Raw genomic sequence first — 66,997 nt, 5'->3', positions numbered from 1 at the left:
GGAAACCTTTTTAAAAACATTTATTGATTTATTAGCGGGTATAGCATGCAGTGCACATGCTAGAGCTCATAGGTGGAGGACAGACAACATCCCAAGGGAATTGATTCTCTCCCGTCGTTGTAGGTCCTGGGATTTGAGCTCAGGCCATCAGACTTGGCACAAATACCTTCACTCAAACCATCTCACTAGCCCAGGAATCCTTTGATGATGGAAAAAAAGCCCCACCTCCTCTTGGAGTGGACCCAAGGCAGTCTTGCCCTGCTCAGCTGTGGCCCCTGTGGCCCCAAGGAGGGGGCAGGATGGCAACAGACATCATATTTAACATTCTGCCTCCCCCACCTCTGAGACACCGAGCTATTTAAAGATCTGCTTGTCCCCACCGTGATGGTGTCAATGACAGCCCCGAGCACTGGGGCTTAACACTGGGGTCAAATTCCTGACAGATTGGGCTCCCTTGGCATCCAACCAGTTTCACGGCTGTGATATTTTTGTCTGTTTTTCTATTTGCCAGCAGACTGAAACAGCCCCCTGCCTCCCTCCACAAGCCTCCTGTCCCCTTCTCCCTGTCACTACTGCCAGTCTGGCCTCGTGTCCCCCATACTCAGTGTTTACATAAAAGTCTCACCTCCCCTGCTGGTCCCTCCCACCACACTAAGCACAACCAAGGAGTGTAGAACAGTTGTGCATGGGAGCTTCCCCTCCCTTCCCTGTCCATCTGTCCCCTGCTGTGTTTGACTACAAGCTCTAAAGAAAAACAGCACCTGCTGGGACCATGCTGATGGGACAGTGGGTAGACAGTAGCTTGGGAATGTGAAAATGGGTTCTCCCTTAGCTGAACTGTCTGTACCCTGGGAGCTGGGGCCTCTGGAACCCCATGGTTTGACCTCGAATTTGGTGGCCCTTGAGGAAAGCGAAGTTGGGGGTCAGATGAAAGGGAAGTGGTGGGGTCTGCCTGGTGGACGTGATGAAAGAAACCTAGGTTCCTTGGGACACCTGTGCACCAGGCAGTAAAACCCACAGGTAGCAGGGAAACTGAGGCAGAGCTGGCAAATAAGTTGTCTGAGGACACACAGGAAGTTCTGTGCTGTGGTTAGAGCTTTTTAAAGCCCCTAGGTTTGGCTCCAGGGCCTGCTTTCTTAGCGAGACTGCCCTTGAGTCTGAGGAAAGGATCTGAAAGGCCCACCCTTCATGGGACACTCCTTAAGAGAGAGAGATGTCCCAGGGGTACAGAGTACAAGCTTCAGAGAGGACTCTGAAGCAGAAGGCCCCTGGGAGGCAGACATCTAGATAAGGGACCCAGCAGCCCCCGCCTGTCTGTGGGGCTCAGGCCTGGCCCTGAGCACCTCCACCCCTTGCTTCCCCAGAGTTCCAACTGACACTTAGATCAGCCCTCTGGTCACCTCCCCCTTCCTGCTGTGGGTGACAAGGAGACCTGGCGGGCTGCCACTGCCTGCTGCCTTCCCCTCCTCCCTCCCATACTGGTTCCAGGGCCACCCTAAGATGTCCCTGCACCTGGCCTGCCTGGTTCTTGTGATTGCTTGGGCCCTGTCTCTAGCCCGGGGTCTGACCAAGCTCACTATTGGCCATGTGAGGGTCACTCAGGCCTGCCCCAGTTAGGAGAGGGGGTTAGGCTTGTTCTAAACTTAGGAGGTCACAGCCTGTGTCCCGTGTCCCAAGCCAGGTTTGGCTACTCATCCTCAATAAACCAATTAAAAAAGACAAGCCAACAGTGGGAAGCAGGAAAAGGAGTTATCTTTTGTCTGGTCACAGTGGGAAGTCCGCTTATTGAGGATGGGTGGCTGAACCTGGCCTGAGACACAGGCTGTGACCTCCCCTCTCAGGCTCGGTACCGGACTGAGAGGCACAGCCAGGCAGCCACAGAAAATGTAAAGCTGCCTTCCAGGCCTGGGGAAGGGGCCAGAAGAAGAGGCCTACCCACCATGAGACACACCCCAGAGCCTGCTCAAGGCTCCAGAGGCTGTGCTTCAGGTAGCCTTTTGTAAGTGGAAGACACTGTGTGAGACCAGCTGGCAGAGCAAGCCGGGCTCGGCCGTGGGTGTGGGTAGAGGGCTTCCAGAACCAGAACTCAGCATCAAAAGTACCTGCCTGGCTCCAAGCCCTGCTTTTCTCCACCCTGCCCTCTCTGATACCCTCAGCTCCTAGCAATCGCATGGGCACAGCTATGTCTGAGCCTCCTACCGAGGGACCCTACAAATTGGCTTCCTGACTAGCCACTTGTTGTGGTACCTGAGTGGGCAGATCCTACGGGGCCTGTCCCACAAGCTTCTCTGCCCACTCCTCCAGGTATGGCAGGCCAAGCCCTGCTCTTCCTTTTGTGACTAGCCGCCACTGGTTTCTCAGTCTCTGGTTTGTGTCTCTACCCTAGCCTGCCCTTCTCTAAGTAACTTGGGCCTCTGCTGTGGATACAGGCCTTGAAGAAAGTGCCAGCACCAACTCCCACAAGACAGTGCGTTTGCAAGTCTCACTCTCTGCTCTGTTCAGAGAAGAGGGCCCCCCCCCCCCCCCCCGGCATTCCCCTGGGCCATTCTCCCACAGCCTCTTCAGTTCTGCCCCTGCTCCTCCCAAGGCTCCAGTGCAGCTACTGGCCCAGCGGGTTAGGCTGGCCCAGCCAGAGGAAGCCAGGCTAGTTGGCCACTCTTCCTCAGGCTTCAGTGGGATCTGCTTCATCTTCCCTGCCTGGATTGCTGTTCATCCTGACACACCCAAAGCTAGCTCAAGTCCCCCCCACCCCACCCACCTCCCTCCCGCCCCCAGAAGCTGAGGTCACAGACTCCCCTGGGGTACGGTTGTCATCACCTGGCAGTGGGGGTGGAGGCAGGGCCCTGGGGGCTGTTGTCTTAGAGATTGGGTAATTTGGGAACTCCACTCTGCCAGGACTGGTTCCCTGGCCAGGCCAGAACCTGTGGATGCTGCAGCTCTTTTGGGCTGGGGAGGGGGGGCGGAGTTGGATGGCAGTTTAGAGTGGTGGGAAATCCTGCTGAGGAGACTGGGCTAGGTGGGAGTGAGACCTGGGTTTGTTCAGTGCGCTCTCCAGGAAAAGGAAGCCCATCAGAGCCCCACCGTTCTCCTCCACCTCAGGCAGCACACCGACTGGCCTCTCCTTCCTCAGGTGTCTCTCAATGCTTGGTTCTGGTCCACAGTCTTCCATACCAGGGACACTGACCTCACAGAGGTGAGCACCTCCCAGCCCCCTGCATGGGACAGTCCCAGAGGAGCCCAGGGGAGGGCAGAGCAGGCTCCACAGAGTGAAGGCAGCTCCATCTGCAGAACCGCATCTCTGCCTGGCACCCCAAACCTGGCAGCACATGGAGCCTTACCTGGACCTTGCCAGGAGAGTTTTGTCATTGGCTTTCTGCCGTATACGGCCACTGAGCCTGGGAGAGATGAAGTCCCTTTTCCAGGGTCACCCAGCTAGTGTAATCACAACGGGAGTCCATGTCTGTCAATCACATCCCAAATGACATTCCAAGTCCTCCATGTTGTGCCCTCTTAGGGAAGACTTTCTAGATGGCATGAATACCTCCCTGCTGAGCCATTCTAGACGTTTTATAACATGGACACAGTGAACCAGCCATAGGAAGAGGGGGTCAAGGTGGGGCCCCTGCTGACTGTAAACCCAAACTCTGTCCCCTCCCCGCCTCATCCCCTGTGGCTCCTCCGTGGGCCCCGCTCCACGGTGCCATGCTCTGCTTCCCTCGTGGGCTGTTCCCCCACGCTCAGAAGATGGATTACTTCTGCGCCTCTGCGGTCATCCTCCATTCTGTTTACCTGTGCTGTGTCAGGTGAGTTCTTGGGGAGAGGGCCGAGAGGGGACGGCCAAGAGCTGCCGTCCTTGGCCTTCTCACATTTCTACAGGGCTGTCCTGGGTGGGGGATGCCAGCGATAGATGGACCTGGCTTCTCTGGGAGCCATGGCCCCTGGTTTCTGAGAAACAGCTTGGCATGGCGGGACAGGGAGGGGACAGTGGCTTCAGAGAGCCCTCACCCCTTCGGTCGAGAAAATAGTTGAGGGAACCCGGCTCTGAGGGCAGCCAGCCAGTCTCTGAGGTGCTCTGGGTGGCTGCACAGGACCGTGGGGCTGCAGCACCCGTCTGTGGCCAGCGCCTTCGGGGCCCTGCTGCTGCTGCTGCTCACGCTGCACATCTCCTACCTGAGCCTCGTCCGCTTCGACTACGGCTACAACATGATGGCCAACGTGGCTATAGGTGAGGCCCTCCGGAGAGCTGTGTGGATGGGCACGGGGGGGTGGGTTCTCAGGGGATATTCTGGGGAGACACTTGAGAGCAGGGAGGCGGAGGTGCGGGGAGTCCGGGAAGGGACTAGCTAGAGCCGAGGAGGAGGTCCAGTGAGTAAGCCTCCTGTGTTCCTGGCCCCCAGGCCTGGTGAACCTGGTGTGGTGGCTGGCCTGGTGCCTGCGGAACCACCGGCGCCTGCCTCACACCCGCAGGTGTGTGACGGTGGTGCTGCTGCTGCAGGGGCTGTCCCTGCTGGAGCTGCTGGACTTCCCGCCCCTCTTCTGGGTCCTGGACGCCCACGCCATCTGGCACATCAGCACCATTCCTGTCCACATCCTCTTTTTCAGGTTAGTGCTGCCCCGGTCTCGGGATTCCTTCTCTGCACCCTTCCTTGCCCACTCCGAGGGCACACTGGGGACACCTGTGTCCACTTGGCCCTCCTACTTGCTATCAGCCTACTGTCGGGGGGGGGGGGGGGGGGTTAGTTCTCAGAACTGGGTGATTCCTAAGTGGGCTCATCTCCACATGCACAGATTTCTGGAAGATGACAGCTTGTACCTGCTGAAGGAATCTGGAGCCAAGTTCAAGCTGGACTAAAGACCCTGGGAGGGACGGCCCAGCCTCATCCCCGATGTTTCTCCCTCCACCCCCGAGATGATTATTTCTCTCCTTTTAGCTTCTTGAACTTGAAGATGCAGGGCACGGACTTGATGTCCTATAGCTAGCTACCTGCCCTTTGCTGGCCCTCACGTGGAACCTGTCTCGGGGTTGGCCTCCTCACGTCTGAGACAGGGAATAGGCAGCCCTCCTGTGCCTGGGCTGAACGGAGACCAGGTTTTCAGGTCTATGGAGAGGAGTACTGTTTCTGTGTCCTCAGCCACTCCCTTTTGCACATCACTCACCCCCATAGTACCACCCCAAGTACCTCTTACCCCCATACCACACCCGCAGGCCTTTGGGGTACTTTGGGAGCTCTTTCTGTCATGATGCCACTAGGTGGCACTGGTTGCTTGCTCTTCAGCCGCCCAAGTTTCTTCCTGGGCTGCTGGGACGGGACATAGAGGCGGCAGGGTGGCGGGGTTGGGGCCTGTCTGTCCTGCCTCCTACACCCAACATTCTTGCCTTCAGGGCCAGGGCCCCAGAAGGCTTGGGATTTGAACCCTGGCTGCTGTTCTGTTTGGGAGTGAACACATTGATGCATAGAGGGATATGGGCCAAGCCAGGAGCAGAGATGACCAGATAATCAGTGAGCGGTGTTCGTCAGGACTGGAGGATTGTGGGCCTTCACTTACAGTGTAGACAGTGGGGCGTGTGTTTCAGGGGGTATGTGGGCGAGTGTGGTTTGAGGAAGATCTGAGCATGCATGGGCTACACTTGTAGGAGGCTGGAGCAGAACAGGGGAATCGAGTCACCATTGACAGTTGCTTGAGCTCCAGTGTCTGTCTGCCCAAGGCCCCAAGGCCCCAAGGCCAACCAGCTGCTAGTATATGCATATGATCTGATAGGCTCTGGGGTGCAGGATATAAGTGTGGGCACCTGCCCAGTGCCCCTTTGCATTCCACTGTAAGTTACAGGACCCCTCACGTGTCCTGAGAGCACCCTGCAGAACCAGCCCCTGGAAGGCAGAGAGAGGAAGGGAAAAGGTGGCCCCCTCTTGTTTTGTATGTATATGTATTTTTTAAATCTTGGCATGTTGGGCCTCCCAACTCAGTTCCCTGCTACAGCTCCTTGTCAGAGTCTGGACTTGAGGGGCATCAGGCAGTGGGGAAGAAGATATGGAACTTAGATCTGATCACGGTTCTCTGCCCTCCATAGAGGAGCTGACTCTCCCAGGGTAATCCCAGAGCAAGCAGGGCCCGGACAGCCTGTACCCTGAACCAGTCCATCGGAAGGCAGTCTGCAGCTGAGCCTGCTCCCTCTTTGTGGGGCAGGGTAGCTACGCCAGGGTTCCAGCTCATGTACCTGGGCAGCCTATGGCGGGGGGGGGGGGGTTCTTTGTTTGTTTTGATACTAAGAACAATTTAAAGGCCAGAGACAGTAAAGGACATGCTTAATAAACAAATTCCTGGCCTCACTCTCCCTGGTTCTGCTCTCTGTGTGTACAAGGTGGGCTGGATGGAAGGAGACATCACTGGCCAATGCAATGGCAGGTCTCTATCTGGGTACATGGGCATGAGATTTCAAGGGCCAGTCATAGAGCCAGGTAGAGTCCAAGGCCAGCAGAGGGGGGAGGAACAGGGATGGGTCTGTCCCCGGCTCCTTCTTGTGTCTCAGCCTATGTTTGTATCTGGCCCTTAACACCTCTCCACCTCAACCTTCCGCTCTCCAGCCTTGGCTCTTCTTACTCAGGCTCCCTGAGCTTCACCTGGGGACAAGCTGATGGGACCCACTAAGGAGCTGAGGCTGAGTGGCTGGCCCTATGACCACACAGTGCCAGGCATGCCATGTGTACCCTCCTGAACTTGGCCTTCCCGGGGTGGGAAGAATGGATGGTACAGAGGGCAGCCTGCATGGAGGCTGCTAGGGAAAAAAAGAAAAGCCAGGATTGGCCCTCCTAGACTCCAGAGGCCTCTGCATATTTCTTGCTTTCAGGAGACCCACAAACAGCACTCCACCACAGGGAACTATCGCTTTATTAGGTGCCACTTCAGGAAATAAGGAGCTTGGGAGGCACAGGACACCTGGCGCATTGGGCCTTCACACCTGCACCTCCATCTTCTGGGCCCAGGCAAAGAAGATACCCTTGACATCATCTACACCCGTGCGGAGGTGGGCAGGCATGATGTAGGTGCGAAGGTCCCGCACCTCATAACCACCACGGACCAGGGCCTCCCTCACCTCCTCCTCCGACACTGGTACGACAGACAGCCTGGCCTCCCCAGCCAGGTACCACGACTCCTCCAGGGCCCCGATGAGCAGGAGATGGCCCCCAGGCCTCAGCAATGTGGTGATGTGACGCAAAGCCCGCTGGAAGCTGGCAAGATCTGGGCTCACAGCCTCCAGGCAGAAGGCAGAGACCAGGGCATCGGCGGGCAGGGGTGCCAGGCTTGAAGCACCCAGGGGCTGGGGCTGGTGCACATCGATGGGCAAGACTCGCTTCACCCTCGCCCGCAGCTGGCGTTCCTTCTCCTGCCAGGACTCACTGCACGGAGGACACAAGGCAGGGCTCAGGACTTCCCCCAGAGGCTGGGTGCTCTGCTGCCCTCCATCACCCACCAACCCACCCACCAGCCCAGCTCTCACCCCTTGCCCTCTATGAGGCAGGCGTACTGGCTGTACACACTCCAGTCAAAGGCTCCTGGTTCGTCTCGAAGCCAGAGGCCCAGCTCCTGCCGGTTGACCTCCAAGAAATCTGTCATGGTGATGTCCTCAAAGTGGGCACAGGCGCTGAGCAGCTGGTAGATGGTGGGGCCTGAACCGATGTCAATGAGGGTCTGTCCAGACACCTCGCCTGGTGAAAGAGAGGACAGGGGTTCCAGGTGGTCCCTGCCTCAGCCGCCCTCCCTCTCACGCTCTCCCCAGCGCTTCTTCTGGATAGGGTGAGTGCCTGGGGCACAAGCCTACACAGGAGTCGGGCCCAACTGGCGCCAGCCTGGGCTACCTACGCTGGAGAGAAGCTTGGCTCCCCTAGCTTGGATCCCACTGCTCAAAAACTAGCTCTCGTGAAGATTAAGTAGGGAGATGCTGCAGTATCTAGCCCTCCTCTCTGTAGTCTCCAACCTGTCCATCGGCCTTCTTCTCACTCTCCTGTGCTCGCCACCAACCCCGCACCCATCTCTCAATCCCAAGCATCCTCTCCTCAGAAGAAAAGGACTCTAAATTGTCTCATCAGGCCTCCAATTCTGGGCCTCCAGCCTCCAGTCACTAGTAGCTGGGACCACAGGCCAGCACCACCGAACCTGGCTGATTCGCTCCCTCCTGTTTGCACCCGCTAGCCACCCAATCTAGCGCCTACACACACTCTCTCTCTCTCTCTCTCTCTTTCATTTCCCCATGGCTTTTGCTCTCTTGCGCCTCAGTTTCCAGTGCTCACCAGTGGCAAAGGTTTGTGCCATGCAGCGCAGCTTCCAAGGCCCGACGCCATCAGGGCTGCTCAGGTCTCCACGAGGAGGTGCGTAGTTGTTGCAGAGATAGGCTCGGGGCTCAAAGCGCTGGTAAGCTGAGGCCACGGCCGCCCGGCCAGGGTCCGAGTCAGGGCCCATCTCTGCAGTGTGCTTCGGATCTGTGCCACCGCTCATGCTTCCGTTGGAGCCTCCTAGACGCCCCCCGGCTAGCATCGCCATCCCTTTATCTACCACTGGGTCCCCCTCCCACCCCACCCCCGCCTCGACCCCTCCACCGCGGGGGGGTGGGGGTGGGCGGCGACTGAGGGATGAGGTGCCCGAGGCCACCATGTCTCTGTCATCTCATCCATCTCAGTTAGTGTGCCACAGAGGGCTTGAGGGTGTTGAGGGGGCGCCCTCTGGAACATCGCGCCAGCCCCGCCCTCTCTCTGCACTTGCTTGACAACCCTGCACCCTTACCTTGCCCTGCTTGCCCCAGTGCTCGCCTGCACCCCCAGCCTCAGTTCCAGGTTCCTCTGCCGCCGCCCTGGCTCCTCTCCAGCCTCCCACAGGCTCTTTTGCCCAGCATCCCATCCCTACTCTTTGCCAAGGTTTGAATTAACCCGTCTTCCCAGTCCCAGCACCCTCCTCCAGCCTCCCCCCTCTTCTCCCCTCTTGGGACACCTTTATAAGCCCCCCTTCTTAATAATGTCATCCCTTCCATCCGGCCTCCATCCTATCTCTATCCCGCAATGTCCTTTCCCTCCTCCAGAAAGGACACTCTGTTCTGGCCTCTGTCTTGGTGGCCGAGGGCCTGAGCAGGTCTCTGCCCTGAGCGTCCGATGGCAGCAGAGATTAAGGGAGGTGTGCAGGGCTAATGCTTTTAGCAAGCAGAACACCCGGGCACCCTCTGCAAGGCCCCTGGGGCCGTGCACTGCTTATCTGGGTGCCAAGAAGCACACGGTCGGTTCAGGATGTTCCTACCACAGAGCAGGGATACCGGACTCAGGTGAGAACAAGGAGTACGGAGCACATTCTTGGTACCGCCAGGGCTACTGGAGGGGCATTCCCTGGATACAGGTCCCTGGCTCTTCTCCCCCCCCCCCCCCCCCGTCAGCATTTCTGTCCCCAGTAGGGAGTTGGCAGGGCCTGGCCTGTGGGTCTTGCTTGGTGCTCCAGGTACCTGGCACACAATCTGCTAGTCTTTACTCCCATGCATTGAAAACGGCCACCCACCCTGCCGACAGCATCTGCAGGAACCCTCCGAATGGCCCTGTGCCCTTCTTGGGTGGGTGGGTTATCAGCCTTTGCGAAGACAGTTTTGGCCACCTTCTGTGCCCCTTCCCTATCCCAAGGGGACAGTCTCCTTCTTAGGCCAAACACCCAGGCCGGGGCATGAATCATCACAACAGCTGCAGGGGTCACAGACAGGAACCTGACCCTGCCCTCCCACCCAGGCCAGGAGGGTGGAGCACCGGATGCCACACAAGGATTGATTCTGTCTGGATCTACAACTGACAGGCCTTAGGGTCACTGACCACATCCACACCCCAAGGCACAGCCAAGGACAGCCCTAGTGCCAGCACCTTCTGTATCCTTCACAGATATCATTTAAACAAACCCTCAAGCCAGCTGGCCTGCGAGACACTCTCCGGTGCCAGGGACTGGACATGGACGCCAGGACTGGGCAGTGAGTGGCACAGGAAGGGGGACCAGGCAGTCATCCTGCTTACAACTCTGCCCTTGTCCCCCACCAAGCATGGAGCGTGCCCTCTGGTCGTGCCATATTTAGCTCAAATGCATGGCTATTTCCAGAAGTGCACGGAGGACATCCGCGCCCAACCCCTAATCACAAAGAACGAACGGAGTCTGCAACATGGTTGAGCTTTTATTGCAGCGCTAACAGAGAGTGCTGGGGGCCTGCCCGGCCTCTGCCCTCTTCACGTTCCTCTCCCTCTAGTCTCCAGGCTTCCTTCCCAGAGCATTCCAGAGTCCTCGTCCGTCCTCTCTCTGTTACTCCACAGGTTCCTGTTTCCAGGGGCTTCTCCCTCTCACCAGTATCTCTTGTCCCTTCTGGGGCTGAGAGTGCTCAGCTCTCCAACCCCTCGTGCCCACCATCCTTGCTCCCCTCCCTGCGGGAACTCGGGACACCTAGGCATCCCGGCCTCTGGCTCCCTCCTCCCACAGCCCCCACCTCTGGGCAAACTACAAAGCAGCCATGGCCAGCAGCTCTCCTCCATGGTCCTAGCCAGGGAGCGGCCAGCCCAAGGCAGACACAGCGGAGCCTGAGTCCAGTCCATCTCAGCCTCTCTGAGCTTCCTGAGACATGGATCTAGAGAGGGTACGCCGCAGGGGCCCGGGTTTGCTGACGGGCACCACAGGGGGAAGCTGCTTGGTGATCTCGGCCACATCCTGGCGCTCGACGCACTGGCCACCCAGGGCCGTCTCCAGCGCCAGCAGCTCCCGCAGCTGGACGGGGGTCTCCTCGCGTTCCTCCTTGGCGGGGCCCACCTTGGCGGGGGTGAAGATGGGCAGTGGCAGCACGCGCTGGTACGGCAGCTGGTATTCCTGTAGCCCACGGCCGAGGATGCCGAGGCGCATCACCAGCCAGGGGGAGCGTTGCACCACCGCCTGGCACTGACCCTGCCGGTGGTAGGTCTCCCGCCTGTGGGTGTCCTCCTCATGCAGGGAGCACCTGAAAGTGGAGAAAGAGAGCTGCTGTTCATTGGTCTGAGGTTAAACTAGGGTCTCCCCGGGATGGCCAGGGCCCCCCCCTCCCCCGGAGCACAAGAGGGTCCCCAGGAAGCTCTGGTGTGCAGCGGGTGCTCTGGGGGAGCAGAGGCAGAACTTCCGGCTGAGCCACACTCACCCCTCTTCCGGCCGGGTGGACAACGTCAGGTCTTTCCACTCAGCCCAGAAGGCTTCCCGGAGTTCCTGGTTCTCCTCAGACACTCGGCAGCTCAGCTCTGAAGTCGCCATGATTCCTTCTTGCTCCCTCTGCTCTGCCGGGCCACTCCGGAGCCCTTTAAATAGTCCTCTTCTCCCCCTTCTCCAGGGGCTATTTTCAGCCCCTCTGGCGTCAGATGCTATAAGCGGAGCCAACACTCACTGGTGGCGGTGGGGCTCGGAGTTGAGGGTGGGGGTTGGGGTGGGGTACGCAGATTCCGGCTGCCCCCAGGTCAGAGGTCAGCTTCTAAAGCCAGCACCTGGGGCTGGGGTCCTCAGAGCAGCACCTCCAGGTGCCTGGCACGCTGCAAATACCATCTCAGACCAGGCACGTGCGGTGCCTCGTGCCACCTTGGCACTGTCCTCTGCCCTGCCGGCTCCCCCTTGTCGGGGGAGGACAGCAGCTTGTCTGTAAACAGAACAGGAGAAGCAGAGACCGGTGCCCCCCTCACTCTGCCCCATGGCTGCCCCATCACCTCCTCTTCCTGGGCTCAAGGGCACATACCACAGTGAGGCCCCTTGACTAGGAGGATCACGTAACCATGTCTTGAGGCTTTCCTAACCAGCAACACACCAGCAGGGGAGAGGAACCCTGGGTATGATTCTCCTGGGCTTTCATTCCCCAGGGCCAGTATTTAGAGAAGGGGTGTCCTAAGGACCACGGCCATGGTGAAGGGGGCAGATGTGGGAGGTGGCGCTCGCTTCTAGCTGCCTGCATAGGGAGAACTGGGTGAGACAGAGACAGAGAGGAACCGCTGAGCAGACTCGGGAGACCCAGTGCTAGCCTCAAGCTGACTGTTAGTGTCTTTATGTAACGACCACGGAACAGTTCCTGCCTCTTTCCAAGCCTCACTTTATCCGCTTTTCTGGTCACAGTGGAATGAACTCTGGGACCAGGCAGCTCCACGGTGTTACCTGCGTGAAACAGAGGAAACAGATGAGAACGCCCAAGCACCCAGGGTGCAATTCGTGGTATAAGAAGCTGGTGGTGAAGGACGTGGGGGTTGGGGTAGAGGGAAAGGAATGAAGGGATTGTTGGGGGGGTAAGCAAAGGCGCCAGAAGAAACAGTGTCAGAGACCCCTAGGGACAGCAGTGAGAGCACCCAGCTGCTATCCGATGCAGAACAGCACATTCTTGAATCCCGAGGCCTCTGCATGCTCCGTACACCATTCATTTCACAGCCCTGTGGCTCTGGTTCCTTTTGTTTGACAAGATAGGAAATGGGGGCTCAGGGAAGGTTTGCCCAGGGTCTTGGACCTAGCCAGGAACAAGAAAAACCCGCCCGGCTCCAAGCTCACAGATTCCTTCACAGGCCTGAATAGAGGGAGGGACAAAGAGAGAGGGGGCCTGGCTGGTCCTGGAACTCAGGCTTCAAGCTGCTGTGGTGAGGACAGTATGGATACAGGGCCAAGCTGAGCCTTGTAGAATCAGGGTCTGTGTCTGGGGCGCTATAGGCACCTCCGTAACCCTGAAGCCAAGGGGCCACTTACAGGCCTGCTGTGCTTCTGTGGGCCTGTCTCCCCGGGCCGCAGCATGAGGCTGCGGACTTGAGGCCTGTGACTATCTCAGTAGAACCTTTCAGGAAACTGCCAGAAACTGCTCGCCGTGGGCTCTGCGTCAGGGTGAGAGGCTGGCTGGTGTTTCTGTCAAAGACTACAAGGCTCAGCCCAGCAGTGAGGATCAGGCCAAGGCCCTACAGCAGGCAAAGCTTTTTGTTTATTTGTCTGAATTTATTTTATTGTGGGACAGGGTCTACCTTTGTAGCCGTGGCTGTTCTGAAACTTGCCATGTAGACCAAGCCAGCCTCAAGCTCAGAGATCTACCCGCCTTTGCCTCCCAAGTACTGAGATTAAAGGCATGCACCACCACACCCAGCATTTTTATTTTTTATTTGAATTTTTTAATCGGCTCAAATTATTACAAAGATCCCCAAGGAGGCCTTGGGAGAGGGGAAGGACGTGGAGAGGTGGAGAGGCGGCGCTGTCCCTCGTCACCACACCTGCCCTTACACCCCACAATGTGTATGGAAGAGGGTCACAGACCCTTTCACTAATGGTACAAAACCACCTTGGCAGTTGGAATGGACAGCTTCGTCAACTTCACACTGGCAATGGGCTGTCCCCCTGCCCCACCCAAGTCCAGGTCCTCTGTGGGCAGGTCTGAGATCCCCACAGAGGCACGGGGGAGAGTCTCCTCCTCCAGAACCCAGGGGCTTTGTGCCAACAAGGCAAGACAGTCTAGGCTCCTTCAGTCTAGGGCAACCCTGAGACCAGGTACTCCGCCCCACAACTGCTCAGGAACCTGTTCCCGGGCAGTATGGCTCAGAGGGAGGCTACAACCAGGGAAGGAGGTGCCACCCGCTGTTTAGCACACAGCCCTTCCTGAGCAGCAGGACACCCAAACAGTTCTGCTTTCCCGGCTCCAGAGGCTATGGCGACAGAACCCTGGCCTGCAGGGTGGCGTGGGAGCATGGTCACGCTCGGGCCCCCAACTCTCCAATGCGCTGCCGCAGGTGAAAGGCAAATTCAAACATGGTGGCTGCAAGGCTCTGGTGGATAAGGTACCTAGGCAGGCGGCCCTAGGGAAGGGAGGAAGAAGTCACACCAGCGCTAGCCCCCAGCAGGGTCTCCCTTTAGCAGCCCACACTAGTAGGGTACCCTGGGCCAGAGACAGACGTAGCTCTGGAATCTCCCTGCTAACCCCCCCCCCCCCGCCGCTTTGTCCCTAGAGGGAGGAACACGTTGTCCCCACATCTTGGCACTAGCCATAGACACAGACACAGGTTGGGGTGGGCTGGCAGCCAGCCATCCCTCCTGGGGCCTTAGGAATCAGAAATAAGAAAGGGGGTCACGTGCTTCCCAATTCAAGGCCAGAAGGCTATCTGGACCTCGCCAGCAATCCAGTAAAGGAGACTGAAAGTGGGGATCCCTGCGTACCGCAGAGAGCAGCCAAGGTCACAAGGCAGCAGGACTCCATTCCACGGGGCCCGCTGCTGCTCCCTGCCATGCCCTCACCTTGAGATCCGTGTTAAGAATCCAGATGAAGGTGCACACTCGGGGGTTGCTGGCTGACCTGAGCACAACGAAGCCTCCGGGACCATTCTCTCCCCTGAGAAGAGGAGGACCACAGGGGAGGGTTGATGAACAGAGCAGGTCCCCCAGCTGTCCCCACCCCATTCTTGGCCCAGCTGGACTGTGCTACGGAAGGGGCACAGATGACATTCGAGGAACTACCTCCCTGCCTCAGTATGGCTCAGAGCTGGTGCTAGGGACCAGCTGGTGCTAGCGGCAGGACCCGCTCTCTACCCAACCCTGTGACACTCAAGTCTGCCGACCTCGGCCTACACTCGCTCCACGGTGGCAGGGCGCTCACCATTTTCCCAGCCCTTATCCCCTCTGTGCAGACACGTGAAGGGAGCTGTAACTGTGAGACAGCTGCCTAGGGTGGCACTTTTCACCTCCTCCCCACCCCCACAACATCATGGCCTCCAGAAGAGGGCGCCCCCTCTGGAGGCAGCTGGCCCACAGGCTGCTGTTCACCTCCGATGGCCTTTTTGCTGAGCACAGAGGACACAAGGCTGCCCATCCCCTACAAGGCCAGCATAGCCAAGACATGGCCCTGATCTCAAGTTCTTGAAAAGTGTTCCACTGGAGCCACCTCTTGGGAAACATAAGAACTACTTGGCACCCCAGTGCTAAAGTCTGGATCAGACAGGAGGGAGGCTAGTGTACCCTTCCACTCTACCAGCAAAAACAAAGGAACCTAAATTCCATTCCCCCTCCATTCACACAGATGAGGAAGAAGAGTCAGTGGGGGCGTGGAAGGGGACCGGGAAAGGGGACTTTGGTTTCCCAAGGCGGAAGGGTAAAACCCCCAAAAACTCAGAACCCAGCACCAACTGCTGCTGGTTCCTCGGCCCATTCCTGGGCCCCTCCCAGCCAGCTGCCCGCTACACAACCCCCCTCCAGCCTCGGTGATGGTGGTACGGCTCCAGGCAGCATGATCGGCAGGGTTAGGGCTGGGCTGGGCAGGGCCTGGTGGGCAGGGGCTGGGGCAGGGTGAACAGGTTGAGGGAGGCTACACTCACCGGACATACTTGTGCGTGGGGGGCCTGGCGAGGTGTGTGGTGGCGATGCCAGACGACAGGTAGCGGTCTCTGCGGCGCTCGATGCGCCGGACATTCACAAAGTCCCTGGGGGAGAGGGCGGGTTGCAACGCATGCCCCGAGGGTGGGAGGTCTGGCTGAGAGGGGGGGACCTGGGCGCTCACCTGGGGGACACAACACCGCCTGCAGCCCCGGATGACACGTCATAGGAGACGAGGGTGTTGTCCTCCACCCGCTGGAGTATCTGAAGGCCAAGCAGGGAGGGGCTGAGGCACAGGGGACAGGCCCACATTGCCCCAGCACCTCAGGGACTCCGACTAGCCTCGTCCCTGCCGGGACACTGCACTAAGAGCCGCGGCCACCTGCAGGCCCAGGCTGCGTAGGAGGTAAGCACACTGAGTCCTCTGGCCTCTCGGCCTTCTCCAAGGGAATTGAAGCGGCACCCATTTTCCAGAGAGAAGCTAGGTCCCCTGGAGGAGAATGGGCACGAGAAGCTATGACTGGGCCCTGATCCGTGTGGGCAGAGGTGGCGGGCAGGCCTGGGTGGCTCACCTGGCAGGCGGTCACGGTCTTGTTCCATAGCACCATCTTCTCAGGCTGCAGGATTACTTCCTGGTACACCAGCTCAGCAGGACAGGGCAGGAAGGTCTGTAGGAGGGGTCAGGGCTGGGTGAGGCCAGAAAAGCGACCCCCTTGGGTTGAGGGATCTGGCAGGAGCATCTCAGACAGGGGAGGTGTCTCTGGGACCCCCTTCCCTACTCACCTTCAAGATGAAGGTCTTGCCATGGAAGGGAACTTCAATGGTGTATACAGTGTCCCCATACTCCTGTGGCAAGGACAGAGGGTGACCGGTTTTGGGTGGGTGGGAGAGTCTTTTAGTACAGGAACATGTGACGGGCAAGGTAGGAAACTCCAGAGTCTGGGGACATCTGAGCAGCCGTGAGAACAAGGTGGTTCTGGCAAGCGGGACCACGTGCAGAGATCAGCTCTGCGCTCACGTTGAAAGGCAGGAGCTCAGCTGTGACTGCAACCATGACAAACCGGAGCCACGGCTCCAAGCTGCCAAGGGCTGCCAGAGGAACTGGCCAGCAAGGACCTGGGCACGCTTCCCTGCTTCCCCTGCTCTCTGCAATCTTTTTAGATAATGTTGTTTTGATCATGCAACAAAACACCACACACGGGACACAGGCTGGCTTCTCAGAACCTGGATCCCAGGGGCCAAATGGCAGGGAGGAGAGGCCTGGGCTGTGGAAGACGGGGAGACAAGAGTCCAGTCCAGCTTGGCCTCCTGCTAAATGGCTGACCCCAGGCTATGGTTAGCTCCACCACCTCCCTGGGGCAGAGATATGGTTCCAGTGTACTCAGCCCTGGGGTTCGCTTCTCGGGGCTCAGAAGAAAGGGTCGGAGACTCCCACCACAGGCAGGTGGGGCAGGGGCTCCTTACATTGCTCCTCTCGAACTTCCAGTTCTCCTCTTGGGCCAAGATCTGGTCCACCACTGCGGTGGCTTCCCTCCCCTGCTGGATGTACTCCCGCTCCTGGCCAGGGCAACAGAAAGGGCTCAGCCTGCAGCCTGGGCCCTCTGTGCTCCAAGCCCGCTCTTTCTTCACACATTCCACAACCCTTCCGGAGACCAGCCCAGCTGGATGTGGGGTCCAGGTTGCTGTCCCTGGCCCTGCATAATTTCTGTAGCCTGAGGGACTGGCTGCTGTTCCCGTGTCCTTAGGCATGGGGGAGGTCAGTGGGCCTGACCAGCCACGCACTAGCTGGCACTCAGGCCAAGGTCTACCCTCTGCAGGGAAACCTGTCCAGCCTGGCAGGGCCCAGCACTGACCCATTCCAAGGGTGGGGTGGAGGTGGGCAGAGAAATACCTGGGCAGAGAAACTTTTCTTCCCAGTGACTTCCTCATCTGATTCATTGTCAGACCCTGTGGAAAACAAGATGACAATGGCAAAGGGTAGGAAGCGAGAGTAGGAGGTGGTGGGGTTCACAGATGAGTGAGTGCAAGAATGTGGGGGCTTAAAGTGTGTGGGAGAGGGGTGCTGGCTTTCCCCAGGGAGCCTGAGAGAAGGAACAGAAAGAACAGACCCAGCCTACCTGGTTCCCACACAACTCCTCCCTACCCAGCAGCTCTCACCTGCAAAGGATTCTGGGGGAGAGTAGAACTGGCCTTCAGACAAAGCACCAGAGAACAGCAAGGGTCCACGGGCAACAGCAGCCTGGGCAGCAAGATACCCTGAGGACAGAGACATGGGCAGCCGTTATTCCAGACCAAGGGTCCCCAATCTCATCCTTGGGCTCAGGGAGACAGCTAGGAGGGCAGATGGCTCGAACTAAGGCACCTCTTGGAGCTGAGAGGATTTTCTCAGAACCCCCCCCCCCCCCCCCCCCCCCAGACCCTGACCCCTAGCACTCACATCTATCCTCTTCAGCCTCCTGGGGTAGGACTTTGAAATCAAGGAACCAGGTCTCCAGCCAGGCCAGGACAAATGAGACAATGGGGAGCAGGTAGCCGAAAGCCCCTTTGCTGAGCAGCTGAGACAGGAGGAGAACACTGAATTCCATGGCAGGAGATTACCCTAAGCCTAGCGCCCCTTCCTGAAGTCACCAGCTCTGGCTAGACAGGCTATCTATACCCTATCTGATACCAGCTGCTTAGGGGCCAGCTATGGCACACGCCTCTAAGATGGATTATGTGTGTGGCAGAGAGAACTGGCGGAGTGCTTGCCTGAGAGGTACAGAGCTCTGGGTTCTATTCCCAGCACTTTATAAGCCAGTGAACTGGCACATCATGCCTGTGACCCCCAAACTGGGGCAGCAGAGGTAGGAGGATCAGAAGTGCATGGTAACCACCGTATGAAATCCCATTTTGATGAAGAAGAGAGCCATGTGTGGTGGTAAGGTAAGAGAAGAGGGGAGACAGGGAGTGAGGAAGGGCGGGGACAGAGAACAGATGCCCCAGACCTTCCGGGAGAGAGGCCCACCCTCACGCTAGATGCCTATCAGACCAGGTAGATCCTGAGCCACTGACCTGAGAGAGGATGACCTTGACAATGAGGAATGCACTGGACACCAGTGTGGTGACCTGCGGGGCAAAAAGCAGGACGAGAGGGAAGGCGGAGGCTCGGGAGTGTGTCCTCCCCACACAGCTCTCACACCAGCCCTGACCAGGGAAGGCCTTGGGGTTGCCTTGGGTGGCGTCTTACCGCAATCACCCACCAGTGCTGGAGCCGCAGCACGGCATAGCCCAGGAGCAGCCCGGAGAAGCGGAAGAAAGCCAGAACCTGGTGTGGAGAGGGGAGGCACTGTGACCTCAGAGGCTGGCCGGCCATCTGGCTTCCCCAGAGCTGCTGCACCGCACCCTTCCACTCCTGGGTACCCACCCCTCGGGTGACAACCGTGGCTCAGTGCTTCCTTGGCATAACCTTTGTGTAAACTTCTGCTCAGAAGTTCTATCTCCCTGCCCCTGCCGTGGGCTCTCTGAAGGTGGGGCCCCATTTAGCAGCTTCCTGAAGACTGGGTGCTGCCGGAGGATGACCTGATCCTCCCCTACCGGACTGGATGTGGGATGTAGAGGGAGAACCCTGTCAAAGGTGCTTCCCTGTGCTCTCTCGGAGCCTGGGGTCACTCACGAAGATGTCGAAGAAGGAGCTCTGAAAGCTGTAGTGGATGATCTCCTGCTCCAGGTTTCTCCGGATGCCAGTGTTGGTCTGCAGAGGAAGACAGGAAGGGCTCTGAGGACGGGACTGACCTGAAGGCCGCCCCTCCTCCAAGGATGGCCAGGAGCCCATGCTGAGGGTATCCGGAGGAGAGTTAGAAATAACAAGCCACCACCCAAGAGGGCCCCTGAAGTAACAAGGGAACTGAGCCAGCAGCCCAAGACCTCAGGCACCGGTTTGATTCCTCAAGGACCCAGGCAGCCCACACAGGCCAAACTGAGTTTCGAGTATACTACCCAAGAAGGTACAGGCCTGGGGGCCCAGGCAGAGCTCGTGAATGGGTCCTGGAGACCGTCTCTTCTATAATGTTATTTCTTTCAGCACTCTGGTTCTCTGTGTTGCCAGCCACCATCCACGTGGGGTGAGGGGGGCCGGGTGGGTATCGGTGTCAGACAGGGCCCCAGGTGGCCAATCAATCAATTAGGTTTGTGCTTAATGAGTGAGATCCATCACAGTGCTGCTGCTGCTGTCGTGCCTCGAGAAACCAGCAGCCAGCGGGAACAGCCAGCCCATCAGAGCTCGCTCCTGTCCCTGCCCAGCCCACCACGGATTTTTACTGAGACCCTTAACACCTTGGCTCAGACTCTAATGTCCAGGGATCTGAGAGACGAGGGAATCTGGACAGATTCCAAGAGCGAGGCTGTATCCCGACTCTTCAGAGGGGGTGGGAAGGCTAGCCCCTGGGGAGAAGAGAGGATTTTGGTAATGGATCCCAAAAAGACCCTTAATGATCCGCTAGGCCGGGGGCTTCCTCCTCTGGGCAGGTCATGTAAATTTTGGACTTTGTTTGCTACAGGGTCTCATTTAAAAGCTCAGGCTGCCTTCCGGCCCTGTGGGCAGACAAGGATGACTTTGAAATCCTAGTCTCTCCTGTGCTAGGATAACAGGTGTGTGTCACACCCAGCGTGGGGGGCACTTGTTACAAGCTGAGGTCACTGAGCTTGGAACTTGGGGCAAGCCATAGTTAGGAGCCCTTAGAAAGCTCCTAAGCGGGGCAAGCCAGAAGCTCCGTTAGTAAAGGGGGATGCTGCCTGATGATGTAAACACGACAATCTATGTTTGACCCCTCAGCACACATGAAGATGGAAAAAGAGAGCTGACTCTGTAAGGCATGTGCTCCCCAACCTTCTCTCACTCTCCCTTCAGGATGAGAAAATAAAACAGAAAGCCCAAAATTAAGAATATTTTCAGCTGGGCACAGTGACACACTCCTGTAATATGAGTACTCAAGAGGCTGAGGTAAGCAAGTCCCTGGTTCAAAGGCAGCCTAGGCTAGTCATGAACCCTGTCTCAAAAAGATACTTTCTTCTCCCTTTGTCTGCCTTGTGAAACACCACATTGACTCGACTGAGAGCTAAATCCAGTATTCTGAGACTTTCTTGCATCTGAGTGCAGTTTGTTTGCGGGTTAGGTTCTGTTACTTCACATGAGTTCTCAAGGATGCTCAGTGCTCCCAGCTGTCAGCCAAAAGATTTTCAAAAGCAAAATTACCAACAGCTCCCCAGTTCCTCTCTGGTTATAAAATACGTATTGAATTAGGGGTGTGGGTGAGATGTAGGGTTGCTTGGATGCTAGCTGGGACCGTGAAAAGGAAGATGCCCAGGACCTCAGAAGCTCGGCCCTTTATCGGTGAGATGATGGCTGGTGCCCCATCACCCCAAGGGTACCAGTTCATCTCAGATACCCAAGGGCAATCACCCACCTCACCCCACCTGCCTCACCCCTCCAGCTCAACATAACCGGAGCCAAAGTTACTTCCTGTCCATCTTGCTGCTAACTAACCCCTTTCCCTCTTATGTCAAGGAAGGCCAATCCTGGGACTTGAAAAAAGGGCCTTTACCAACTATAACTCTGACAGTGAGCCCACACTTCAGACAGAAAATGCAGGCGGCCTTGGGGTACTGAGATACCATAGCAGAGAGGAAATCGAAGCTGGGACACCCTGCCTGAGGGCCCTTGACTTTGTGAGTGCTGAGGCTCAGAAAGATTGGGCCCAAGGGTGGGCCAAGCCTTCTGGGGTTGTGGATGCTGCACTGTGAGACAGCTTCATCTCCAGGCAACCAGGCAGCCTTCCCCAAAACCAGGGCCACCAACCAGGAACTGGAAGTCTTCACTCACTCCAGTGTATCCTCTGCTTTTAGTATAGCTCCTGGGACACAGCAGGGTCTCAGGGCATGTTTGTTGAATAAATGAGTGAACTTGAGCCAGAGAGCAAAGTAAGGCAGAGAGAAGGCAAAAATGTCCCCAGCTCAGCTGGAGGTGATTCTCCTATTTGCAGAGTTCCCACTAGGGGGCAGTATGGTGAAGAGGCTTAAGCACGCAGCCCAGGAGTTGGAGAGCTTGCTCAACTAGGCTCCTTCAGGTTCTTGCTGAGGAGCCTAAGACAAATGACAACCCCAACCCCACCCCGATCCCCTACCCTGGGCCCCACATCACTCTCTATGGGGAAGGCAACTACAGCTATTCTTATTTCCCATCCTTCACTTAACCCAGACAGTCAAGCCCATGGCTGCGGCAACCTTCCCACGTGGCAAGCGGGTGGGTCTGCCTCCCCAGCTTTGTGGGCCCCCACTCACATTGAGCTCGATGATCCAGAGGAGGGAGATGAAGAGCAGGTCGAAGGTGACAAAGAGGCAGAAGGTGCGGCGGACGTCAGAGATGGCCCTGCGCTTCTCCGGAGGTGGTGAGGCGAAGCTCTGGCTGTGCGACAGTGAGGTGCCCAGGGAGGCCAGGGCTGGCAGGCTGCGTTCCAAGTCACAGGCCAGCTCACCGGGCAGCTTGCTCATCCTGGTGGGTCCCCACGTTGAAGTGGGGACAATGGGGGCTCAGCGGCGGGACTGGGGGAATAGGTAAATGGCTGTCAGGGTCCTGGCGGTCCCTGGAAATCCACCCTTTGCCATACCATCCCTAGGTACCCTATTTATTCTACAACATCTCTGGGCTCCCCGTCCTACACCTGACCCACAGCTCTGCTCAAATCCCCTCACGCACCAGGCTCCAAGCATCTCCCTTGCTCTACGCTGAAGCCTGGAGGTTCTGGGATCCCCGAGCAGGGCACTTACTAGCCTGTGAATCTTAGGGATACGGCCTGTTCCTGCACAGACTGAGGCTCAGCCTCTGGTCCTGTCAACAGCCTTTGGCCTGCCTCCGCCCCCACCCTGGGGAGAAGAGGGCCCCAGGCTCTGTTCTTTGTTTTCACAGCACAAAGCCACATTCCCTCCCAGCAGTCAGCCTGGCCCCTCCACCCCTAATCCATGGCAACTGGGAGGGACTCCTGGAGCAGTGTCGCAGTGCCCCTGGACAGCAGACATCTCGGTCCCTTCCCTCTGGCTCGAACAACCCAGCCTAGTCCCAGCTACTAGCAGCTCTTCATTTTCAACAACACTTTCTTCAGAAGGCAGCTGGGGGAAGCTTCCAAAGCAGGAACCTGCCGTTCCCCCACCTACTGCCTTCCCTCAGCTCCCCAAGCCCTGGCAGAGGGGTGAGGTGGGCACGCTGCCAACTTCTTCTAATGAGGCGACACTTAGATCCCAACTTATCGCAGGCCCTTGGCCCTTCAGTCAGGTCCCTCCATGTGGCAGCCCCGTCCAGCCTCTGACCCTTGACCCTGGCCTTCCTGCTGTCTGGAACATTCTTCCCCATCCCCAAGGCTCTGCCCACAGAGTGACCATTCCCAGCCCCCAGTCAAAGCGAGGCGCTTCTCACTACTTTGCTTTCTTCAGTGAGCTCACTGCTACCTGAAATCTCATTTTTATACTCTACCCTTCCTCCCATTGGGCGGTGTCCTGCAAGGGCTTTGACTGACTTGGTCACTGCTGTCTCCCGTGAGCCTGGCACCATGAGTGGCACACAGCAGGTGCTTCATGACTGACTGCTGGGTAAATGGACACTCCAGTGTAGTCTGATTTATTTTGTGTACCTGGCCCTTTAGAGGATACCCAGTTGACCCTAAGACTTTCAGCCGCCTTTTGGACTTCTGGGAACAAGAGAGGATATTAAAGCAAAAAGCCAGCCGGCACAGGCTCAGGGAGGTTGAGCAGGATTGGAGTAGGGACAGAGAAGACAGTTGGTGCAGCAAGAAAGGAGACTGAGTAGGGCTAGAGACAGGGAGGCAGCTGATGCAGGAAAGAGACTGAGCAGAGTGAGAAGGTAACAGTTGAGCCAGGAGAAGTTGAGCTGAGCCAGAGAAGATAAGCTAGGAGAACCCACACAAAGTAGAGAAGGAAAAAAAGGACAAAGAGCTACACTCCAGAAGGTCTCCTGGCCCTCAGCCCCATGATGCACAGCAGGGAGAATTGGGGCAAAAAATGAGAGGAGAAGCCTGTCGCTACCGGGACTAATCCACAGTTGCCGCCCAGGGTCTGCATGGCCGTGTTCACGCCCAAGCAGGACAGGATGGCTCTTCACACAGGCGAGACATCCAAGGCACTGGGAGGAGTGGATTTATCTAGCCCTGAATATCGTGTGCAATTGCAGTGAACTCAAGAGACAGAGTGAAGTTGAGTCCTTGGTGCCATGCAGGCTCCATGTCAAAGGTCCCTGCTGCACGTATCTGCTGAACTACAAGGGACGCTGTGCCCTGGGTGAGAGAAGGGAAGGCCTGTCAGGAGGCAGACAGCGGCCAGCTCCAGCATGAGTCAACACAGCAGCGTCGTGGGGGGAGTCCTAGGTACCTGTCCCTGATTCCCAGAGGCAGGGTGGAACCAGCCTCCTTTCTATCTGTTGGTGTTGACTCTGTTAAACCTCGTCTCCATCTGCCACCTTCCAGGTCTTTAACCTACCAAGTCCTAAAGGAGATCTAGCAGAAGGTCCATCCCCCTGCCTCTAAGCAAACCCTGCACATAGAGGCACACAGACTGTTCTCAGCAGAAAACCCAAGCCACCTCCCAGCCCTAAGGACTGCCCCGTACATGATCACCTAGGGAGTACTGAGGGGAAGCTGAGCTTAGCTCCAGAAGATGGGGCTGTGACAGGCCGGGGGACTCCCCACATCCATCAGCGGCTTGATGCCAGACTGCACACTCAGCACATCTCTCAGTGTGTCTGTGCCCCATCTCCAGGGCTGGTGACATTTCCTGTGTCCTCCTCAAACGTCTCCCTTTCTCCCTTCATCACCAACATGCTCTTTCACAAAGTGACTTTCTACCTGTATGTAAGACAATCTCATCTGTAGTCCAGAGCGGCTTAGAAGCCACCTTCCTTTTCTTTCTTTCTTTTATCTCTCTCCTAGATGTTTGCTTGTTTGTTTGAAGGGCAGGGTCTCATGCAGCCTATGGAGCCTTGGACAGCCATGAACTTCCAATCCTGCTGCCACCTCCTGAGAGCTGGGAATAAAGTATGTGCCACTATGCCGCTGGCTTATGCTGGGGACTGAACCCAAGGTTTATTGCATGCTGGGCACAAACACTCTGTCAACTGAGCTATACCCTCACCCCAGCTTGTATAAGAGAGAAATCTGAATCTGGGCACAAGAGCACAAGCCTGTAATCCCACCATTCTGGGAGGCAGAGGCAGACATATCACTGTGAGTTCAAGGCCAGCCTGGTTTACAAAGTGAGTCCAGGGCAGCCAAGGCTACACAGACAAACCCTGTCTTGAAAAAAAAAAAAAAAACAAAACAAACAAAAGACAGAGAGAGAGAGAGAGAGAGAGAGAGAGAGAGAGAGAGGGAAATTTGAGCTGTGTAGAGTGAATTCAAAGCCAGCCTGGGCTACACAGTGATATTCAGCCTCCCCTCCACCTGCTGCACAAAAACCCAAACCCAAAACAAACTCCCTGTAAGAATTTGGGGTGAAGATGCAGCCCAGAAAAGGAGCCCCTGGCTAGCATGTGCAAGACCCTTATCTTGGACAGAGTTCAACCTCTGGTGTAACAAAAAAAAAAAAAAAAAGGAAAGAAAAAGAAGAAAACAAAACAACAGATTTTTAAAAATAGAAGTATCGTGTCCTCCCAGAATCTAGAAGTCTCAAATCAAGGTGCCAGCAGAGCTGTCTGAAGTGTTTGGCTCCCCTGCCTCTGGCAGTGCCCAGCAATCTGCCATTTCTTGGCTTGAGCTCCCCAGCTCACACAGTGCTCTCCCTGCGTCTGTCATCTTATAAGGACACTAGTCACACAGAACCAGTCTTATTGGGTTAGGGGCCCGCTTGCTCCTAAGTGATTGTACCTCATCTATCGTGGCCCCATTTCCGGATAAGGTCACACCCTGAGGAACAGGGGTGGTAGGACTTCAATACGTCCCCTCTCAGGGACGCACCACAATCCATAGCCATTTCGGATTTTTAAACTATTACTGCGATGTGTACGGGTGTTTGGCCTGCATGTGTGTCTGTGTATCACATGCATGTCTGGTGCCCATGGAGGAGGGAAGAGGATGTCAGATCCCTTGGAACTGAGGTTGTGAGATGCCATGTGGGTTCCGGGAATTGAACCCAGGTCCTCCCAGTGGGAATCTGTTCTCTCCTACCATATGGGTCCCCGGGAACTGAACTCAGGCCGTCAGGCTTGGCAGTGGGCACCTTTATCCACTGAGCCATCTCACCGGCCCTGTTTTGTGTTTAGAGACGAGGGTTCGTGTATCCCAGGGCTTGTCTTGAACTCTGTTTGTAGCTAAGGCTGCCTTTGAATTTCTGCTCCTCTTGCTGTCACCTGCTGGACTAGTGGTGTGTGCCACCACACGAGTATGTGGTGCTGAGGGCAGAGGGCAAGCTACACAAGCACTCTGCAGTTGCCAGAGCCTGACACTCCAGCTTTACAAAGGGCTTCTTCATGTGCTTATAGAACTGATTGATACATTTTGTTTGCCTGTTTGTTTTGTTTTTCAAAACACTGTTTCTTTGTGTAGTCCTGACTGTCCTGGGACTCTGTGGACCAGGCTGGCCTTGAACTCACAGAGATGTGCCTACCTCTGCCTTCCGAGCACTGCCTGGCAGAGGCGGCAGATCTCCCTATGTAGGCCAGGCTGACCTCAAACTCAAACTCCAGTCATGCCTCCTGAGAGCGGGATTAACAGTTAAGTCACACTCTTGGTACTCTATTTATAGTCCCTCCTCTGTACTGGGGATCAGACACAGGGCTGTGTGTGCGCCGTGCAGCCGAGCCCCAGCCCCAGCACTGCGGCTGACAGCTGAGGTACATCTTACTGAATCCACGTCCTATGAGCAAACATTTATATTTGTAGCTACCAGAAACACCACGCTGAATGACATAGTATGCGGTCACGTTGTCGGGCGTGTGGCATCCAGACAGATTCCCTAGAAGCAGCACCGCGGGGTCACCCTGCATGCGTGGTTTGGTTAGGCGCTGCCAGATTCCCTTGGCAGCAACGCATGAGAATGCCTGTTTGCCCACAGCCCACAGGAAATACTGTCATCCATGTCTGCCTGGGCCTTCATCTCCATTTAGCTCCCATTCAGGAGCCCCTCTCTGCACCTCCAAACATCTTTGTGCCTCTCTCTTTCTCGCCCATGTTTTATCTCTCCATTCCCACCCCAACCTCCTTTCCTCCCTGGCTTTCCCATCCCTCCCTGGGCACAAGATTTGGGTGGCAGCAGCTTGGGTGTGAGACACACTTAGAGCAGCAACCGTCCTGACACTCACACCCAGACATCCTTGTGGAGGCGAGAGACCCGGATGGGGCTGAGAGCAGAGGTGGGGGGGGGGGGGGGGGGCTCTGGGAGAGCTGAAGATGCAAGTGTGTGGGAGGCTTAAAGAATGGCTGAGGCGAGGCTGGCCAAGAGCCACCCTCCTCACAAAAGCAGCTCCAAGTCCACAGAGAGCCGAAGCGCTGGTCCCCAGGAGACCACAGCTGACTCTGAGCCGCGGTGACAGGGACTATTTACAAACTTCTGTTTCTAAGCAAGAGAAACTTAAAAAAACAAAAACAAAAACAAAACAAAAAAAAAAAAACCCAACAAATAGAACTTCATCGGAATCCGTAGATAAAAGAGCTAAAAACCAGATTTCTGGTAGCCAGGTGTAGCTCAGGGGTAGAGGACACACTTAGCATGCACAAGGCTCTATCCTCAAACCACAAAACCCAACAATCTGTCTGCTGTGGGCAGCGGCTGTGGTAAGGACCCACATACCAGCCTCTCCGGTCCCAGCATCACCCTGGAGGCCTGGGACACAGCAGGAAGCTCAGGTCATTCGGGTGACGTCAAAAGGCCTTTGGCAGCCAGACCAGCTGCTCGCAGTAGAACACCTTGATCTGGACCTGACCCCAAGGAGTTCCCCAAGCCCTTGTTCAGCCCAGAGGTCAGAGGCTGGTAGCCACCAGACCGGCCCGCTGGAGGCTGAAATGAGGCCCTGGGAGCAGCAGGCCACCCCCAAGCCCACTGCCTGCTGTCACGGGCCCCACCTAACCGCCTTCTGAGGTGTCAGGAGGGGAACCGGCGCATGTGGCAAGAAAAAGCAGTCCCGCCTGGGACGGCTGCAGACTTGATAGCTGTGTGCTCATGGAAGTGGAGCTGTGAAGGTTTGAGTGGGTGGGAAGGGGGAAGGAGGCAGGAGGGTGGGAGGGGATCAAAAGTTCTGCCACCCACGGCTGGAAGAGGGAGAGGCGGGGGATGGGCAGGGCGGATGTACGAGCACAGCCGTTCAGGTCCCAAGGCACAAGGCACGGGTCGCTGCCACCTCAAGGCCCCACAGCTCTAGGACATGCTGGCAGAAGGCCACCTTGCAGTGGGGATGCTGAGTTGGGGAACAGACTCTGGAGGTGGTAAATACAGGGAAGCAGCTGGGTGGTAAAGCACAACTGCCTCGTGGACCCAGCCCCAGCCCCGTAAACTAAAGAAGTGGAATGGAGCTGAGGACAGAGTTCAAAGCCTGGCCTGCCCTCTCCCCAGCCCTGTGATCTGGGGCAAAGCAGAACCTTCCTGAGACTTGGTCTCCTCCGCTCCATCATGTTAATTTTCCACAGTGCTGGGGATGTACGCCAGAGTCTTACAGGTTGAGCGAGGACTCTGTCTGATGAACCATACCCACAGCTGTCTCATGTACCTCAGGCTGGACTGAAATGTGTAGCCAAGAACAGCAGTGAACTTCTGATCCTCCTGCTTCCACCTTCCAAGCGCTGGGATTGCAGGTGAGTGTGACCTGTTCACGCAGTGCGGGGACTAAACTCAGGGCTTCACGCATGCCGCGTAGGCATGCTGGAACTGAGCTGCATTCCTAGCCCTAAGCTGTTTGGTTTTCTTTAGTTTGGTTTATTTTCTGTACGTGGGTGTTTTGCCTGCATGTATGTCTGTGTACCACATGTGTGCCTGATGCTTCAGAAGCCAGAAGAGGGTGTCGGATGCCCCGGAACTGGAGTTATAGATGTTTGTAAACCTCCCTGCAGGTGCTAGGACTTGAACTCAGGTCCTCTTGAAAAGCAGTCCATGCTCTTAACTGCTGAGCTACTACATCTCCAGCCCCTACTAAGATGTAACTTTCAAAAAAGCACTCATTTCATTATTTATGTGGATGTGTTTATGGATGTATGTGCTTGCACATGGGTACCCTTGAAGGCCAAAAGACACTGGTGGATTTCAAAGCTGGACTTACAGGCAGTTTATTTTGGTTTTGGGTTTTTGGGGTTTTTTTGGTTGTTTTTCGGTTTTGGTTTGGTTTGGTTTGGTTTGGTTTCCTGAGACAAGGCTTCTCTCTGTATAGCCCTGGCTGTCCTGGAACTTACTCGTAGACCAGGCTGACCCCTCACTTAGAGATCCACCTGCCTCTGCCTCCTGAGTGCTGGGATTAAAGGTTTACACAACCGCACCTTGGTAAGTTACAGGCCATTTTGAGCCACCAATACTGGAAACCGAATGAAGTCCATGCTTCTTAAAGAGCAGCAAAGGTTCTTAACTGCTGAGGCATTTCTCTCCAGGCCACAAGATTTTATATGTATATTTAGCACACCTGGACTACACACTTGAAAGTGTTAAATTGGCAAATTTTATGTTACACACTTTATCTCACACACCGACTCTTCTCTTTCCCCATACCCACCCCCAAGTGTTGCAGCTTAGCTTCTACAAATATGGAGGCTTTAAAATTCTTACCTCACAGCGATGCTGTGTGTACAAGCGTCGGAGGGACGGGGGTCGAGGGTTTGGTCAGGGGCTGAGGGGCAGGCATAGCAGATAAAAGGGAAAAAGAGCTTAGCCGTGGTGTGCGGAGATCATGCTCACTCCAGGGACAGTTGGTAAGAGACACTCTGAAGGGCCTGGGTTCAAAGTTGAACTCTACAACCAACATGCCACGTGGCACAGAGCAAGAACCCCCAACCCCTCATTCCGGTCATGCAGAAGACCAAGTTACTCCAGCTCCAGGCAAAGGCAGATTCCCAGGCAAAGGTAGGGGCAAAAGCTGGGGTCTGTCCTGGCTCCCTGTGGAGGACCTTAAGGAGTGTGCCAGGTTCTTTAGCACTGACCCTTCCTGTCACCCTTCCACGCAGACTGAGGAAGCAGAGGGGAAAGCCCCAACTGTGAAAACTGGGCGCTAAGGTTGCAGGGGCACAGACAGGGTTTTTATAGCTCTCTTCCCCAGGCCAGGGCCAGAGGCCCCAAGCCACCCACCTGCAGCTCCATAGCCTGTGGACTACAGCTCCAAGAGGGCACATACTGCCCACTTGGGTGTGTGCCCTGACTATTGTGAAGACTGGCTAAGCCTCTGCTATTGTACCTGCTATGCTAATTGCATCTGCAGACTGGGGGTACTTGTCTTGACCTTGACTGTCAGCACAAGGGGACAGAAGTGCCTGGAACAGTGGACTCTTCAAGAATTCCAGATACTTCCTGAGGACAGACAGGCAGTCCACCTCAGGATGTGTGACCTCTGTGGTTGCTATGGGGGACTTGACCTTAGCACAAAGTGAGGGAGTCAGAGAAGCCAGGTGAAAAACGGGCGGCAAGCCAGGAGAAGGACCAATTGGCCTCTCACCTTCCTGAGCTCTTCGCTCCCTGAGTCACTCTTCCTCTTCTGTAGAATGGGACAAACATCAGCACCTTCCTGGCCCTGCAGAGATGGCTCAAGGAGGAAGCGATACGAACATCCCTGACTACCCGCCTCTTCTGCAGAGAAAGAATTCATGCATTGTCTCTGGGACAGGACTGGGTACCGGGTGAAGCATCCCCAAGGATGCCCTGGTTAAAAGTGAGTAAGCAGCTGGGTTGGAGCCAGACTTTGGGTACAAAAGACAGCAGCCCTGGCCTGTGTCCTGCTGCAACCACATAAGCAACAAACTCAGACGGTAGCGGCCCTCGGTGCCACTCATTCATTCATTCATTCATTCATTCATTCATTCATTCATTCACTTATCACATACCAGGAGACACAAGGATAATCCCCCAAGAAGTACGAGACTGCCTTCCAAAAGCTGCCCCCTGCTTCCTTATAGAAGAGCATGGCTGCCCCGCCCCAGGCGTCTTTCCACTGAGCTGAGACCTGTTACACAACAGGCTTCACTAGCCCCCAACAAGCTCATCAGCCATCCAGCCTTCACCTGGGGAGCCCAGGGCACTCTCACCATATCAAAACCACCAACAAAACCTTGGGCTTGTCCTTTCAAATCTAGTCAGTATCTACTCTCTTTTTTTAGGCCCTCCATGTCACCGTGCCTCAGCCATCTCTCACAGCTCTAGCTCCTTCCTTCCTCCTCGTCCTTGACCTCCTCGTCTGTCTACCTTAAGCCAGTAACCACAGGAACGCTGTTAGGCCAGACAACATCTCTCCCGTCTTCTAGTGGCTTGCAGTGCAAACAGAGTAAAGGCCAAAGTCCCCACTATGCCCACGGCACCCCCACCTTACCCCCCCAACTCTCCACTTCGGCCACATTGGTCCCTCCCTGACACTGGAGACACCAACTCTGTTCCAACCCCAGGCATCTTTCACAGCTGCCCCCCTGCTCCACCGTGGTTTCTAGGGAAGCAGCTCCACAGAGAGCACTTTCCTAAGCCCGTATTTAAGCTCCATCCTCTTTGCTTTCTTTCTTCTTGGTCACAGCACTTGTTACTTGTGCTTCCCGCCATCTTCTCACACTGGGAGCTACACTCCACGAGGAAAGCGGGAAGTCCCTCACCTTGCCCACTGCGCCCGGAGGAGCACATCGTGAAATGTGTGGAGGGTGATACACAGACCTCTCTCCCCGGAGTGCTCTGGGCTGCACACGGTCACTCGTGCCCAGCCCTCAAAGTAACCTTCCCGAAACTGGATCTTACCCATCCCGCATCCTGCCCTGCTCAGGGCCCAGGCAGCTCCTCCACAACCAATGGAGGAACTGATTTCCCAAGCACTTGTGGGCGGGGTGGGGGGGTGCTCTATGAAAATGCAAGGAAAAGACCCCAGGTGAGTTAAATCCCCCAGAGGAACAGTAAGAAGGAAGAAAGGACCTGGCACTCTTCTCTAGACATGGGGTCTAGTACCTGACCCCCACAAGCCCCAAACCCCATGACCGAGGGCTGCTCCCGAGCACGGTAGAGCAGGCTCCCCACTTCCTCATTCCAGAACCACCTCCTCTACTGCCAGAGAACTCCTGTAACTCTCAGCCAAAGTTCTCCTCTACCGTCTGGGTTCTTCTGACCTCACGACTCCAGGTCAGTGCCACCCTTACCCCATGGCTAGACCTGAGCCTTGGCTGTCCAGGCCACAGTGACAAGCCACAGGCTATGTACTAAGTAAGCTGTTCTACAGATGTGTGCAGTCTGCTGGGAACTGGAGAGGGGGAGCAGGTCTGGGGTCAGCACTGAAGCTGACCCTCCTTGCCCAAGTGACGATCAGAGAGTAGCTACCTAATGGAGTTTGAATAAATGAATAAATTCCCCCTGCGTGGTACCTGTACTTAATGAATGACAGCTCCCCCTACTCATTCCTTACCACGGGGTGCAGGGCTGGGGCCAGGCACACACAGTAGGCCACTGTGCCCACACCAAAGGTCCACCTGGCCTGCTGGCTGGACAGGACTCTGCTTCGGGAAGCTTAGCAGGGATGGCTTTCCTGTTCAGTGCCTCCTACCCTCAGCCCAGACACAACTGACCTAGAGTTCCCTAATCAGACACCCACAGAGGGCATGGAGAGGCCCATGGCCACGAGGAAACGGAAGCTTGAGGGGAGCAGGACATACATGATTGCAAACCCAAAGTAGCTTCCATTTCCCCTTTCCTTCAGGGCAAGCAGAAAGAGGAGAGTTTCGCCAGCACAGGAACTAGCCACTCCTTTCTAGACAAGGTTTCTGCCCACACAGTAACTGGAAAGCCCAACCTCAAGTGTCAGATCTGCTCGGCCACCCCCGTCCCCCTATCCCGCCCTGCCAGCATGCCCCTAGCTCAGAGACTCCATGATCTCTAGCTGGCTCAGGGACTGGTGAGTCAGACTCCACTCCATTCTTGAAAGATGCTGGGTGAAAACTGAGGCTGAGGAAGTCAAGTTCCCAAAGTCAAATTTGAAAGGGCCAGTGTCTTAGAGAGCTGTCAGCTTTCTCAAAATAAGGGCCTGACCACAGAGGCTCCTCCCAGGCCCAACTCTCACCAGACAAAAGCCTACATTTGCCTCACTGCAGCTAGAAAACATCAGAGGGACACACAACTGGCAAAATGGCATACGCACATGTACAGAGATACATACAAACAAAACACTCATGCACATAAAATAAAGAAATTAAAAATGTTTTTTAAAAAAAGTGCCCGGCAGTGGTGGCAAACACCTTTGATCCCAGCACTGGAGAAGCAGAGGCAGGTGGATCTCTACGGGAGCAAAGGTCAGCCTGGTCTACAGTAGAGCAAGTTCTAGAACAGCCAGGACTATACAGAGAAACCCTATCTTAGAAAACAAAAAAAAAAAAAAAAAAAAAAACCAAAAAAAAAACAAAAAAACAAAAGTTGGGTGTGGTTGCACACAGGCTTTTAATCCCAGCACTCTGGGAGGCAGAGGCATGAGGATCTCTGAGTTCAAGACCAGCCTGGTCTACAGAGCATCTACAGAACATCTGTGGACTAGGACAGACAGGGGCTACACAGATAAACTTATTTCAAAAAACAAAACAATTTTTTTCTTATAAAAAAAAAAAAAGCAGTAACAAAGGTCCAGATATTGGTCTAAGGCAGAGCCTGGCCCAAAAGTATCCAAAATGACCACAAACACCAATATTCTAGACACCCCCACGGTCTCCTAAGGAGATACTTTGTCACAGCCAATCATGGGAAAGAACCACTCCTTTCTCTTTCACTATGGTCTCTACACCCCTAGTAAACTCACCCTTCATTCTCAGCATATTTGAAAAGCAGCCTCTGGGCTTTCTCGCCCTCGGGTTTTCAGAAGTCTTTGTATAGTCCTCTGGATAGAGAGGAATGCTTACCATGTCTATTCACCCACTGTTTTCCAGAACAGACTGACTCAGGACTGGTCTGGGTCTTTTCTGTTTGTTTTCTTCAGTGCTAAAACTGGAGCCCAGGGTATCATGAAGGCTTGGGAAATGTTCTACTACTGAACTACCTCTCCAGATAACTGTTTCTGTTTTTTTCAAGATAGGGTTTCTCTGTGTAGCCCTGGCTGTCCTGAAACTCACTGTGTAGATCAGGCTAGCCTCAAACTCAAGAGATCTTCCTGCCTCTGCCTCCCAAGTGCTGGGATTAAAGACATGCGCCGCCACCAACACCTGTTGCCCAGCTTTTTTTATTTTCCCCTTTAGCAGTGCTAGAAATGAAACCCAAAAGCCTGGATCTTCTTCACCCCTGAATCTTTACTCAATAAATTCAAATCCTGTTCCCAGTGAGTCTACAGTTTCATTTAGGACCCAAGGACACAATGAGAGGCAAGCCATACCAATCACCCTCAAGCAGCTTATGAAATGAAAAGGCATAGCCAGTGAGCTAGAGTGTTCTTATAGAAGTCATGTTAACTAATGTGTGTTTATTAGGCACTCATAGGCCTGGTAGTTTTATGCGTACGCTACTTCATTTATTCTCACAATTCTACAAGTTAGACACATCACTATCTCCATTTTCCAAATGAGGACAGGGAGGTACTGACTTCATCAAGGTCTCAAAACAAGATCAGAACCCAAGGAGGCTGGTGCACAGGTCTATATCCTCAGCCACGGTGTTCAGAGGTGTTCAGAGGACACAGAGAGACATCCAGCCTTTGGGGTGGAGGTGGGTATTGTAGAGATGGTGCTGTCTGAGCAGGGCGCTGAAGGACAAGTTAGAAAGAGGCCCAGCAGATCGGAGAGGAAAAGAGGCACTGATGCATGCAAAGGCATGGAGACATGAAAGACCCTTTGTGAGCGAGCCACACCCTACAGAACCTCATGGTTGAAAGTCACACAGAACAATATGATCATCCAGCACTCCTCCAAATCGTTCTGGGGATTCAGCCTTTCCCCACAGGCAACGGAAAGCAAGCAAAGGGGCCAACTTCAAGCAAGCAACACAATCAAACTCGTGATCTAAAAGTTTGCCAAGAGCTAGAGTTTGGAGACTGGGCTGCGAGCAGTTAGGGCTGCGAGCAGTTAGGACTGTGATCAGTTAGGACTGCAAGCTGCCAGGAATGGTGAGAACCCAGAAACCTGTCGGCAAGGGTGGTGACACAGAAGGTTCACGGAGTTAGCTATTCCCTCTGAGCAAACTGAGGGTAAAGGACGTAAGGCAATTCAGGAGTTTTTCTCTGGGATACAAGAGCGGAAAAATGAATGGACAGCTCAGGTTTGAAACAGGGGAACTCCTTCTGAAGTGCAGCTGTCCCACAGGCAGCTTGACAGCCAGCTAATTTGGAGCGCCAGGAAAGGGATGTGCTGGCAGCGTCGATCTGGATGGTCAGTGGACGTGGACCTGAAGCTACAACAGTGGATGAGACCATCCAAGATCACCGCACAGAGAAGCAGGTTGGGCCAGAGAGAATGAAAAGCGGTTCACGAGGAAAAATCAGGAAATACAGGGGAGTCAAAGGGTGAGAGCATGACAGGAATGCGAGCCAACGGTAAGAGGCACTTCTGAGAAATCAAAACTTTGAAGGGCCTTTCTAAAATCATTAGGAAGCTATGCGTGGATGTTTCCAACGGAAGTTGGAGGAAACAGCGAGCAGCAGAGATGCAGACTATTGGAAAGTATGTTTTCCTCCTCGTGATTCTGACCCTTTCCCACACTCAACCACTGCCCCATGATGCTCAGATACCGACTCCTCGCCTCTCCTCTTACTATAAAGAGGAAGACTTAGGAAAGGGACCATAGGCGCCCTCCCGGGCCTTCCTGGGTGGGTAAGAACGAAGATACCCACTCCCCAACCGTGCAAGCAGAGCACCAGGGAGAGGAAGGGGGCGGAACCCGGAGCGCGAGGGGCGTGAGAGGGGCCGGACCGAACGAAAGACGGACACCGGGCAGGGAAGCAGGATCCGTCGGCTAGAGACAGCTCTCGTACCACCACCCGGTCCCAGCGACCGCTGCAGGACCCACCTGCTTCATGTCACCACGGGTCCCACTCTTCCTGCCTCAGCCGCAGTCCCGCTCCACGGCCCAGCCAACTCCTCAGAGCGGAAGGAAATCTCCCAGCGGCGCTACTTCCGCCGCTGAGCCCGCCCCCAAAGGCAAACCGGGAATCATGTGGCCCTGAAGCTCCGCCCCAGTCCCCGCCTCTCCTCACCCCGAGCCTCAGAGACAAGAGCCGGAAGGCGAGACTTAGCTAGACTGTTTAAAAGCGGGGAAGAACTCCAGAGTGTCATGGTTATTAGACCATACAGGCCTGTGGAGTAAAAGGGAACTGTATGAAGGGTGATATGTGGGCAAAGATCCCTTGGAGAAGTAATTTTTTTTTATTTTTGAGACAAAGTCTCAGGTTGGCCTTGAACCAGGGATCCTCTTTCTTCAGCCTTCCAAATGCCTAGATTACAGACTTCACCACCACACCCATCACACTTTTAAAGGACTTTTGTTCTCCCTTGGTTTTTAACCACCTCCCTCAGGAGCAAGTATACCTGTCATGTTTAATGTCTAATATTTAATATTCCTGGGAAGGAATGGACATCAGGGTTAAGATCCTGACCCTTAGATAACCACCATTTTCCCTGTCAGGACATGCCATTACTTCCCGGTCTCTCCTCCCTCCCCTGAAAGAAGAGTCTCAGGACAATTATTTACAAAGATTTATTACAGCATGGGAGGGGTTCAGGCCTGGAGTCAGGGAAGTAAGGGGAAGGGAGCCAAGCAGCTGGAGGACAAGGAGAACCAGGCTCCCCACTCTGTGTGGCCCCTCTAAGGACATATACTAAGTGGCATTCCTGGCACCAAAGCACGAACAAAAACGCAACAAGCAGCCTCTGCCAGTCCATCTTGCAGGAAAAGGATGATGGGGAAGACATCCAAAACGTTGAGGCTGTGCGAAAGGATGCCTGAGACCTGGGCCCTGGTAGAAGTCTGGGAGAGGGGTGGAGACTTGAACCCCCTCCCCAAAAAGAAGGGATGGAGATCTCAGGGCACCTGAAGGCTCTCAGTACCTCCTTTCCCCAGATTTTAGGGTCTGCCCTGCGAGTCTCCTGTGCCCAGGGGAGTGGATCTGGAGAGAATTGTGAAGGGTGACTATTTTGTTCCTGGCTCTCCGGGTTTGCCAATGTGGGCCGTCTCACCTCCCCCCCCTCCCACCGGGTAAACAGAAGAACGACTGGCAAGGAGAGGCATCGGGGACTCTGGGCTTCAGCCAAAGCAAACACAGACCAGCCTTAGTCTTCTAAAGTCAGAAGCCGCAGCCCTAGCAGGTGAAAGAAAGGGTACAAAGTAAGGTGGGGATAGAGTGGGTTTCTGAGAAGCACTTCCTCCTGGGAGATGCGGGACTCTGAGCTTATGTGCCCGGCTCAGGGTGGGGTAGGGTGCTGAGGCTCCTCTCCAGGCTCTGAAAGACAAGTAAAGAGGGCTCAAGGCCTGGCTTGGCCCCTGAAGCTTCCACCCACCTCCCCACCCCACACTCACCACTCAGTGCTCACCACACAGTGCTGCTCTGTCTCCCACCTGCTCCTCAGAGTTTCCATCTCTCTGGGGCTCATCCAGAGGAGGTGGGCGCTCCCAGGGCCCCTCCAGACCCTGCCCACAGGTAAGCTTCTGCCCCACTGGAAAAGAAGGCATACAAACATAGGTTGAGCCGCCCTGTGGTGCTGTCTGATGACTTCAGGTCAATCTCCTGAGACATCCTGTCAGAACACTGGACTGGACAAGGCTCCCTATGACTGACCATGTGACTTAGTTCCTGGGCACCCTCTCGGAGGAAATACTGTGTAAGAAGATCAGTACAGATTGCCTTAGATAAGAAAATACCTCCTGGGAAGCTGGGTGTGTAGCTTTATGCCAGCAGTCAGGAGCTGAAACAGGAGGATTGCTTTGAGTTGAAGGTCAACCTGAGATAGATGCGTTGTTAAGATTCAGGCCAACCTGGATTGCAGAGTGAGACCCTGTCCTCTCAAGCGGTCCAGAACCGGTACCTCAGAGTCAGCTCGGAAGCTGATGCTGCCCCTTGGGTGTTATGTGACCCAGGGCCTCCTCCCCCTTCCCAAGGGAACAGCTCTCATCAGTTTTTCATCTGTTCTAGGTAGGGGGTGTCTCAGGAGCTCACTCAGCCCCTCCAGCCTTCTGATGCCCTCAGATGCCCTCACAGCCAGAGATACAGAGAGGAGACCTAAGCCATCTTCTCTGGGCCCAAGGGCCAAACGCTTTCAGTGGAAACTGCTTGTCATCCTCTTAAATAATTTGTCCAAAAAGTTTTATGTGCACCAGGTGAAACAGGCATTTTGTGGCGTGGAAGATACAACCACCAGAGAGGGTGAGGTCTTTCTGTCTAGTTGTCTGGGTGTCGGGTCTTCTGTGTGCTTTCTGTCTCTGAAGCCTCCTGGGTAGGTTTTAGAAGCCTTATCTCCAAGCCTCTGAGGGTCCAGTAGACCTGACTGGTTCTTAAACCCTTGATTCCATATCTGGACACTAGAGGGCACTCTCCCACCCCATCCTAGGAAGGAAAACGACACCCTCACCGGTCCTGGAGAGGGCAAATCAGCCAGCCTCCTGCAGGACAGTGTGTGCTAGGTTCAGAACTGCAGGAGAGGGAATGTTGGGCTCTCTCTTCATCTCTGAACCTCCTCACAATGTACTTCTGTGGGTAGAAAGTCCTTTCTTTGGGTCTCGCCTCAATTATCCTGTGCCTTGCCTTGATTTTTAGGAAGAGATGAGCAGTGGGGAAAACCTAATCACACAAAGGATTAACCTTCATGTCAGGTCTCAGGAGCTGGCCATAGGAGGACATCACAGAATACTTCCGGAAGAGCCATACCTGACCCACGGCAGCAGAAACCACAGCCCCTTCAGCTTACCCATGCCCCTGCTGCCTTTCAGGACCTCCGCCTGGCTGTCTTCCTCTTCATCCTCCTCTTCATCCTCATCCTCATCCTCCTCTTCATCCTCTCTTGGGTACCCCAGCTCCCGAAGCTCCCCCAACTCATCCTCTTCCTCTGAGGCTGGGTTCTCATTCAAGTTGCTGATGGTCTGCAGGTGGGACTCAGCAATGCGCTGCTGCACGGCTGTCAGGGGAGACCCAGGGAGGCAAGGGTCAGCCGAGCTGGAGGGGCAGCTCATGCGAGCAACTGAGGAAGAGGTGATACCCTAAGGGGCCCAAGTTCAATGGTAAAAGGCCACAGTCCACTCCGCTGTGGGGGAGGGGGATATGTTAACCCAAGGTGGGAGTGACAGGGGCACATTTTGATCATATTAGCTCTTAAGCTGTCCCAAGATGCTGACCCCCCCCCCCCCAGAGATTGGCATCAGAAAACTCCGCTACACCACAGGGCACCTGGCTGGGCAAGACCAGACAAGCACAGCAGCAGCTTAGCATTCTCTGGCCAGGAAGCTTACACAGCCAGTGCCCAGGACCAGAGAGCATCTACCAGTATCAACCCCAGGCAGAAGGTGCCAGGCCCATATGCCAGAGCCATTTTCTCCGACACCGTTTACAACGATCCCCTTTTCTGTGCCTCCCTGCCCAATAGGGCCCAGTATTTGATGCCAAGCTGCACCTCTCCCCCAAGCTCCCAAAACAGGAACAATTGTGAGCCTGAGGTCCCAGCACTCTGCGGCCTTGCTGGGCAAGCCGTTCAGATGCGGCCTTCACAGTCTTGACCCATATCCCTGATCTCCCAGCTCCCTCTGCGGTGACCCAGAAAGCAGCAACACCCCACCACCACCACCACGAAGACCTGCTCAGATTCAGCCTAGGAAAGGAACAGTGTGGGCGGCTTCCCAAAGATGAGAAGCGGGGAGGGAGGAAGGGGTGGGCTGGGGGTTCTGGGGAATGGCGAGGTCTGACTGGGTGGAGGGATTGGGCTGCAGCCTGGTTGGCAGAGTGCCTGCCTCGAATTCACAGACCCCTGGATTCTGTTCCTAGCTGAAATAGCGGCATCCACCAGGTAGAGGCAGGAAAATCAGGAGTTCAAGTGCACCCTCAGCTACGCAGTGAGATCTAATCTAGCCTGGGCTACATAAACAACCCACCCCCTCAAAACAAAAGACTAGAGTGGAGCCAGCCAGGGGCCAGGGGCTATGTCAGGACTTCAGAGTAGGTGAGACACTAGGTCAGCAGGCCTCAGACTAGTCTCCCTGCAGAGGTCACTGCTTTTTGGCTGCTTAAGCCAATGGTGGCCCCTCCCCTTAGCAGCCCAGGGGGGTAGGCTGGAAGCCTCCGGTGCGCTGAGCAGGGCCCTGCACTCCTGCCAACTCAGGGACAGGCACAGAGGGCGCATTGTGTGTGCCCGACGCCCCGCCCTGCCCCCAGCTCCCAGCCTACCTCTTCCCGCTGGCTGTGGGCAAGCCACCCAGGCAATAAAATCGCAATAAATGGCCCTGCCCTGGCCTTGAGGACCCGGCAAAGTTTCACCTTGAGCCAACTAAGAGAGCTCTGACTTGGCCTGGGAACACCCTTTACCCCCTTGCTCGCGCCACCCCCCCAAGCTTCGTGCTGCCCACCCTTCCCGGAGGGCTCTTGAATCGTGCCCTACAAAACCCAAGCCCTGGACAGGACGCTTGCCCTTGCCCAGAGAGCGTTAGGCTTGCCAAACAGAACTGTGTCCGTACAGAAGGGCCTCTGGGCTGGGGGAGAGGAGGTAGCAGGCAGTTGGGGGAGGAGAGCGAGTTCGTGATCCGAGAAGGGTATGGTAGGTGTGTGCGGCACCCATGCTGGTGCCCCGTGAGCTCCTGCTTTCATTACTCAAGTCTCTCACGCTTAGCTGGGCCTTTGAGAGTCTATACTTTGCCTACCACGCTGTCTCCTTCTCTTACCTCTCCAAGTCTGGGACCCTAAAATCCCCCTGCCCCAAGTTCTTCCATTTTTAAATTCAAAACCCAGAAGGGCAGTGATGGCACACACCTTTAATCCCAGCACTTGGGAGGCAGAGGTAGGTGGAACGTTGTGAGTTCGAGGCCAGCCTGGTCTACAAAGTAAGTTCCAGAACAGCCAGGGGTACACAAAGAAACCCTGTCCCTGAAAAAAAAAAAAAAAAGATTCAAGAATCCTAGGAGAGCCATCTCTGGCTTCTTCCCACATCCCTGTCTCTTCCTACCCAGACTATAGATACAGCCCAGAGAGGCTGGGATAGGCAGATCTTTGGTTATCCTTTGGTACACAAGAAACTTCTTGACCCTAAACTCCTACCTCAGCCCACTCCCTAAATGCAGAACCAAAGCCAAGGAGGGCTGAACTAGGGCTTCGCCTATAGTGTATAAAACCCTGGCTTCTACCCCCAGCACCTCCCCTGAAAGGACACGGGGCAGGCGGTACTGCTTTTCCCCTTTCACGTCCCCCCAGCCTAGAGTGGAGGAGAGGCAGCCCGGCTAAGACAAAGCCTCACCATGTATCCCAGCCTCAAACTCGCTGAGCATGACCTTGAACTTCCCATCTTCCTGGCTCTAAGCCTACAGGCTTACAGACATGTGACACCACACTCGCTCACACCGAGCTGGTGATGGAAGCCAGAGCATCACACGCGCGCTGCATTCACGACCCACACCCCAGTCTCAAGGCCAAGTTCCTGTACTCCTTGGAAATGTGCCGCTTATCTTCACGCCTGTTTAAGCCCTTCGCCACATCCCTAGGGAAGTCCTTTCACACTGCCACTCGCTGCTGCGGCTTCCTCCCTCCGTTTTCCCGTCCTAGGAGAAGGAAAGCCTTTCTCCTGTCCTCCCAGCTTCTCTCTCCTGTCCCCAGTCTTGGCAGCAGGGCCGACAGGTGCACCTGTTGACCTTGGCTGGCGCTGGGAAACCATAATAAAGCCACCCACCTTGGGGAGCTCTTGGTGGTGTGTGTGTGCCTGTGCATTTGTGTGCCACACCGCCAAGAGAAGGGACAGGACAGACAGGAAGGGGACTCCCGAGGGGGTGGTAGGCCACTGGCACCTAGCTGGGAAGAGGCACACTTACACACACTTGGCACACTCGCTTGCACCCGCTCCTGCTCTAGATGTATCGTCCCCAGCTCTCCGGCCAGAATCCAAGTCTCCAGCTATCCTGAAAACACCTTTGCACACACCTCTTTTCTTTTGCCTGTCTTTTCGGGCCTGTTGAGTCCAGGAGCCTCATCCCTTCTGCAAGCTCTCCCTGACCCTTAGAGGCAAAGGGTCCTGGAGGCCAGGGAAGGAATCACTCATCTTTCACCTCTTCATGAGACACGGTCTCGCTGTGTTGTCCTAGCTGGACTGGCATATTCCCTTGTGTGGCCCAGGCTGAGCTCATGTCCATAGCAATCTTCCTGGCTCTGCCTCATCAGGCAGGGATTACAGGTATGAGTCACCAAGGATTGGGGGGGGGGGTTGTTTTGGGATGTTTTTGTTTTGCTTTTTGAGAAAAGGTCTCACCACCATGCAACTCTAGCTGGCCTGGCACTTTCTCAATAGACCAGGTTTGCCTTGAACTCACAGAAACCCACCTGCCTCTGTCTCCAAAATGCTGAGATTAAATACCTCTGTGCCACCATAATGAGTTGTTTTTGTTTTTGTTTTTTAAGTCAGTATTAGGGCTGTAGCTAGGGGACCTGTGTATGTCATTCAAGTGCACTGATCTACACCGTGAGCCTCCAAACCTTCCTCCTCATCTTATTTCACTCAGTGCCCACCAATGAGACCTGGAAATATGTGACAAGAATGACACCTGTTTTGGGGTTTTTGTTTTGTTTTGTTTGGTTTGGTTTGGTTTTTCGAGATAGGCTTTTTTCGTGTAGCCTTGGCTGTTCTGGACTCACTCTGTAGGCCAGGCTGGCCTTGAACTCTCAGAGATCCTCCTGCCTCTCCTCCCAGAGTGCTGGGATTACAGAGGCGCCCCACCGCACTGGGCTAGGAATGACAGAAAATCAGAAAAGGGAGAGTGCAAGATGCAGGTGGAGCCAGGGTGGGGAAGCAGGGGGTGAGTGTGGCCCAGCCGAGACACACCCCAGAGTGTCTCGCCTCCTCTTGATGCTTATTGTCCTGGGCTAACCAGTTCTCGCTTACAACCCCCAAACCACAGACCCCAGCTGCCCTTTCCCTGCCTCTGGGAGCCTAAAAGAGAACTATTCTCCCAAGTCAGGTGGTGGCTTGGTGGCAGTCCTTCCCAGCTGACATTTCCTCTTCCTCCCCCATGTCAGCCCAGCTGCATGCCTCCGGGAGACCACAGACAGATGGAAGGGCGGGGCCAGTACCTTTCAGCGATGGGGGAGTGTAAGCACAGGGGTTGGGTCTCTTCGACTTCGGGTGGTGCCCCTCTCCGGAGGTTCTCTACAGAGAAGGAGCAGTTGGAGCAGGCTCCCCAGACACCCCCTCCCTTTGCCCTAGGACACCTAGGCCAAGCCCCAATCCCATTAGGAGAAGCCTGACTCAGAGCAGGACCCTCAGTCATAGACACCCTACCCCACTAAGAGAAGGTGACACCCAAAGCAGGATCTTTCCAGGGAAATGTAACTGACATGCTATTATGTCCTGTGGTGGCCTGGGCTGGCTCTGCAGGCATCAGTCTACCCCACCCCAGGGGGCCCAGCTAATCGTCCTTCCAGCTGCCCCAGGAAACTCACCTGGTGAGGAGAGGCCTCCTCCTCTGAGAGAGGCCACCAGGCAGACACCAATCATGACCAAAGAGGAAGAGAAAAAGAATCAGGTTACTTTCCCCCCAAAGCCTCAATCTTTGGGACAGCAAAAGTGTGCCCTTCCCTCCTGGCACCAACAGGTGCCAAGAGAGTAAACCAACCCAGCTGTGAGTTGGCCTTTCAGGCCTCCGGTCTCCAGCCAGTCCCCTTCTCATGGGGGCCCTCAGAAAGGCAGCAGAGGTAGGGTAGGGGCAGGGAACGGGCCCTACCTGGCGAGGAGTGCTCTGAGAGCCTGAAGAGCATGGCAGGGGTTGGTCTCCGGCGCCGGATCTAGGGAGATGAAGGAAGGGAGCAGGATAAACACTCTATCGCCTCAACGCCCCTCTCAGTCAGCTGGAAACAGGGCTTTGGAGTCCTCAGGGGGCCTGTGAATCAAAGGCAGCTAGAGCTCGCCCAGCTCACTCAATCCCTTTATTTCACAGGGATGAAAAGTCCAAGGCTTAGAAAGGTTCAGCAATGCGCTCAGTGTCACACAGCAGGCTGGGTCCAAGGGACTAGAAAAACCATCCACTGACTCCTAGCCCCGGATGCTCCCACTCCACAGCTAGAACTTTTCCTAGAAGCCAAAACTGATGGCAGCTCTTACTGCCAGTTTGAACACCCTGAGGTCCCTTTGGCCCTACCCGCCAAAGGTCAACTCAAGGGCTGGACTTAGCTGCAGAAGAGGTCTGAGGCCAAAACTGAAGGCACCTCCATCCACACCTGAGACTCAGGTGTGGGCCTGATCCCCAGACACCCAGGGATCGGCTAGAGTCTCTGGAAGTTGGGGTCTGGGGCCCCTGACACAGTCTTGCTCAAGCTGTGAAACTCCGCCCCGTTCTCATGGGGGGAAAAAATGTGAATTGTTCTCCTTGCCCAGCCCTAGCTCGGCAATCAGACCAACTGTCAGTTAATTAGGTCCCCTTGGAGCTCCAGGGAAATGCAGAGAGGCCCAGGTAATTGCAGCTGAAGTGGTTGCTGCCAAAAACTGCTTAGGCCCAAGCTGCACCCCACTCCAACCAAATACCCCCCGGAAGGGCTTTGCCCCCTTCTCGCTGCCCTCTTCAGGGCCGGCGGCATCTCAGCAACAAGTGTCCTTGCCAGGTCGCCCCCATACCTCTGGGGGTCTCCCAACCCCCTAGAGAATGTCCCCCCCCCGGGGGTTGCAGCTCTAGGGGGAATACCACAAAGTATTCAGAACAACGTTCTGGGGACCCCAGACCAGGCCTATCGGGTGAAACTGGGGTCCCCTAGACCCTAGGTTGTTGAGGTGATGGGCTCAGACGCCTGCCTGGGCTGTTCGTGCCCATGAGGGTGCCACCAGGGCGATGTGGTGCCCGGGGGAGCGGACTAGCGTAGCGGGGTCGTGAAGGACCAACAGAGCAGCCCACTGTCTCCCGACGCTCACTGCAGGATTTCTCCCGCCCAAGATCGGCTCCAAGGTCCGGGGCGGGGGAAAAGTTACCAGGGGCCTCCAGCGAACTTCCCGTCCCGCGTGGCGCCCAGGCGGGGTCCCGGGCACCGGCCGGGTTGAGCGAGGGATGTAGGTGCTGGGGGGTGGCGGGGCGCCACGCTGGTGGGGCGCAGCCCCCTTACCATCTCCACCTGGCGGGGATCGAGCTGGCTCGGCGGCGCCGGCACCGAGAACTGGATCTTCTTGCGGTCCTTGGGATCCATGGCAGGCTGCGCGCTCTCGGGGGCGCCCGGCCGATCCCTGCTCCGCCGTCCGGAGCTGCGGGGGGCGCGTGCTGCGCGGAGGAGGAGCTCGGTCCTCGCACCCAGGGAGATCCCGCGCTCCGCGAGGGCCGGAGGGCTGGGACCACGGGGCTCGCCCACAGCGCCCGGCTCGGCGCCTCCACCCGCCCCCCGGGGCTCGCAGTCCCCGCGCCTCGGTCGGGAGCTACGGGGTTTGGGGCGCGGGGCTCCGGCTCCCGGCCTGAGCGCTCTCTCCGCGGGTCTCGGCGGGCTGTCCCCCGGCCTCGCTCCACCAGCTTCTGTCCACCCTCCTTCTGCCTCCTCCCTCTCCGCGCCTCTGCCTCCGCAGGCTGCGCCCTACGGGTCCCAACCCTGGGGTCCCAGCCCGTCCCCTCCGCCAGGGACTGGCGCCCGGGCGCTGGGAGGGAGGGCTTAGGGGAAAGCGGCCAATGAGCATCGAGAAGCGTGTTCTCCCGGGGCTGGGAGGAGGGCGCGGAGTGCCAGCTAGGGCCAGGGGAGCAGCCCGGGGGCCCCCTGCTGTCTCCCCAGAACTCGGTGTTGCATTATTGATGGAGCCCAGCGGTGCAGCTGAGGGGAGGGGCCAGGGGCAGCTGGAGTCCGGACTCGGGCCTTAACCACTTCGGGTTCCCCTCCTCCCCCCGGAACGTGGAGTTTTGAGGGAGGCCTGTGAGGTCGAGGAGAGAGTGTGAGCGTGTCACGCTGTGAATGGGGGGTGTCCTAGAAAGCGAGTGTGAGAGGTGTGCGTGGGAGGACAGCTGTCAGTCATCCTGGTAGGGAGTATGGGCAAGTGGATGCCAGGGGCCTGGAGCGTTATAGCTGGGGAGGGTGGGGGGCGGGGGGTCGGTGTGGTGTGAGTGTGTGAGTCTCTGTAAGTTGTGTCAAGAGTGCCAAACATGCGGGTGTGAGTGGCAGCGTGTGGGAGGACCGCGTGTGCGCGGGGGAGGGTGTGGGTGTGGAGGAGGATGTCAAAGGCTGTCAAGGTGATGGGCAGGCGGATGCCAGCTTGCTGGGGGCCTGTGCAGGAGAGACTGTGAGCGCATATTCCCTAAGGGAAAGGGGGATGCGTCCCTGCCACGGTGTACCCAGCGTTCACGCGTCTCCTGCCTTTTCTCCCCATCTGCTGGGGGAGGGGACAGAACCAGCCCAGGGGGCAGGATTAGGGGGCTGCCTCACCAGTACACGTGCTGTCACGTGTGTGGGCTTGGTGCGTTGTTGGGGAACAGAGCTGGGAGTGAGAGGTGCGTGAGTGATCATTTCTGAGGTGTCAGCCTCTTCTACAGAGGTGTGTGCGCGCGCGCGCGCGCGTGTGTGTGTGTGTGTGTGTGTGTGTGTGTGTGATGCTGAAGAGGGGTTGCTTTGTGGGTTAGGTACCGCAGTTTGTGTGTCCAGGGCCTTGAGCCTCTGCGGGAGCTGGCACCACCCCTGTGCGGCTGGCCAGGAGGACTGAGTGCCTCTCTGTAGAGCCCAGGAGGGGCCTGTGTGGACCTGTGCCTGTGTGTGCCCTCCTGGGGTTCTGTTTGTGTTGGCTGTCCTCTCTCCTGGTCACTCTCAGGCCAGGAACAGCAGGAGCCCTCCCCACCACACCCCCAGCTCCACCAGCAACTTTTCCACTGCCAGCCCCAGCACTCTGGCTCTGGGGTGGAAGGAGAGGCCAATGGAGTCTTATGGAAATGAGGTCAGGGGCATGCTGTTCTGCCCCAGACTCGGTGCCCTCTGGGGGATGAGAGGGAGTATGTGTGCCAGGGGCCGAGATTTGCTCTTGGGAATAGGATGTCCTGGCGGCCAGGATCCACATCCTCTAGCCTGGGCCTGGCCACAGCTTGTTGACTTACATGTTTGCTGGGAAGCAGACCATGATAGGTTGCTGTCCCCGGAACGTGGGCACCTCTGCCAGTGCCTAGCTTGGTCCAGGGCCCCGTGGCGGGGAGTGACAGCACCCAGCTTGCTGGTATGTAGAGAGGGTAATGAGGGCCATGGCCAACCAGCATCTGGGCAGCCCCTAGGCCAAAGCGGGGGGAGGGGGGGGAGGGGTAAGAGACTGCAGCTCTCCCTGCAGGGGTGCGTGGGAAAGGGTACATGGCAGATAGAGGGGGTCTGAGGACAGGGCTGATGCCCTGACCCCCCAGTGCCACCTCAGTGCCCACTGGAAACTTCTGGGAACACACTCATTAGACCTGAACAGTCAGGATGGATGCCCCCTCCGGTGGCAGGGAGACAGGGGGCACAGTTTATTCCCAAAAGATGGACTTTGGGGACGGCGGGAGGTCCTCACCTCTTTGCCCAGTTTTTTTTTTCTGGGTATAATGCCTCTGCTTCTTAACTCCAGAGTCATGAAAGAGAGAGATGTGCAGAGGACACGCAGGAGGGGAGGGACACAGAGCTAGAAGAGACTTTGGGGGGCTCGTAGAGAGAGCAAAAAAGAAGAGAGGACCCATGTGAGGGATGGGGAGACAAAGGGAAGTGAAGAGGAGAAAGCCTCATGACAGAAAGGCAGGAGACAGAGATGGAGAGAGAGTAAAAATAGCTCCACATTAAGATAATTGCAGCTCACAGCTCTGCCCTCCGTTAGGAATTAAATGAGGTTTTATTACTTTGATTTTTCTCTCCTGGATCCTACGCGACTTCTCAGGAACTTAGGGAAAAAGTTTTTCTGGTGGGCGGCCAGGTGGCGGAGGCTGCGTGGGCGACAGAGAGGAAGGGAACAGGGAACCGGGGAGGTGTGGGGGACAGGGGTGAGGAGCAGGGAGAGGCTTGTGGGGGTGGCAGGGCCTAGAAAGAGTTAGAGGAGAGGGACTGGACAAACAGGTGGGAGGGCTGAGAAGCCAGCGTGACTTCCATTCACTTGGACTTGGAATTAATCATATGCAAATGAGATGTAAAAATAATATGCCACTCCTGGGTTATTATTCTTGAGCTGGGAGAACAGGCGGTTAGGTCCAAAGAACAATTTTAAGACCTCATTTGACTCTAATTCCTGCTCGCTCGGACTGACAAGGTTTTATAGAGGTGTGTTTGTTACCTGACTGGGTCTGAGCACACTGTTTTGTGGCAAAGTTCTGTCTGATATTTTCTTTCTGTTTTTTGTTTGTTTGTTTTTTAATTTTATTTTTTTGACCAGTCCCTGCCATGCAAGAACCAGTACACCCTCCTTCTCTGGAAGGCATTGTCGGGAAGGTGCTATGAGGCCTTTGCCCTCCACCGAGGAGGTGAAAACGTACAATCAGGTCTTTTCAATCCGTTCACATGAACAAACAAACAAACAAAAAAGTTGGACAGCCCTGGATAGGAACCTCAGGTCCGGAGTTTTACTGTGTGAACCTGTCTTCTTTGAGTCTCCTCGCTTCTGTATATTTCAAAGCCCACCGTGTACTGGGGCTGTGATGATTTAACAGGATAAAAGATTTAAGCCCCGGCGCGGTTCAGGATTCCTGGCAGTCTTGAACGGTTTGCTCTTCCCCGCCGCTTTATAGGTGAAGTTCTGTGAACGGCCAGCAGGTGGCGGAATCGGCCAGGGTTCCGGCTGCTGCACAGCTGGCAGGCAACGTGGGTCTGTAGTTGGGCATCGTGCAGGTGACCTTGGCGCCACCGAGCAGAGCTGGAACTGGAAAGAGTGGCATGTGGCAGCTGAAAGGGAGGCCCCAGGAAGTCCCGGGAAGCAGCCTTGGAGAAGCTGGGGAAAGCTAGCTGGGGGCACAGGGCCATCTTTCCCTGCCACTCAGGGGAAAGAGGGCTATTGAGGACCAGCACAAAGCAAAAAAGAGGACAAGGGTGTTCTGAGCCAAGAGATGGCGGACAGTCATCTGAGACATTCATCCATCTATTTATCCAGCCAACTATCTTGTCATCATTCAATATATTCCTATCAGTCTTGTGCACTAAAAAGAAAAAAAAAAAAAAAGAACCTTTACAAACAACCGCAGAACGGAGCTGTTTTGAGCATACATTTCAGAGGAGTTCTGAACTATATCTAATGTTTGCTTTCATTTATGTGTGTGAGTGTTCTGCTTGCTTGTGCACCGCCTATGTGCAGAGCCAAGAGGGCAGCTGAACCCTGGAGTCACAGCTCTAAGCTGGCATCTGGGTGCTGGGAACCAAACTCTAGGGCTTTGCAAAAACAGCAAGTGAGGTTTCTGCTGTGGTTTGGTTTGGTTTTGGTTGGTTGGTTGGTTGGGTTTTCAAGACAGGTTTCTCTGTGTAGCCCTGGTTGTCCTAAAACTAGCTCTGTAGATCAGAGATCTATAAACTTAGAGATCCGCCTGCCTCTGCCTCCTGAGTGCTGGGCTTAAAGGCGTGTGCCACTGTTCGAGGTTCATGAACAGCAAGTGTTTTTAACTTCCAAGCCATCTCTCTAGCCTTTATTATCATTTCGAGTGTCTCCCTATATAGCCCAGGTTGGCCTGGAACTTGCTATGTAGATCAGGCTAGGCTGAACTCAAGATTTTCTTGCCTGCCCCCCCCCCTTAAGGTTTATTGTTTTTATTTTATGTGTGTGGGTGTTTTGTCTGCTTGGGCACTGCCTTCGTGCAGTGCCAGGAGGGGGGTGACCGAACTCCTGGAGTTATAGACGATTGTAAGCTGACATGTGGATGCTGGGAATCAAACCTGGCCCTTGGCAACAGCAAGCGCTTTTGACTGCGTGGATGGCTATGAACCATGTGTGTGCAGTGTCAGCAGAGGCCAGAAGAGGGAGCTGCATCCCCTGGAACTGGAGTTACAGGCAATTGTGAGCAGCTGTGTGGGCGCCGGGAATTGAACCTCGATCCTCTGAAGGAGCAGCCAGTGCTCCTAAGCCCTGAGCCACTTCTCCAATCTGTGAATCAAAGCTTTTAACACACTGTTTTAAGACGGGTCCTCCAAACGATGTACCTTTACCCTGGAACCTGGAGTTCTGTAGGGAAGATGAATCGAGGAATAAATGAACAAGTGAATACATAAGTTGTAAACACTAACAAGTTTTTTTTTTTTTTTTTTGGAAGATTTATTTACCTATTTTATGTATGTGAGTCCTCTGTCTGCATGTACACCTGCACACCAGAAGGGGGCATCAGCTCACATTATTGATGGCTGTGAGCCACCAGGTGGTTGCTGGGAATTGAACTCAGGACCTCTGGAAGAGCAGCCAGTGCTCTTAACCTCTGAGCCATCTCTCCAGCCCCAGCAAGTTTTTCGTTTGTTTGTCTGTTTTGTTTTTTAAGGCTCCCATTTGGAGCTTTTACTGGCCTGGACACTGAGCTAGGCCCTGTATATGAAGTGTCCCATTTAATCCTCTAGGATCGTCCCATTTTATAGATGGGACAACTGAGGCTTCAGAGGGCTTCAGCAGCTTTTGCCTGGAGCCTAATCCAAATAAAAAACAGTTCTAGCCAGCACGGGGGAAGTTGAGTCAGGAGTATTATGAATTGCAGACTAACCCGGGCTACAAAGAAACAAACGAAACCACACAGTCTTGACTTCCAAAGGCCAGCAAGCCCCCCTCTCCCCCCCCTTTTTTTTTTTTTTTTTGCCCTGGGTGTGAGGTGTTAGGGAGCCCAAACCCAGGGCCTTGTCCATGATAGGTTAGCACTGAGCAAACCCACCGACAACAACAACAACCCGAACTGGAATTCTCATTCTTTTTCACACAGGATCTCACTATACAGGCCGGGCAGGTCTGGAACTCGCTGTGTAGGTCACGCTGACCTCGAACTCCCGGCGCTGAGATTAAGGGAGTCAGGCCTTCCCGCTGCCTTTGACACATTCAGAACCGACAAGGGGAAGATCAGCGGCATGCACTGGAGTGGGCTTCGTTCCAGTTCCGTTTTGGGACCTGGTTTCTTTCCTTCCCAGCTCGGTTTCCACGGATCTCCGGAGCAGCAGAAATCGGTGTGCCGAGGCTGCCCTCTGGTGGCAGAAACGAGGACGGTAGCATCCGTGTCCTCTGGCGCCCCCGGGTGGAAGCTGAGACGCCGGCGAGAAGAGAGCAGGCTGTGGTGTGTGTGTGTTGGGGGGAGGTGATGGGGAGGGGTAGCCTCAGCCGCCAGCACCTGGAGACCCCCTGCTCTGGCCACTGCCTGGTGCCCCCCGAGGTGCCAGCTGAGGCTGCCCCCGAAGAATGCCAGCTGCCGGGGCTCGCCGCCTCCCACTCCCTCCACCAGCCTCACACTCCAATCCCGGTCCAGTCGGCTGCTTCCATTCCCTGAAGAAGAGGCCCTAAAGTTAAAACAGCTGTTAATTTATAAACCAATTTTTCCGTGACTGCTTAATAAATCGCCAGCAGCTGCTCTGCCCCCTCCTCCTGCCCAGACACCCGGCCCCGGGGGCTGCATGGAGAAGCTCAGGGCTGCCAGCCTACCCCTCCCGCCTCCCTTGCCCACCAGCCCCCAACTTACTCCCAGACCCCCCTCCCCAAAAGGGGGAAATCCGGGTGAGCCCCACTCTCCCGGTCTTCAGCAGAGGGCTAAAACAAGAATGGGGTTTCTGTCCTGGAGGCTAGCCCTCCCAACACCCCAATTGCCTTCCCTAAACTGCCAGGCCCAGAAGGTGGCAGTGAAGGGTTCTCCAGCTCTGGGGAATAAGCCATGCATAGCATCCCTGCTCAAGTCCCCTTGGGCCACCGGGAGGTCAGGGGACCCTGGTCTGGCCCAGGGCTCATGCTTGAGAGTGCTGGAATCTTGGCTTCCCTGGCAGGGTGGTCCCTGGGACAGATGCTAACTGAAGCTTAACCATGCTTTGCTCTCAAGGGTGGGCTGAGAGGAAGCAGGGGGGCGCTGGGATGGCACCCACTCCCCCTTCTGAGGAGTGTCCCTAAAACTCGGCTCTCCAAGGAAGATCTCTGCTCAGCTGTTTCCGGCGTGGGGACAGCAGCTGGAATCCTGTCCGGAGGAGGGGCGTGGAAGAGACAGGGTCTTTCTCCTGCCGCTGCTGGGTCAGGGGCATCAGAAATTTGGCCATACCACAAGCTTTGTAATATGGAGCAGAAAGGCACAGCAGCCAGTGGTTCAAATCCTGCTTTAACCACTTACTAGCCATGGGCTAAGGCGACCCCAAGCCCCTTTCTTTCCTCACTGTCTCAATTTATAAAAAACGGAGATAAGAAAATCGCCTCGGAAAAAAGTAAACAAATTTTGATCTACACAGCACACAGTAAAAGAAAGGTCCGTCACAAACCCGGAAGCACCTCCACCTTCTCCGTGTCCTGCTGCCCGGTGCAGGTGGAAGCTCCTGGTGGCCCCTAAACAGCAATCAATTCGGGGTGTAAAAGTCCCTAGAGTGTGGTCAGGCGTGCTGAATCACACCCTTAATTCCTGCACCTGGGAGGCAGAGGCTGGCCTGGGCTGCAGGGTAAAACTTTCTCTCCAGAATCAAATACAAAACCCGAAAGTTCCTGACTTCTAGGGAAAATGAAGAGCGTGGCTCCAACAAAACTGGGTGTGTGTGTGTGGAGGGAGCCCCAGGTTACAGAGTCCCGTGCATGAGCATTCTCTCTCTGGCCTCCTTTCTTCCCCACGGCCCCTTCCTCTACCAGCCACCGCCCCCTCCCCCCAGCCCGTGGCTAGACTCCTCCCCCATGTCAGCTCCTGCCTCCCAAGAAGAAAGTTCTCCCCGCAGTCTAGCTGAAAGCGTTTCTATTGTCTCTCCTGTTCCCCGATGGTGGTGGTGGTGGTGGGGGGTTTGCCTCCACCGGAAGGCACTGGGTGAACTTGGCCTGACTACATGCTCCAGAGCAGAGCGGTCAGCTTGCCTTGACCCTTGGGTTCCAAGTGCCTAGAACGGGGTGGGAGGGGTTGCTCCCGGAACCTACCTCCTGGTGGTCGTGAGGATGGAATGAGACCCTGCCTGTGAACCTGGGCAGGAGCTGTGGCTGTGGAGGAGGAGAGGGCGGAGTGTGGTGGCGGAGAGCATGCCACCGCCAGAGCTCCAGGATACTCAGGGGAGCCAGCTTGGACTGGTCGCTGAGCCTGGCTCTGCTTGTTTCCCACGCATACAATGGGGCAGGTAGCAGAGTCTTTGTCACAGAGACATCTAGGGCTCTTTGGACAGCTCCCCAACTGCATGACATGAATGATTGCCGAGGTGTGGCCAGAGGGGTCCCTGAGGCCTCGCCCCTATTTACCCGCTGTACCTGTAGAAGCAGGAGCTCAGAGAGTGACCACAAGGGAACTGGAGGCGGGGTGGGCCGGCGGTTCTGGCTCAGGAGACCCCGGTCCCGACCTGCCCATTTTGCCCACCTCTGGCATCTCCCTAGACCTTGGCTTGGGCCCACTCTCATCCTTCAGCCCTCCCTTAGTCAATGTGGCAGCCAGCCTCCTCCCTGTGTCCTGGGTCCAGACTATGTCCTGGAAATAAAGCAGGGTCCCTGGGGCCCACTCAAGCCGAGGACTGCTCTGCCAGGGTGCCAGCTGGTGCCCACGGGGGCGGGGCTGCGGTTTGATCATGTGGAAAGGAAAAGCTGGAAGCGCCCCTAACCTTGATGGTCACCACCAGAAACAAGAAAGGACCGGGGGTAACCGAGGACACCTAGGAACCGGGGATGAGATTTAAAAATCGACCTGTCCCGTGCCTCAGTTTACCCAGTCATCCGAGGAGCCTTCATCCTCTTACCCAGGTTCTCTGGGGCTCCAAAAGCTTTGCCATTGGCCTTTTACAACCCTTTTTCCTTTCCAAATGAAGAAGAAGAAAAAAAAACCCCACAACAACCGAGGCTCAGCCCCCTCCCTTTAGAAGCTGCCCTAGGGGCACCCGTAGCCAGGGGTGGAGAAGGGTAGGGGGCAAACCGCAGGCTTGAGACAGCCCCCTCAGGGAATGAGGATGCGCCTCGAGCCCGCCCAGGGTGCCAGCCCCCGCCGGGGCCGACCCGGAGCTCCCGGCTCCTGCCCCTTCCCGCCTCCTCTGGCCCTTTAAGAGTCTCTCCGCGCGCTGCCGTCCCGGATCAGCCAGAGAGACCATTAAAATTTTATGCAGAATGAAAATGGGCCAGGTCTCCAGCTTCCTCGCTCCCATCCAATGATTTATTACTCGCAAATACCACAGAACTAATTAGTATAGTAATTAATTAATACGCATTTGCATATTTGCATGTGCAATTAGTGCAGTGGAGTGATTACCGGGAGAAGGAGGGCCCCCGGATTGTCAGATGTGAGGGGGAAGTGGCCTGGAAAAGAGTTAGCGGGGAGTGAACTTTGCAGGGAGCGCGGCCGGGGCGGGAGCGCGGCCGGGGGCGGGGCGCGGGGGTGGGGCGGGCGGGCGTGGGGAGGGTGGGGACCCCCCCGCGGCCCCCCGGGCTCCGGGCAGGGGTCGTGACCCCGGCGCCCCGCCCCGCCCGGCCGCCCCGCCCCCGCCGCGTGGCACGGCTCCAAGCGCGCGCCTGCTTGTTATGCATTGTGTTCCTCGTCGCGAGCGGAGCCGGGGCTGGCACAAGCTGTCTCCCTGCCACGCGGCGGTGGCACCTTAAAGGCGCAGCGTCCTCTCCCCGCCGCCGCCGCCGCCGCCGTCGAGCCCCCGGCCACCGACGGACGGTCCCCCCAGGCCGCCTCCGGAGGTCCGGGTGGACGCACGCGCCAAGGAGCCCGGCGGGCGCGGAAGTCGGGGCGGCCAGCGCGATCCGGCGGCTGGGGCGCACCGGGCGCGGTGCCAGGCGGCGGACGGGGGTGGTGAGGCGAGAACCCGGAGCCAGGCAGACGAAGGACGGGGAGGAGAAGGAAGCGGCGAGTGGCAGAGGGCCCGCTGGGGCCTGGGACCTTCCTTGGGGGGATTCGGCAAGGCCTAGCTCCTCTGTCCCGGCTTACAGAAGAGCAAGAAGGAGCGGGGAGGAGAAGCTTGTGTCCCGGGACCCGCTTCTTCTTGCCACCCTCAGCTGGAAGCCCCGGGCCAGAAGAAACAATAATTCCTCGGGAGTAACCGGGGAGGACTTCCTGGCGGAGGAAACGCCGCCCTGGGCCTTCAGGAGCGAACCTACCCCTTTCTATACACGGGGGAAGCCTTCCTGGCGCTGTGGAGACCATCTTAGGCCCTGGAAATTGGAAGCACTCGCTGTTTGGGGCGCAGGGGGCTGGACAGAGAGCAAGCCCTGGTCACAGATTTTGCCAAGGGCACCTCCTTTTCCTCTCCACGGCAAGAGCTAGACTTTAGAGAGAGGGACACAGTTCCCCATCGTGAATAAGCCCAAGAGCGGACCTCACACGACTTTACCAGTGAGATGGCTCAGCTGGTAAAGGCGCTTGCCGCCAAGCCTGAAGACCTTGGTTTGGTCCCCAGGCCACACGTGGTGGAGGATGAGAACTGACTCCCCCAAGCTGTGTTCCAACCTCTTCCACAGGTGTGCTGTATGGCCCGTGCTCCCTACACACACACACACACACACACACACACACACACACACACACACACACCACTCGTTACTTTGCCATTGAGCACCCCCAAAAGCGTTCTGGGTTGCAGTCTCCCTCTGTAGCCCAGGCTGGCCTCCAGCTGGTAATCTCCATCCCCAGTCTCCCAAAGGCCAGGATTACAGGTGTGTAATCCTACCGCACTCACCCATGACCCTGGCATGTAGTACCAGCTTTGCCACGCACTTACCGGACATCAGACAAGGTGTGTTCCTGCTCCCCCCCCCCCAGATCTCTTCTCTGAGAAATAGGAGCTTGCTCCCCTAGGCTGCTCCCGCCCCCTGTCCCTCCCCAGTGAAACACAGTGAAGAAGACTGCAAGGGCTGGGCAGTGTAGCTCAATGGTGGAGGACTTGTCTAGGGAAGGAGAGGTCCTGGGTTCCACCTTCAGCACCAGAAGGGGAAGAAGGAGGAGGAGAGAGAGGAGAGGAGGGTAGTGAAGGGGAAAGAGGAGGAGGAGGAAAGGGAAGTTGAAACCCTCTCTGCCTTTGAGACCCAGCTGTCCTTCGCTGAAGACACCCAAGATGTGGCTGGTTAAAGGACGGCTTCCAGCCCTGGCTGTGCCCAGCACCTACACCCTGCCCAGGTAGCCGTGTGAGACTGTCCCCTGTAAGTAGCAGCCCTGGTATGGTTCACTGTGAACACCCAGTGTCCCCAGCAAGCACTGGTGCCAGGCTCAAGGGGCATGCCAGAGAGCTGTCCAGCAGTGTCCGTCCCAGAATCCCCCAGCCGGGCAGACTCGCAGCCCTGATTTTGCAGGGAGATAACTGGGAAAATTACAGCAGAGCCCTCCTCACCCCCCACTGTCATGCCCCTGTCTGGGCTTGGCCACTAGGCTCCGCCTCCTGGCAGTGTTCTCTGTACCCCACTGTCCTCCCGGTCACCCTCTCAGCTCTGAGGCCCTGGTGAGCAGGTGGCACTATCCCCATCTTACAGCCGAGGAGAAAGAAGGTCATACGATTTGCCCAGGATGAAGCTGATGCCAAGGGTAGGGGTCTGCCGCCAAGTGGTGCCCTACCTCCATCCAGCCTTCCTGTGGGGACCTTGAAGTGGGGGCTGGGACAGGGCCAGGAGCAAGACCACCAACTGCCTGTGCAGAAAGCCGGCAGTGAAACAGAACAAAGGCTGGTGGCAAAGAGAGCCCCAGGAACAAAAATATTTGAGGACTAAAGCCGATCCAGGGCTGGAGGCAAAATGAGCCACATCAGGGATGGCCAGGGGCTGAAGACGCACTCGCACCTGTTAGCTCAATTAAGACTCACTGCTGCCTCCCCGTGGCAGGCCTCAGTAATCAACATGCCCATTTTGCAGAGGGGAAGGCCCCGGTTAGACCCTGTTGAGCTTAGTGCAAGGTCCAGCAAAGAGAAAGAGGTATACAGGGGCAGGTCTATGGGTGTCTTGCTCTTGCTGCTCCAACAGGGAACAGCTCTTTGGTACCCCAACTGCATTCCAGGGCTATGCTGGTTTCCTGCCTTCCGGTACAGGTATAGTAAAGCACCGAGTCTGTTACCCAGCCTCCTGGGTGGACTTTCTGGTGGTGGTGACTTTTCGGTGGAAAGTAGTGGAGGTGTGTGCCCTGGGGGACAGCAGAGGCGACCTTTCTGAGGCTGTGAACAAGGCGATGAAGCAGCAGCAGGATGGACCTCGAGGACAGCAGCAAGGTCAGAGACACGGGGAAGGGCAGAGTGGGTGAAGGCCACATCCAGGTTCCCGTGTCAGACAGGATGAGCAGTGTGGGCAGCCTGGGCCCTTTAGGGGAGGCCGAGGGTGGGGACAGGCCCTGTAAGGTGCCTCAGGGGAGGACCCAGCCTTGTTCTGACCCCCGTTTTCTCTGATGAGTCACATTCAAGCATTTGCGGACCACAGTTCGGGCACCAGTCTGATAAGGCCTTGTAGCATGGGACCTCACAGTGACAACAGAGCAGAACCTGTTGCCCCTCCCTCCAAGCCTATCTGACTGACTTGTGGTTTTGTTTTGCTTTGTTTTCAAGGTGGATTCTCACTATCCCAGGTCCGGCCTGGAGCTCTGTTTAGCAGAGGGTGCCCTTAAACTTCCGATTTTCCACCTCAGGGAATGGTGAGGATCAGACTCAGGAACCTGACAAGCTTTCTACCAACTTAGCTATTCCCCCAGTCTCCCGAGACTGACATTTATGCAAGGGAATGGCTGCCACCATGATTTCCCTGCCCCAGGAGACTCAAAATGGCTCCTCTGCCCACTGTCTTTCCACAGCCAAGTAGCATTGGGTGGCATGAGAGTCCCAGACTAAAGACTTCACACAGAGCTGCTGAGCAAAACAGTAAACCAATGGGAGAGGGGGACCTTCCAGGGTCCAGCCCTGAGGAAGGATGGGGAGGACTCCCAGGAGAAGGAGCCTCTTGGTGAGGAAGGCACATTTGAGCACTGGGAGATCAGTATCCACGGGGAGAAAAACTCTCCCAAGAGCAGGGCACAGCAGTCAAAGGTTATAGGGGCAAAGGTCACTACACTTTGGGAGCAAAGGTACAGCCTGAGGCGACTGTCGAGAGGACTTAGCCCCTCTTCCACCTGTCATTCATTTGGCAGCAGTAGGACTGTCCGCTCCTGCTAAGCCCTCCCAGTTCTGGGTGGGACCGAGGCCCAGCCCAGGGCGCGGCCAGGCCAGGGAAGTGCAGGAGGGAGAAGCCCGGGCCATGAACTGGGGTCAGGACAGGAGGTCCACCCGGAGGAGGGGGCTCCACCTCACCAGCCTCCCCTCCCCCTCCCCAGTGGCACCACGAGGCACGCAGCCGCATATCACCCGTGCCAGCCCTCACCTCCCGGCAACGTCGCCGCATTCTCAGCCACGCCATCTGGCGTGCCCGCCGCTCCCCGGCACACTGCGGCGGGCGGGGGAGGGGGCAGCGGGGCAGGTGCCCACCCTGGAGCCAGGAGGAAGCGGCAGGTCCCCCTCCCCCCAGCGTCCTCTGCGCTTGAGGTGGGGCAGGGGGCTGGGGAAAGGCGGGCTGGCAGGTGCTCTCGGGCTCCGAGAGCCTCCGAGCATCCGAACTGCTGGAGCAGGCGCCCTCTGGGCAGTGCCAGTCAGCCCCTCCTGCCTCCTCCCCAACACAGCGCCTGCCAGGAGCTCAGGACTTTGGGGGTCTCCACTCCTCCCCCCGCCATCCCCCACCCAACGAGGAGGCCACTCACTCCACACCTGTCCGCCCAGCCAGGGAGGCCCGGCCATAGCCAGCGGGTGGACACCTGGCCCTGACCCACCTGCTCCCCGGGCCTGCTGCGACGGGAGATCAAATCTCCCTCCTCACACCCACTGCCTCACCAGTCATATTTGGGGGCGCGGGGTGAGAGTTAGGATGGAGGGGAGCGTTTTACAGGTTCGTGGATAAATTATTTATTGGGGAATAACGAGGAGGAGGGTAGCGAGAGCAGTTTTCTAGAACCTTCTTCCCGCCCCCCCTGAGCAAGATTCCCCTACTCTGTTCAGGAATGACCTGTCTCCTCGCTGTCCTCCTCCGCGCTCACCTCCGCCCTCTCACCCTTGCCCCTCAGGCCTCAGCCAGAACAAAATGGCTGCTGCCCCTTGGAGGCAGCCATTTTAGGTGCCCAGACTGCGGCCTCCCCTGGGATGGGGCTATGTCTCCATGGGAACCTCAGGCCCCCAGCTCCCTGCTCCCACCCTGAGGTGTGGGGAGCAGACATGGAAGTCTTCCAGGCCTGGCTAAAGTGCCCTCCGTCCTTTTTTTTCCTCCCTGAGACCTGGAGGGGACCAGGCCCCTCACCAACTCCCTTCCCCCAATGCCACGGGGAGGAACAGATGGCATCTCTGGGTGTCCTTCTCCTTTCGTCTCCTTCCTTCCATTTCTGGCTCTTTCTGTCTCTCCGTCACTGCATCTCTGAGCACAGAGAGGAGCGTGCCTGTCCCGGCGTGTTAACGCCTGCTTGTGTGTATGTGGACACACGTGTACCTCTTCCCAGCTCATGTCTGAGGCAGGCCCATCTTACACCTCCCCCCGTTCCAGTTTTCCCCTGGTTTTTATTGTATCTTCTAAAAAAAATAAAGTTGAAATGTGTCGAGTGAGAAAAACTTGTTCCATTTTTTTTTTTTTTTTTTTTTTTTTTTTCTGGAGGAAGAAAAGGGTCAGGAGGCAGGCCCCAGGGATGTGGTTCTCTGTACCCCAGGCTTGACCACGCAGCCCCCCACCTCTGGCCTTCCCCTGCAGGAGCTTAAGGAGGCCTATCTGATCTAGAGAACAGAGGAGAGAGACAGAGGGATGGGGGATAGGGGGCCTACAGAGTGTTCCCTCTCCTAAACAAGGTTCTGCCTCGTGCCCAGAGGACCCTATCATACCCCAATGGGCTTAACCCAATTCTTGCTGTGGGGAGAAGGCAGGAGCTATCTTTCTCTGCCAAAGAAGCATTCATCCACTCCACGTGCTCATTCATACATTCACCCATTAATTTAACAAAACAAAACAACAACAACAAAAACGGATTCTCTGCAGACAAAACATTCTAATTGGGGATGGGGTACAGGCAAGAAACCAATATTCTAAAGCAAGTTACCATTCACAAACTGTCTTGTTGCTGTTGTTTTTCAAGACGTGGTTTCTCTGTGTAGCCCTGGCTGTCCTGGAACTCACTCTGTGCACCAGACTGGCCTGGAACTCAGAGATCGGCCTGCCTCTGCCTCCCTACACAAAGTGTCTTTATTAAAATAAAAGCTGGCATTTATTGGAAGATTCTTTTATTGTTTTTATTTTTAATGTAAGCTCATCAACCCATCAACCTACTTGGTGGCTCTATAAAGGGAGTAGTTTAATAACCCCATTTTATAGACAGGAAAATCAAGGCTAAGAAGGATATCTCAAAGTTTGTTTGTTTTTCTTTTACAAAGTGATGGTGCGTGCCCTAAATCCCAGCACTCTGAAGGCAGAGAGTTTAAGGTCAGCCTGGTCTACACAGTGAATTCCAAGAGAGCCAAGCGTACATAGTGAGACCCCATTTCAAAAACAAAATAAAAAGCAGGTGAGCAGCGTTGACCAACAAGCAGAAGCTCAAATTGCTTGTATCTAACCAAAGCACTACACAGCCAAGGAGCCAAGGGGTTAAAGGAGAGATGCAGTCAGGAATTGTTCCTTTTTTTTTGAAACTATACCCAAAACTGGGGTGGGCGTAGCCCTTGCCAGCCCCCACTCCATTTTAATTCTGCCTTTGCCATGATTCCACGTCCCATCCTCACTCTCAGGCCATCTGACTTAGGTGGGGTGCAACTTCCTAGCTGCACAGCCTCTGAAGAGCTTGTCCTTGGAGACCACCAAGGCAGTTGTGGGGTTGGTGGAGGGACCCCGGGTTCTGGTCTCAGCTTAATCTCCCTCCTGTGGCCTAGCTACACCCATTTCCCTGCAGAGGCCTCTGTGGAAGGAAGAGCAAGTGCACACACTGCTCTCTGACCGTCCAGCTCCTGGCCTCCAGGCGTCCTGGACAGCTTCACATCCGCAGCCACTGTGTGCCTCCAACACAGCATCTTGTTTGGTGTGCAAAATCAAGCCCCCTGAGGAGGATTATCTGGGTGGGGTCAAAGGACATCCATCCACCTGGGTTGAGTGACTGGGCGGGGAGCCCTCCTCCCTCTGCTTTGTTGCCATCCTTGTGCTTGACATGTGTCCTGGTCGGTCTCTGAATGTGTGTGCTGGAAGTAGAGCCAAAGTTGGGTGTGCACAGGTAGGCGGAGGGAGAGATAAGAGGTGTGTTCTGGGCCTAGAAGCAGCACCTGCCTGAATCCAGTGCGGGCAAGGGTACCCTCTCCCACACAGGTTGTCTCTCTGGGTAGGGGTATGTTTCCATTTTTCTGCACCAAAGAGTAGGGAACGGGGTGGGGTGGGTGTGTCTAAAGCTCCTGCCTTCAACCTGCACCCTTTATTGAGAGGGGAACTGAGAAAACAGAGCATCCTCCCCTACCCCAGCTAGCCAGACCCCTGCCAGGCTCACCTCCTCCCCTCTGGCCTCTCCTGGGACCGCCTGGGTCAGCCTCTGTGCTTTTGTATCTTCTGGAGGGGGAGAGTGTTTGGGTCCCATCTAGAAACTCTAAGCAGTCCCCAACTGGGGCACATCCTCCCTCCCACTAACCAAATCAGAAGGCCAAGAGAAACCCACTGATGGATGGGGCAGGCTACCTGGCAAGGATCAGGGTAAGTGAGGGCTCAGGGAGGAGAGAAAAGGGTTAGGGACCCAGACCTGTGCCCACCCTAACCAGCTGGGGGGCACATAGCTCATCTCCAACTTCCCCCCCACCCCACCCCAATGCACACATGCCCTTGACACCCAAGGAAACATCTCCGATGTGGTAACTCCGCAGGGACACACACACACACACACACACACACACACACACACACACACACACACTCTCCCGTGCAGAGGCACAGACACCCAGGCAGGCAAATCTTTTCCCTTTCTCTCTCTTTCCCTTGGTTTGAATTTCGTTCAGCCACATATGTTGTGTGTGCGTGAGGGTGGGTGGGGGAGGGGCAGACAGGGATGAGGAATGGCATGGTGCCAGCATCTACCTATGGGGCTCGGGCCAGGGATGCCCCCTACACCCACCCTGGAAGGAGGCCTCAGCTGTCCCTTTGTGGTGGAGGGGAGCTCTCGGGGAGTAGGAGTAAGCACGGAGGTCCCTTTTCCACACCCCAGGGTCTGGTCCTGACCCACCTTGGGGACCTGGAGACAGGGAAATGGACAGATCAAGACCCTGGAGAGAGCCATGAACTGGCCAGCCACCACAAACCTCCAATCCTCAGACTTTGCCACCCCATTGTTCCTATGTGGGGGGGCTCTATATCTGAGGGGGGGCAAATCCTCCCACCCCCCTCTCAATCCCTGCTTTCCCTGCGTTGGGTGGGGAGGGGAGGGCGGCAGAGATATTTATTTATTTCCTTTATTTATTTAATTTTTTTTTTTTTTTTTTTTTTTTTTGGAGTAGAGAGTGACAGATGGCGGCGGGTCCCGGGGGAGCCGGCTCTCCCCCAATGCAGACGCATGCCAATCACCGTCTCTCATGTGATAGCTGCTGCCCGTGACGTGCCAAGCCCATATGGCCTGGCATAGAGGCTGGTACCCCGCCTGGTAGAGATGCCACACTCGCTCCGCGGCTCGCATGGCGCTCTGAAGACGCCGGCGCCCGCCGCCTTGAGGAACCGCTGCCCCCGCTCCCTGAAGATGGGGGAACAATGAAATAAGCGAGAAGATTCCTCTTCTCCCCCCCTCTCTCTCTTGCCCCCTCCCCCCTCCCCTCCCCTCTCCCCTTGACTCCTCTCTGAGGTAAGTTGTCCGAGAAGGAGCTGGATCTGACCTGACGATTGGTGGGGAGGGGGGGTGCACCGCTTCGGACATGAAAGTCCCCCGGTCCTCCCATTCCTGGGACTCTACCCCTTCACCGGGTGGGCATCGGGGTCGCCCCGCGTTCTTCCTCCCATTGGGGCCGCAGCTCAAGAGGCCGCGGAGGGAGATGTTATGTTTAGGATGGGCTGGGGGGGGGGAAGGGTCAGGAGGCCCAAGGGGAGGCGAGGGGGGGGGGCCCCCCCCCCACCAACGTCCCGAAGAAACCAGCGACCATCCCCCACCCCCAAAAAAAAAAAAAAAAAAAAAAAAAAAAAAAGATAAGCAAACAAACAAATTCGGATTCCAACCCCCCCCAATGGATCCCAAAATACAACGAGATCCGAAGAGACGTGTAGGAGGGAGGCAGTTCGAAGGGGGGAAGGGGGTCCCTGACCGCCGGGGAGACGAACGGGGTTCGCTCCCGGGTCTGCTCCCCGAGCCCCGGCTTCTCCAGCCCTCGCCACCCGGAGCAGGCTCCGGGAGATCCGGCCGCAGCGGCTCGAAGAGCCGGGGCTCCCCGGCGCCTGGAATTGGGGCTGCGGGGGTGGGGGCCGGGCCGGGGGCGGCGCGCGGCCAACTTGCAAATTGGATTAGGGAGCGTGGGGGCGGTGAGAGGCACCGGAGGGGCCGGGACCGGGCACCGGGCAGCGGTGCCCACGGCAGCCGCCCAGCCCCTCTCCATCACCGGGAGGGAGAGAGCAGGCTTTGGGGCGCGAGCACCGCCCCCCCCCAAACCCCGAAGAGGGACCCGGCCCTTTAATCCCCCACCCGGCCCCCCTCCCGGGGGCCCCCCCCCCCCGACACCCGCCCGGGGCGCAGCCAGGGCCCAGCTCCGGGGGGGCGAGGGCCTGGGCCGCGGTGCCCGCCCCGCAGGCAGCCGGGCAGGGCTGGGCCGGCTCTGGGTGGGGCAGCGAGACGAGGTGGGCATCGGGGTGGTGGGGGGGGGGGTGCCCGGAGCCGGAGCGCGCCCCGAGACTTGGTGGGGGGTGGAGGCGGGTCGGGGGGCCTCCCCGGAGCTGCCCTCACTCTGTGCCGTCTGTCTCCCCGCCCCCCCGGGGCGCCCCCCACCAGGCACCATGCTGACCCGCCTGTTCAGCGAGCCCGGCCTGCTCTCGGACGTGCCCAAGTTCGCCAGCTGGGGCGACGGCGACGACGACGAGCCGCCGAGGAGCGACAAGGGCGACGCGCCACCGCAGCAGCCGCCGCCGCCGCCGCCGCCTCCTCCTCCACCACCTCCTCCCCACGCCGCCCCGGGCACCGGGGCACCGGGAACCGCCCGGGCCTCCAAGCCCGTGTCCCTCCGCGGAGAAGACGTCCCCCAGGAAGCCGCGTTGGCCGAGGTCAAGGAGGAAGGGGAGCTGGGAGGAGGCGAGGACGACGACGACGACGACGACGAGGAGGGCCTGGACGAGGCGGAGGGCGAGAGGCCCAAGAAGCGGGGGCCGAAGAAACGCAAGATGACCAAGGCGCGCCTGGAGCGCTCCAAGCTGCGGAGGCAGAAGGCGAACGCGCGGGAGCGCAACCGCATGCACGACCTGAACGCGGCGCTCGACAACCTGCGCAAGGTGGTGCCCTGCTACTCCAAGACGCAGAAGCTGTCCAAGATCGAGACCCTGCGCCTGGCCAAGAACTACATCTGGGCCCTGTCGGAGATCCTGCGCTCCGGCAAGCGGCCGGACCTGGTGTCGTACGTGCAGACGCTGTGCAAGGGCCTGTCCCAACCCACCACCAACCTGGTGGCCGGCTGCCTGCAGCTCAACTCGCGCAACTTCCTCACGGAGCAGGGCGCCGACGGCGCCGGCCGCTTCCACGCCTCGGGCGGTCCTTTCGCCGTGCACCCCTACCCCTACCCCTGCTCCCGCCTGGCTGGCGCCCAGTGTCAGGCGGCCGGAGGCCTGGGCGGGGGCGCGGCGGCGGCTGCGCACGCCCTGCGGACCCACGGCTACTGCGCCGCCGCGGCCTACGAGACGCTGTACGCGGCGGCGGCGGCGGGGGGCGGGGGCGGCGGCGCCAGCCCGGACTACAACAGCTCCGAGTACGAGGGCCCGCTCAGCCCCCCGCTCTGCCTCAACGGCAACTTCTCCCTCAAGCAGGACTCGTCCCCGGACCACGACAAGAGCTACCACTACTCTATGCACTACTCGGCGCTGCCGGGCTCGCGGCCCGCGGGCCACGGGCTGGTGTTCGGCTCGTCGGCCGTGCGCGGCGGCGTGCACTCCGACAACCTCCTGTCGTACGACGTGCACCTCCACCACGACCGGGGCCCCATGTACGAGGAGCTCAACGCGTTTTTCCATAACTGACGCCCCTCGCGCGCCGACCCCCTCTCCTCCTCCTCCTCCTCCACCTCCTGGGCCTCGGCCTTTGGGCTGGGGTCCTCCCCCCTCGGGGACGCCCTCGGGGCGCGCGGGGGGTTCTGCGGCTCTCCGCGGCGGTGGCGCGCGCTCTGACCTGTGGGTGGCCCGTCCCAGGGGCCTGTCGCTCGGCCCTGGGGACTCGCCTTCTCTCTCTCTCTCTCTCTCTCTCTCTCTCCCCCCAACGGGCTTCCTCCCCCCCCTCCTTGGAGAGCACCTCTAGGGACCTCCCGCTCAGCCCTCCCAGGAGACCCCCTCCGCATTCCCAAACTTGGGTTTTCTCTCCCCTCCCCCCCAGGCCGGAAGGCGTTGGTTAGGGGCAGCTAGCTGAGTTTCGGGATGGTGACTCTTTCCCCCTCACCCCCACTTATGGTTACTTTAAAAAAAACAGACGCCGAGCTGCCCAGGCCGAAACGAGTTGCTATCTGTTCCTTCTAGAAGAAGGCAAAAGCCAGGGCGCCCAAACGCCTTCACCCCGACCCGAATCTCCGCGGGGTTTTTTTTTTTTTTTTTAACTTTTTATTTCGGTGGGAAGGGATGCGGATTGAGAGGAAAGAGAGAGGCAAAGCCAATTTGTAACTAGGATAATTTTTCCTTTTCCCTTTTTAAAAAAAAAAAAACAAAAAACAAACGAACATACAAAAGGAAAAAAAAAAGAGAAAAAGGAAAAAAAAAAAAAAAAAAAGGCAGAGAGGCAACGGGAGGCCGAACTCAGAGTCCGGATCGGAGAGAAAACGCAGTAAGAACTTTTAGAAGCAATAAAGGCAAAAATAAATAATAATAATAATAATAATATACTACCAATAATAATTTTTAAAAAGACACAACTATCTATGCAAGGAGGTTCTGACTGAGCCTAGCAGCCCGGCCCGGGACGCCCCCTCGGGTCCGCCGGCTGCCCCGCCCACGCGCGGATCTGTGCACTTTGGTGAAGTGGGGGGCCCGCGCCGCCCCTCCCCCCAGGTCCTTACAATCAATGACTCGGAGATTTGGAGCCCCAGTGCCACCGCCCTCCCCCCCCCCCCCCCCCCCCCCCCCCACCCCGGCCCGCCCCGTCCCGTTGCGCGTCGTACTGTTTTCTAAAAAGACCTGTTTCCAAATTTGTATGGAATGGCAAACTGTTGGGGGGGTCGGTTTGGGGAGGGAGGGTTTGCATGAGAGACACACACACACACACGCACCGCACGCACACGCACACACACACGCACCGCACGCACACGCGGGCCCGCCGCGGGCGTCGGGGACACGAGGGGACGAGTCTCCTGGCTCCGGCCCTCCCCGTCCAGCCCCTCTCGGGGTGAGGTGGGGGAGCCCAGACCTGGGGCAGCCCTGCCCCTGCCCGGACTGTGCCTCGGTGGGCGCCAAGCTCCTGGTGGCTGCTGGTGGCGGGAGAGGGTTTGTTTTTGTTTTTATTTATTTTTTTCTTTTTTGATTTGTTTTGTTTTGGTTTTTTTTTTTTTTTTTTTTTTTGGTTTTGGTTTTGGTTTTTTGTTTTGTTTTTTTTTTGGGGGGGGATTTCTGTTGTCGTTGCTTTGGTTTTCTGTTGCGTGGTGTGTTTCGGTTCGAGGCTCCCCCTGACTTTGGTCCCCCAGCGAGCTGAGGGAGGCAACAGGTGACCCTCTCCCCGCCAGGCAGGGACATCAGGCACCCAAACACTCGATGCAAAAAAAAAAAAAAACGCAAACCCACAGGCGACACACCCCCAACACACGCAATTCGACCTTCCTCTTGTAGCGAAGATGAAACTCCTGTCGGACACCCGAAGTGCATTGCGTGTTTCTGTTGAGTTTAATGGCGATTAATAAATATTTATGTAAATGAGATGCAAAGCAGACCCGCCTTTCTCACGGTGCTCTCTTTTCGTGGGTGGGGACCAGGGCTGATCTCGGCCTAGGGTGACCGAGGCTACCTCGTCGAGGGACTGTTCAGAAGCCTGCGGGGACGGCTGTGGGCGTTCTTGGGCGGGGTCCCCACACCCCCCCCGCTTGTAAACAGTCACGCCTGCCCCCCCTCCCCGGCCCCACCCAGACTGACACAGGCACCCAGGCCAAAACACC

General features: G+C 56.6%; 6 protein-coding genes across 8 annotated transcripts in view; 2 read left to right on the top strand and 4 right to left on the bottom strand.

The window, feature by feature from the left end:
* Pgap3 (post-GPI attachment to proteins phospholipase 3) overlaps positions 1-6,319 on the top strand; it is a 12,090-nt gene extending 5,771 nt beyond the window's left edge. The window contains exons 4-8 of one of the 2 annotated variants that reach the window (XM_055620442.1): positions 3,131-3,193; positions 3,745-3,803; positions 4,089-4,225; positions 4,398-4,602; positions 4,789-6,319. In XM_055620442.1, coding sequence (XP_055476417.1) covers positions 3,131-3,193; positions 3,745-3,803; positions 4,089-4,225; positions 4,398-4,602; positions 4,789-4,852 — 528 coding nt within the window. In that variant the 3' untranslated portion in view covers positions 4,853-6,319. Of the gene's footprint in view, positions 1-3,130; positions 3,194-3,741; positions 3,804-4,088; positions 4,226-4,397; positions 4,603-4,788 lie in introns of both variants that reach the window. The other variant, XM_055620441.1, reaches the window with a different exon arrangement.
* A 633-nt stretch (positions 6,320-6,952) lies between these two features.
* Pnmt (phenylethanolamine N-methyltransferase) lies at positions 6,953-8,493 on the bottom strand. The gene is made up of 3 exons (XM_055620585.1): positions 8,289-8,493; positions 7,499-7,706; positions 6,953-7,397 (listed from the first exon to the last, which is right to left on the bottom strand). The coding sequence occupies exons 1-3, from the start codon at positions 8,491-8,493 to the stop codon at positions 6,953-6,955; spliced, it is 858 nt and encodes a 285-aa protein (XP_055476560.1).
* Positions 8,494-10,175: 1,682 nt separating this feature from the next.
* Positions 10,176-11,434, bottom strand: Tcap (titin-cap). Its single transcript, XM_055620321.1, has 2 exons — positions 11,168-11,434; positions 10,176-10,993 (listed from the first exon to the last, which is right to left on the bottom strand). The coding sequence occupies exons 1-2, from the start codon at positions 11,275-11,277 to the stop codon at positions 10,600-10,602; spliced, it is 504 nt and encodes a 167-aa protein (XP_055476296.1). The 5' UTR covers positions 11,278-11,434; the 3' UTR covers positions 10,176-10,599.
* Positions 11,435-13,119: 1,685 nt separating this feature from the next.
* On the bottom strand, positions 13,120-35,594 carry Stard3 (StAR related lipid transfer domain containing 3). Its single transcript, XM_055620400.1, has 15 exons — positions 35,491-35,594; positions 21,646-21,906; positions 18,983-19,060; positions 18,557-18,634; positions 18,382-18,435; positions 17,768-17,885; positions 17,488-17,586; positions 17,222-17,277; positions 16,795-16,887; positions 16,114-16,176; positions 15,903-15,998; positions 15,515-15,594; positions 15,333-15,437; positions 14,260-14,353; positions 13,120-13,823 (listed from the first exon to the last, which is right to left on the bottom strand). The coding sequence occupies exons 2-15, from the start codon at positions 21,853-21,855 to the stop codon at positions 13,719-13,721; spliced, it is 1,329 nt and encodes a 442-aa protein (XP_055476375.1). The 5' UTR covers positions 21,856-21,906; positions 35,491-35,594; the 3' UTR covers positions 13,120-13,718.
* Positions 35,595-36,162: 568 nt separating this feature from the next.
* On the bottom strand, positions 36,163-45,228 carry Ppp1r1b (protein phosphatase 1 regulatory inhibitor subunit 1B). Of its 2 annotated transcripts, none has more exons than XM_055620624.1 (7): positions 44,744-45,228; positions 43,378-43,438; positions 43,097-43,119; positions 42,728-42,803; positions 38,382-38,588; positions 36,997-37,133; positions 36,163-36,919 (listed from the first exon to the last, which is right to left on the bottom strand). In XM_055620624.1, exons 1-6 carry the CDS (start codon positions 44,822-44,824, stop codon positions 37,000-37,002), a joined length of 582 nt encoding a protein of 193 aa, XP_055476599.1. In that variant the 5' UTR covers positions 44,825-45,228; the 3' UTR covers positions 36,163-36,919; positions 36,997-36,999. The 2 variants fall into 2 exon arrangements, with proteins under 2 accessions (XP_055476599.1, XP_055476598.1); XM_055620623.1 differs by having other exon boundaries at positions 37,011-37,133; positions 44,744-45,225.
* An 18,434-nt stretch (positions 45,229-63,662) lies between these two features.
* Neurod2 (neuronal differentiation 2) lies at positions 63,663-65,020 on the top strand. Its single transcript, XM_055620419.1, has one exon. The coding sequence runs from the start codon at positions 63,663-63,665 to the stop codon at positions 64,887-64,889; it is 1,227 nt and encodes a 408-aa protein (XP_055476394.1). The 3' UTR covers positions 64,890-65,020.
* The last annotated feature ends 1,977 nt before the right edge of the window (positions 65,021-66,997 follow it).

This window comes from Psammomys obesus, unplaced genomic scaffold, assembly GCF_907164565.1.
Source record: "Psammomys obesus unplaced genomic scaffold, mPsaObe1.curated_primary_1811, whole genome shotgun sequence".
Lineage (NCBI taxonomy): Eukaryota > Metazoa > Chordata > Mammalia > Rodentia > Muridae > Psammomys > Psammomys obesus.
This window is presented reverse-complemented; position numbering and strand designations above follow the sequence as displayed.

Bases quoted from the DNA above. Each gene is read 5' to 3' on its own strand.
- Pnmt (XM_055620585.1), bottom strand. From the start codon at position 8,493: ATGAGCGGTGGCACAGATCCGAAGCACACTGCAGAGATGGGCCCTGAC. The intron at 7,707-8,288 runs GTGAGCACTGGA...CTCTTTCACCAG, and splicing joins GGCACAAACCTTTGCCACTG to GCGAGGTGTCTGGACAGACC. The intron at 7,398-7,498 runs GTGAGAGCTGGG...TCCTCCGTGCAG, and splicing joins TGCCTCATAGAGGGCAAGGG to TGAGTCCTGGCAGGAGAAGG.
- Tcap (XM_055620321.1), bottom strand. From the start codon at position 11,277: ATGGCGACTTCAGAGCTGAGCTGCCGAGTGTCTGAGGAGAACCAGGAA. The intron at 10,994-11,167 runs GTGAGTGTGGCT...CTCCACTTTCAG, and splicing joins TCCACCCGGCCGGAAGAGGG to GTGCTCCCTGCATGAGGAGG.
- Stard3 (XM_055620400.1), bottom strand. From the start codon at position 21,855: ATGAGCAAGCTGCCCGGTGAGCTGGCCTGTGACTTGGAACGCAGCCTG. The intron at 19,061-21,645 runs GTGAGTGGGGGC...CTTCCTCTGCAG, and splicing joins TCTGGATCATCGAGCTCAAT to ACCAACACTGGCATCCGGAG. The intron at 15,999-16,113 runs GTGAGTAGGGAA...CCCCTCCTACAG, and splicing joins GCAAGACCTTCATCTTGAAG to ACCTTCCTGCCCTGTCCTGC.
- Ppp1r1b (XM_055620623.1), bottom strand. From the start codon at position 44,824: ATGGATCCCAAGGACCGCAAGAAGATCCAGTTCTCGGTGCCGGCGCCG. The intron at 38,589-42,727 runs GTACTGGCCCCG...CTCCCCTGACAG, and splicing joins CACTCCCCCATCGCTGAAAG to CCGTGCAGCAGCGCATTGCT. The intron at 36,920-37,010 runs GTGAGCACTGAG...CTTGTCTTTCAG, and splicing joins AGACAGAGCAGCACTGTGTG to AGCCTGGAGAGGAGCCTCAG.
- Neurod2 (XM_055620419.1), top strand. From the start codon at position 63,663: ATGCTGACCCGCCTGTTCAGCGAGCCCGGCCTGCTCTCGGACGTGCCC.